The sequence below is a fragment of the Dendrobates tinctorius genome, unplaced genomic scaffold, assembly GCF_039654945.1.
Source record: "Dendrobates tinctorius isolate UK_male_01 unplaced genomic scaffold, ASM3965494v1 ptg000098l, whole genome shotgun sequence".
NCBI lineage: Eukaryota > Metazoa > Chordata > Amphibia > Anura > Dendrobatidae > Dendrobates > Dendrobates tinctorius.
The window spans coordinates 16,184,073-16,256,161 of record NW_027361766.1 but is presented as its reverse complement, the minus strand read 5'-3'; the positions used below and the strand labels follow the sequence as shown (position 1 = coordinate 16,256,161).

The 72,089-nt window shown below is 43.1% G+C and overlaps 2 pseudogenes; one reads left to right on the top strand and one right to left on the bottom strand.

The window, feature by feature from the left end:
- The first annotated feature begins 46,997 nt into the window (after positions 1-46,997).
- LOC141099156 (polymerase delta-interacting protein 3 pseudogene) lies at positions 46,998-48,299 on the top strand (annotated as a pseudogene).
- A 3,997-nt stretch (positions 48,300-52,296) lies between these two features.
- LOC141099155 (piwi-like protein 1) lies at positions 52,297-69,234 on the bottom strand (annotated as a pseudogene).
- Positions 69,235-72,089: the final 2,855 nt, after the last annotated feature.

Genomic DNA, 72,089 nt, shown 5'->3' with positions numbered 1-72,089 from the left:
CTCATCAGTGCATTCACAGAAGATATATAATAGATAGAACATGCCTTGAGACAAGATATTCAGATTAAGTCTGTGTGACACTGGAATGAATGGATGTTATGTGGAAAAAATGCTATTACATCAGACACTGAGCTTAAAGAGAACCTGTCATCAGGATCATGCATGTTAAAATAAAGGTTTGGGCATAATGGCGCTGTTATACTGGTTCAATAGGTACTTTCAGTATAAAAATCCACAGCCTGGTTATTATTTAATTATTATTAGAAATTTAGGTTTCCTAAGTTCTTCGTGCATCGGGTCAGGACTGTAATTAGGCTCTTCGGTTCAGCCTCAGCCCCTCCACAGCCTCTTTGTGTCTATACCTTCTTACTATTTTCAATTTGGCACTGGCGTTGTCCTAAGCATGGGCAGCGCTTGCGCTCATTGATTTTATGGCAGGTTTCAGGAAAATGATGCTGGTGGAGGCAAATTTGCACCTTGATCTCATGCGGTCTTCAGTAAAATGGTGGAGGTGCAGGTGCATGAGCCAAAATCTAAATCTGAGCAATTTTCCTGAAGACTTCTGTAAAATTAATATGCACAAGCACTGACCATGGTTAGGATGGTGCCAGAATGAAATTTAAAACAGTAGAAATAAATGGATAACAAAGGCACCAGAAGAGCCGGAGCAGAGCTGAAGACCTTAACCACAGTTCCACAGTACCCACAGATATATGTAGAACTTAGAAAATCCAAACTTCTAATAATAACACAGGTATGCAAAATTTGAGTTTATGACATTTTTTTAAAATCCAATGACTGATTCTTATGTTTTCTAATACACTTCTATTTTTAATCATCACATATGGATTTTGCACAAAACGCTCATAAAACCATGTACAAGCGAGATGAACAAGAAAAATCTTTATTGTAGCCCAAAATTTGCACAATATTCTATATAAAAATGTATTGAACATTCATTCTGCAACTTTATTGGAAATTAATTCTTGCACCTTTTCCTTTTCTCTTCAAAGCTTCTTATTTATACCTTTTCTATAAGAAAAGGCCTACGGATCTTCTTTGTGAAGCATCCAGCAGTAGTCCCCCATCATATTTAAGTTTCATCTACCTTGCTAACATGTTATGTTTTCTAATACACTTCTATTTTTAATCATCACATATGGATTTTACACACAACGCTCATGAAACCACTTACAAGCGAGATGAACAAGAAAAATCTTTATTGTAGCCCAAAATGTACACAATTTTATATACTGTATAAAAATGTATTGAACATTCTTTCTGCAACTTTATTGGAAATTAATTCTCTTCAAAGCTTTTCTTATACTTTTTTCTCTCAGAAAAGGCCTACGGATCTTCTCTGTGAAGCATGCAGCAGTAGTCCCCCATCATGTTCAAGTTTCATCTACCTTGGTAACATTGTTTCATCGCCTTAATATCCTGGTTAAAACTTTCTCCCTGCTCTTCGGTACCAGCTCCAAGGTTTTCAGGAAAGTAGTCTAAATAGAAACGTAAAAAATGTAAATTCAAATTAATCAGACAACCCAAGGCTTTGAAACGTTTTATCATGTTCTCCACAATGGGCTTACATTTTTTATCTTTGTTGTTACCTAAAATTTCTTCATGGCTTCTTTAAAAGAATCCCAAGCCCTTTTCTTAACAGCTTTCACTTTTGTTTCGAACATGTTGCCCTTCAAGAGTTTCCGAATATCACGACCCACAAAATTACTTCATTCAGCTTTGCTTCTGACATTCCCTGAAACTTAGTACATAGTTACTTTAAAGTCTCTCCTTCTTTTGGAAGAGCTTTCATAAACTCCTTCATCAGTCCAGGCTTAATGTGGAGTGGTGGTCTTAACTAAACTTTCCACAACTATGTTCTTGAATCCAGGTTGCAAAGATGTTCTCATTGGCCAACATTTTTTTGCTCCACTGATCAGTTCTATTCTGACTGTCCCATTCTCACAAAAAGCATTGGTACTTTGTGTATTCTCCTTGCTGACCAAGGACCAATGAGAAAACATTCAGATCATTATACATTGACCATCCTTGATTCTTGTGGTTAAGTTTCTAGAGAATAAAGTCTAAATTCTCATAGTTTTCCTTCAAGTGTACAGAAGCAGACTTGCTGCCATTGTGCAGTAGCATAGATTTCAGACTTTTTTCAGATGAATCAATAAAGAGTTTCAAATCTCTCACATTGTACTCAATGTAAAATTTCTGGAACATCATTGCAATATACCAGAGCAGAGCACCGTCTTGAGGAATTACTTTTCTCTGCTTCTCTACCATGAAAAACCATTCATAACCAATCTAATGACACCAAAATCATCCACCAAAGGTCAAGCAAAATGGTCAAAGTATGGAGCAAGAAAAAACCTATGGAGAAAGTGTTTGCGAAAAATTTGTATGTTATGGAATTTTTTCGATATTTTTACTGAGTTCATGGATTGAAACTACATAATAATCACTTCTAACTTTTCAAACACTTTTACGTTTTCAGACCTTTATTATTAGAGGGAACTTTTCACCTTGGAAAATGGTATATACCTACAGATATAGGGTTAATCTGCACATAATTAGCGCTACGATGCTGCCCAGTGCCCAGCCAACCTTCTGAAGGTACGGCTACCATCAGTAAAATAAACGTATTACCTCCTGCCAGCTTTTAGTCATGGGGGTGCTGCAGGGAACAATACCAGACATTGCTCACAGCACTGCTCACTATACAGTGAGCAACGGCTTAAAGCATGCCCCAACACTTTCATAAACAGATTTTCTGCAGAGCTGGCTGTCAGTCAAAGTGTTGCGGTGTATCAACAGCCACTGCTTACGGTGAGTACTGCTGGAAGCAGTGATTAAACAGCAAAGCAACTAAAAGAGGACTGAAAATCCTCTAAAAATGTGTTTACGGTTTACTGCCCAGGCCTCCAGACAAATGCACTCTCAGGATGCAGTAGACCCATGTAGTTAAGATGACAGTAACACAGGTGCAAGAATACTGATGAAAAAAATCACTTGGGGCCTACCAATCTATGGAGGGGGTGGTTTCCTAGTATGTTATTGCACAACAGAGACTTGGATGTGGCGCTTTTGACACATAGATAATGCACAGCATCCAGGTTAACAATCTAATAGTGATGCCCTTCTATTATATCAGGTGGTCCAGCGCTATCCAAATGTATCCTATGTGAACAGACACCACAGTTTACAAGACAAAATGGGCCCAACTGTACCCTGAATAATAAAGTGCAAAAAACACATATAAAAATATGTGAGGTATTAGTTGATATTTTGAAAAAAATACACAAGCTTGCAACCCGCATCAAGGATCCCCACGCTTGCGAGACCTAACACTAAACAATACTAGTACAAAAAGAGGACTTAGAAATCCTCCAAAAATTAAAAAATAATAATAGTAAGAAGGCAGAGATGCTTACCTGCCCAGGTCTCCAAACGAATGCAGGATGATGGACTCATGTAGTTAAGATGGTGGCAACACAGGTGCAAAAATACCAATGAGACAAGCACTCACAGCCTACCAATCCCATGGAGGGGGTGGTTGCTGGCATGTTATTTCACAATGGAGACTTGTATGCGGCGCTATTCACACAATGGTAATGCACAGCTTCCAGGTTAACAGCCTATTAGTGATGCCCACTCTATTAGATCAGGCGGGCTGCCCAGCGCTATCTAAATGCATCTCATGTGAACAGACACCACAGTTTACAAGACGCAGAAGAAGCAGTGATTGCAGCTGCTCCTCAGATATCATTTTATTCAGCTTCCTATAACCTACATGTCCATATTGATGGCTTAGGAGGGTTGGTCACATATTCCCCTTATGTGTGCTATAAGTTTACAGTATTCCTTAAATTTGTGCAATAATCCAAAAACTTAATGTATCAAATATACAGTAATGTGGAACTAATTTGTAAATAGTATTTATTTTTACAAAACATATACACTGTTTTGTTTTAACATACATGTTGCACAGAAGTATACTGTTTACAAAAAAAAATTTAGCCAGCCTTGGAACATTATGTAATCAACCAGAAATGCTATATAGGCTATATAGGACGGCCAAAAGGCTAACGCAACACATGCCTTCCCATAATATAAGGATGGCATGTCTCAAATTTGACAATTTAGTAATAAGCTGTAATTTCCTGCCCAAAAGGGCAATAAAAGAGCAAATGCGAGGAGGTGAGAACACGGCATAAAAATACTGCGACAAGCTACAGTATAGTTGCGGGATGTAGAGTTACCAATTTGCAATATTAACTCAATGTAGAATACAAAATAATATTGTGGCAACGTGTTAGCCAGATATATTTACATTAATATTAACTCAGTTATGAAAAAAGTAAAATGTGTGTAATAATCTCAAGTTTTGATTCTTTTTTTTCACAACACTATTATAGACTTGGCAAAAAACCTTACCCAAGAATAGGCACATGCATAGAAAGGAACTTATGGCATCAGACAGTAGTATTCTTGTGGCACATATATTTGTTAAATTGGACTATTAGAACAGTTGTGAAAAAAGTTACTTTTTTATATCTTTTTAAATATTTTTTTAGATAGGTAGGTTGGTACATGCATGGAAAAGAAGCTATGGCAACAGACAGCAGTATTGCTATGGTGTGCACGGTTGTTACGGGGGTTGGTCCAGGCTTGCTGTGCATATGTTCATTCTTGTGGGCATTTTTTTTGTTATTATACATTTTTCAGTCGGGTTCCAGGCATGTTCCACTTAAAAAAAGCATCATATGAACATAATCTAACTTGAACACCTCACAAGACCTAATCTTTTATAGACACTCTGACATAGTCTTCTAGACATCACAATCTGTCCCCCTGTCAAAGGCTTTCAGATCCTGTTCTGCCCATTCATGTGCAGCAAGACATTTCCTAGGTGCTGTTCCAGCTATGGCCATTAGATGTCAAAGTTGCCCTTCTCTTTCCTGTTCATGGATTCAGAATCCTCTGTTCTCCTTAATGGTTAATCTGTTCAGAACCGCCTCTTCATCCTTCCCAGATCAACATGTAACCATTTCTGCTGGATCTTTGAGGAGCTCACATGTGCTCAGCCCCCTGCAAAACCACTGCTTATATCAAGCAGATTCTGGTAAGGTTTAATGCAATTATGTGCTATTCTTCTGTGTTAGCTGCCATATTGCATCCCCCATGATATTTGCAATGCATTTTCAGTTCCTGTAATGCTCTTGCTCTGCATCTAGTTATATGCACTTTCTGTTCAGTTAGCACAATGGTAGCCTTAGTCTGTTTCACTGCATTGTATGTTGTATTGCTCTGTATAATGCATGCTACTGATAAAATAGCACTCGTTATCACTGCTTTACTGTGATTATAGCACCTTGTGTATTGCTGTGATATTATCTGCTATCACTGACATACTGTATTGTCTGTTTCTTACCCAAAATCATTCACAACTGTGTACAACAATCTCTGATTCATTCACTATTGTGTTCAACAACCTCTGATATATCATTTACTACTGTGTTCACCAATCTCATCTACTATACCGTCTGTTATCATCTCCCATTGTTGTCCATATCATCCCAATAAACATAGACTTAAGCACCAATACAGTCTTGTTACTGGGAGTGGATGAAGGGTTTAGCCGTATGCTGGAATCCACACAGCGTCATACGTGGAAGAAGGCAGAACAGTAAAAATGGAACCGCTGGTCGCACGCGGTGGTTACCCAGGCTATACAGGACCGCTATCACCCTAACTGCTCCGCATACGGGTATTACAGCAGCCACCGTACAGCCGCAGGGATAAGAGCCCAGAGCTCAGTAATAACAGACCGCTGGTCGCACGCGGCGGTTGCACAGGCTGTACGGAGCCACTATCACCCTAACTGCACCCCATATGCGTATTACAGCAGCCGCCAAACAGCCGCAGGGAATAAGAGCCCAGGGCCGCCGGTCGCACGCGGTGATTGCACAGATTGTATGGGACTGCTAACACCCACACTGCTCCGCATACGGGTACCACAGCCACAGAATGCTACTGCAGCCAGCCAAGAAGTGCTACATCTTTCCCGCCACGCAGAAGCCTGCCATACATAGACTCAGTTTCCTGCCAATATACTCAGCAGTACGCAGCTAAACTCACAATGTCTTGAAACAGCACATCCTCACTCAGAACAAGGTCACGAGCAAGCTCTTGCAGGTCATCAATAGCAGAGCTCACTGCTGTCGCTCGAGCCAAAGCTGCCAAAGCAAGATCCTCCTTCGCCGAACGAGAGATGCATCTAAAGCTGAGACAAGCAGAGCACGAGGCAGAGAGAGAGGCCAAAACCACATGCCTGCAGGCAGAGAGAGAGGCCGAAACCGCACGTTTGCGGGCAGAGAGGCCGAAACTGCATGTTTACAGGCACAGAGAGAAGTGGAAGCTGTACGTTTGCAGGCAGAGCTAGAAAAACTTGCGGCAGACAAAGAGACAGGAGCTGCAATAGCTAAGGCAGAGTATTCGGAAGGTATAAAGAATCCTGATTCTGAGAGACACAGCAGCATTCTTGGACCAGATCTAGAGCAGCAAGATCCAGCGCAGGGCGTCGCAGAATACGTCCGTCAACATTCCGGCATGGATGACAGCCCTGATGCATCATATTGATCAGCCTATGCCGATTACCAGTAACCCAACCCGGAACTTCACTACCATAGATGAGATGTCCAGCACAGAGATGTCGACCACAGCTACTGTTCCACTGAGCATAAGGTACTGCTCCCATCCTGCCTTAAAGAGACACATTCACGGAGAAGGTACGGCACAGACTATCCGAAGTCAGAAGCATCTTACAGGTATGGTGATACACCACACACTAGACATGACTATAACACACCGGCTCGTACCAGCACTGACAGAGTCACCATGGACTTTGCAAAGTTCTTTGCCCACCGAGAACTTGTTACAAAAGGGCTTGTAAAGTTCACTGGCAAACCCGAGAACTATAGGTCATGGCGAGCCTCGTTCTGGAGCGCCATTCATGGCCTGGACCTTTCTTGTAGTGAGGAGTTAGATCTCCTGGTAAAGTGGCTCGGAAGTGAGTCGGTCGAGCAAACCAAAAGACTGAGAGACATTAATATAAAACATCCCCGCACAGGTCTACGTAAAGTGTGGGAAAGACTTGATGAATGCTATGGGACAGTAGAAGTCATAGAGAATGCTTTATATGAAAGAATTCATGATATTCTTAAGATAGGACCTAAAGGTTATGAAAAGCTTAGAGATTTGAGTGATTTATTGATAGAGTTACAGGTTGCCCAGGAGGGAGACTTGCCCGGATTGGCATTCTTAGACACTGCTAAAGGTGTCAATCCGATAGTACAGAAACTTCCTTACAACCTACAAGAAAAGTGGGTTACATGTGGCTCAGGGAATAAACAAAATCATAATGTATCATTCCATCCTTTCATTGCATTTGTTGATTTTGTCACCCAACAATCTGGGATTAGTAATGACCCTAGTTTTGACTTTACTCTGTCGTGTTCCACTGCCCCGGTGTCAAACCCAGTAGGACACCCGTGGCAGTCCACAAAACTAACATTGTTTCCACAGGCCCTCCTCATAATGTGAATAAGCCCCCTCCAGATGAGAGGAAGCCTAAGGATGTCAGTAAACAATGTCCTCTACACAAGAAACAACATCCTCTATTAAAATGCAGGGCCTTCATTGGAGGATCACAAAGGTTTCCTCAAGGAGAACAACATCTGCTTCAAATGTTGTGCCACAACCTTTCACTTTGCCAGGAACTGTAAAGCTAGCATGAAATGTGCAGAATGCAGCAGCACGGATCACAATACAGCCATGCACCCTGGATCACCCCCACAAGTGTTCTCACAAGCAGAGGAGCACGATGTGAGGCAGAAGGACACAGAATAAGATGCCTCTGAGGTCAGCTCTAAATGTACAGAGATCTGAAAGGGACTCACAGGAGGAAGGTCCTGCTCAAAATTCTGCCTTGTCCGAGTCTATCCCCCAGGCCGCAAGGACAAAGCCTTCAAGATATATGCAATCCTGGATGACCAAAGTAACAGGTCTGTAGCCTGGTCCATCTTCTTTGACAACTTCAGCATTGTAGGTCCTGGTTCTCCCTACACCCCAAGGACGTGTTCAGGTACCGTTGAGACAGCGGGGAGAAAAGCAACCGGATACAAGGTGAAGTCCATAGATGGCCTAACCTGCCTATCGTTACCAACCATCCTGGAGTGCAACCAGATTCCTAACAACAGGTCAGAAATCACTTCACAGGAGGTGGTGACACATCACCCCCATCTAAAGCATATACCCCACCTGATACCTGAGATGGATCCAGGAACCCCAATAGCTCTACTTCTAGGAAGAGATATACTACGAGTCCACAAGGCTAGAGAGTGTATAAACAGCTCCAGGAACGCTCAGTACGCACAGAGGAACGACTTTGGATGGGTCATCATTGGGGACGTCTGCCTAGGAGGAGCACACAAGCTGGCCTTAGTCAACAGTATGCTTACCAGCAAACTAGAAAATGGACGTCCGCCTCTCTTCCAGCCATGTTACAATAGTCTATTGGTAAAGGAATTGCCAAACAGCACTCCCCTACCTTGCTCTTTCTCAGTACCTACCAACGAAGACCACGCCTGTGAAGGTGAACAAGACCACATGGGATGTACAGTTTTCCACAAGACAAAGGAAGACAACAAGGTAGCAATGTCCATAGAGGATAGGATGTTCTTGGACACTATGGATAGTCAAATAGTCAAAGATGAATCGAACAGTTGGGTCGCACCTTTACCATTTCGGCCTCAGAGAAGGCGCCTACCCAACAACAGGGAACTGGTCTACAGCTGATTCATCTCCCTTAGGCACAAGCTTCAGAAGTCACCTGAGATGAAGGAACACTTCTTTACCTTTATGGGGAAGATATTCCAGAACAACCACGCAGAGGTTGCACCTGCACTTCGACCCTCAGAGGAGTATTGGTACCTGCCCATTTTCCGAGTATACCATCCTAAGAAGCCAGGTCAAATACGAGTGGTATTCGACTCAAGCGCCAAATGCAAAGATGTTTCGTTGAATGATGTCCTACTGTTGGGTCCAGACGTCAACAACAGACATCTGGAAGTACTACTCTCTTTCTGCAGAGATACGGTGGCATTTATGGCTGACATACAACAGATGTTCCACTGTTTTCTGGTCAAAGAAGAACACAGAAACTACTTGAGGTTCTTCTGGTACCGTGACAACAATCCGGACAAAGACATCACAGAATACCGGATGAGGGTGTACATCTTCGGAAACAGCCCTTCCCCGGCAGTCACTATCTATGGCCTCCAAAATTCCGCCAAAGAAGGTGAAGAAAGGTATAGGTCAGACGTCAGATCCTTCGTAGAAAAGGACTTCTACGTAGACGACTGTTTGAAGTCCACACCGACAAATGAGACTGCAATCAGTCTACAAGAAAGGGCTCAAGAAATGCTCGCTCAGTCTAACCTAAGGTTACACAAGATTTCCTCCAACAGCTGAGAGTTGATGGAAGCCTTTCCCTCCCGAGACTATTCCAGTGATCTAAAGGACCTAGACCTAAGCATCGACTCCCTTCCCATGCAGCGGAGCCTTGGATTGCTTTGGGATCTGAAGACAGGTGCCTTCACCTTCCAGATCAGCAAAGACGAGAAACCCTTCATGCCCAGAGGAGTTCTCTCTTTCATGAATAGTCTATATGACCCCCTGGGATTCATAGCTCCAGTAACCATCCATGGAAAAATGATGCTAAGAGACTTCACCCAAGATACGTCTGATTGGGACGATCCACTTCCAGCAGAAAAAACAGACCTGTGGGAAGAGTGGAGGAGTTCTCTTGAAGCCTTGACCAACCTTCGTGTGAAACGACCGTATGCTCGTGTGCCATCCACAGAAGTCAAGACAAAGACTTTGTATCTTCTGTGATGCATCAGTCAAAGTGATCGCAGCAGTAGCATACCTCAAAACCACAGACATGGACGAACAGAGCCACATCAGGTTTGTGATGAGCTGGACTAAACTTGCACCACTCCGTGAACACACGATACCCAGACTGGAACTCTGTGCAGCTGTCCTCGCAGTCGAGTTGGCCGAGCTTATCTCGGATGCTATGAATCTGGAGATCCAAGATGCAGAGTTCTACACCGATAGCAAAGTGGCACTAGGATACATCTGCAACAAAATGCGACACTTTTATGTCTACATCAGCAACCGGGTACTGAGGATAATAAGATCCACCTGCCCTAATCAGTGGCACTATGTGCTTACTCACCTCAATCCTGTGGACCATGCAACTAGATCCGTTGCTCCAAGTCATCTTAAGGACACTACATGGTTCACAGGCCCTGCTTCCTTGTACAGTTCAATGCCCTACATCGACAGGCTCGATACGTTCGAAATAGTGGATCCAGATGCCGGCGATGAGCTCTGCCCACAAGTGTCTGCTCTGCATACAGGGATTTCAAGTCATCACCTGGAATCTCATCGGTTCAGCAGGTTCTCAACCTGGGAGTCACTTGTTCGAGCCATCGCCTGTCTTCTTCATGTGGCCCAGTCCTACAAATCAGCATCACCTGCAAGCCAGAGACCTTGGAAAGGTTGGCACAACTGCAAGAATGCGTATACCGCCTTCAACCAAAAGAACCAAATAGTGGCATCTGTTGATACCAAGCGGGGAGTGTTCTGCCCATTCATGTGCAGCAAGACATTTCGTAGGTACTGTTCCAACTATGGCCATTAGATGTCATAGTTGCCCTTCTCATGGATTCAGAATCCTCTGTTCTTCTTAATGGTTAATGTGTTCAGGAACTGCCCCTTCTGTTGTGAGTTCATTTTCCCCTTCACCATTGAGGTCTGATGAACTCCCTCTTCTGGTGAAGGAAGGTAGTGAGGCTGATTACCAAGCACCTGGGTATGATGATGATGACTGGGTGACGGGAATTGCTGACTGGATATAAGGCAGCCGACGCCCTTCTGCCTTGCTGGTGATCTCTCTGAGGGATTCTAGGAGACCAGTCTGATTCCTGCTCCTCAAAAGCTAAGTTTTCTGCACTGCTTTTTGCATTTGTGTTTTGTTTTGTTTTGCCTTATTTTTCTGAATTTCTGCCATTCCCTGCTGGGGTGAGTTGAATTCCTTTTTGCTCTGTCTTCAGAAAAATACCCGAGTGCTGATATAGTCTTTTTGAAGCCTAGCGTCTTCAGGGCCTTTTTCCCTATCAGCCTGTTGGCCCTTGTTTTGATAGGGTTTTTGGCAGATTGCAGACAGCAGCTTTCCTATCCTGTCCTATTTAGTTAGCTTGGGCCCCATCATTTGCTCAGCCTATCTTTCTATCTGTGTGAGTGTTTTTTCATCTTGCTTCACCGTCATTATATGTTGGGGGCTGCCTATTGCTTTGGGGTCTGCTCTGGGGCAGATTAGATTTCCCTTTCTGTCTTTAGGCTATGTAGTTCTCCGGCTGTGATCGAGGGGTCTAGGGCACCGTAGGAACCCCCCACGGCTACTGCTAGTTGTTGTTGATAGGTTCAGGGGTCTGCAATCCGATAGCTGCCAACTTCTCTGGTTTTCTGGACTTAGCTAGTATTTCTGTTTTTGCCTCCTACGGTGACTCGTTCATAACACCCTTCTTCCTTCCCGGGTCATCAACATGTAACCATTTCTGCCGGATCTTTGAGGAGCTCACATGTGCTCAGCTCCCTGCAAAACCACTGCTTATATCAAGCGGATTCTGGTAAGGTTTAATACAATTATGTGCTATGCTTCTGTTTTAGCTGCCATAATGCAGCCCCCTATGATATTTGCAATGCATATTTAGTTCCTCTAATGCTCTTGCTCTGCATCTAGTTATATGCATTTTCTGTTCAGTTAGTACAATGGTAGCAGTCTAAGTCTGTTTCACTGCATTGTATGTTGTACTGCTCTGTATAATGCATGCTACTGATAAAATAGCACTCGTTATCACTGCTTTACTGTGATGATAGCACCTTGTGTATTGCTGTGATATTATCTGCTAGCATTGACATACTGTATTATCTATTTCTTATAGTTTTTACCCAAAATAATCCACAACTGTGTGCAACAATGTGACGTTCAGGAGCAGACCACGTCCGAGAGTGGACCCTCTGGATCGCGGACCTGGAGCCCCTGGGCCGAGCGGCCAGGTGATGACCGACCCCTATACAGGGAGTGTTAGGGGCAGGGCCGCAGGGGGCAGAGCCACGACAGCCGGTACCAAGAGGGACGGCTCGAAGGACTAGCAAGGCAAGAGGTAGGACAGGGAAACCGGACAGAGTCTAGGATACCTGAGCGGGGGTATCGAAGGAGGAGGGAACCAGACAGCAATTACCCGTAGGGGTAGCAGGAGAAAGCCACAAGGGGCGAAGGAGTGCAGATGTGGAAGCCCCAGGAGGGGTTATAGCAACGGACAGACTGAGGACAGGCGAACCGGGAAGGAAGGAGATTGACAAGGGGGTACGTATACCAGTCGATAGACAGGGGGAACACGGAGTGGGGTAAATGGACAGGACGAGGTGAAGGCAGACAGGAAGAGCAGTGTCAGGACAGGAACAGAGACGAAGCAAAGAGGAACCGAGAGAAACACTAGATAAGTGAACTATAGTGGAACTATAGCGGCCAGAACAGTGCGGGGATACCACACAATCACCAAGGGTCTTCCCCATAGGGAGGATGCCTGAAATACCTTATTGCCAGGAAGTAGGTCACAAGCCCCACCCTTCAGTGACTCCCACCACCAGATGAAGAGAGCGGTCGGGCGCGTGCCTGCGACCTAAGGACGGCGCGCGGGACCACAGCAGAGCGGGAGACAGGGTGAGAGAGCGCGCTGATGGAGGAGCGCAGGTGAGAAGAGGCAGCGGCGGGTGCCGCCGCTGATGAGGCATCAGTGGGCACGGCCGCCGATGTCACAGTACCCCCCTCCTTATGTCCCCCCTTCTGAGATTGGCCAAAAACTTTTTCAGGATAAGAGGAGCATTAACATTCTCTCGAGGCTCCCAGGACCTCTCTTCGGGACCAAATCCCTTCTAATAGATAAGAAAAAGAGTTTTTCCCCTGACTCTTTTCATGGCCAAAATGTCCTTTATTTCAAAGATGTCATCCAAGCCAATTGGTGAAGGAGGAGCAATGGGAGCAGGTTGGAACCGATTCAGGACCACAGATTTCAGGAGCGAGACATGAAAGGCGTTAGGGACTCGGAGTGAAGCCGACAACCTCAGTTTATAAGCTACCTCATTGATGCGTCCAAGCACTTCGAAAGGCCCGATGTATCAGGGACTTAACTTGTAGGAAGGGACTTTCAGGCGGATATGCTTGGTCGAAAGCCAGACCTTGTCACCAGGATGGTACAGAGGAAGGTCCTTCCGTCTTTTGTCCGCATGTTTCTTAATTTGGGCACTGGCATTCACGAGCGCTTCCCTGGTCTCCTTCCAGACTTGCGAAAATTTCATGGCGAGAGCATCTGCTGCGGGAACTCCTGACGACGTGCAAAAGGGCAGCAGAACACCAGGGTTCAGACCAGAGACCACAAGAAACAGAGACTTGGCGGTTGATTCGCTGGGATGATTATTATGGGCAAATTCTGCCCAAGGTAGGAGTGAGACCCAATTGTCCTGATGGGCGTTGGAAAAATGACGTATGTAGGTTGTCAGAACTTGATTAATTTGTTCCACTTGCCCGTTGGTCTGTGGATGATAAGCGGAGAAGTCGAGAGATGTGCCCATAAGGCGACAGAGAGCCCTCCAGAATTGAGAGGTAATCTGGACCCCACGATCAGACACAATGCGTTGAGGAAGGCCATGTAGCCTGAAGATCTGGTGGATGAAGATCTCGGCTAACCTCGGAGCTGACGGCAGTCCGGGCAAGGGAATGAAATGGGCCATCTTGGAGAAGCGATGTGCTACAACTAAGATAGTAGTGCATCGGCAGGTCTGTTACGAAATCCATTGCAATTTGCTGCCAAGAAGCCTCCGGAACAGGTAACGGGTGAAGAAGACTGGAAGGCAGGGTCCTCGGAAGCTTGTTCTGAGCAGATTGTGCAAGAAGCTACATAGTCCATCACGTCTTGGCAAAGGGAGGGCCACCAGTAGTAACGGGAGAGAAGCAAGAGGGTCTTCTTGGTCCCAACGTGCCCAGCAACCTTGGAGGAATGTCCCCAGCGCAGCACCTCCGAGCGTTTGTTCTGAGGAACGAAGGTTTTGCCTGGCGGAGGAGAAGAGAAATTCACAGGAGCCACGGTGATAACTTTGGCAGGCTCGAGAACATATGATGGACCCTCGTCCCCCTCAGGTGACTGCAAAGACCTGGAGAGTGCATCCGCTTTGATGTTCTTATTGCCGGGTCGGAAGTGAAGCTTGAAATCAAAACGAGAGAAATACAGAGCCCATCTGGCTTGTCTGGAATTGAGTCTTTGAGCGGACTGCAGATAGGCTAAATTCTTGTGGTCCGTGAAGATAGTAAGGGGGTGTACTGCCCCTTCAAGCAGGTACCGCCACATTCTTCCAGAGCCATCTTAATGGCCAGCAACTCCCGGTCTCCAAAGGAGTAATTGCACTCTGCAGGCAAAAAGGATTTAGAAAAAAAACCACAGGGAACCAGCCGTCCTGATGGAGCCTGCTGGGACAGGACCACCCTGGCTCCGGAGGAGGAGGCATCCACCTCTAGGACAAAAGGCCTACTGACCACCGGGCGATGTAAGATCGGTGCTGATGCAAAAGAGCGTTTCAGGGAAAAGAAGGCATCTTCAGCCTCGGGAGACCAGCTGTTTGACTTAGTTCCTTTACAGGTCAGGGCCGTGATGAGCTTGGTCACTGTGGAAAAATGAGGCACAAACTGTCGGTAATAATTAGCGAATCCGAGGAAACGCTGGATGGCTTTTATACCAACGGGACGAGGCCACTTGAGTACCACAGAAAGCTTCTCTGGATCCATCTTGAGACCGGAATCAATGATTATATATCCCAAGAAGGGTAACGAGGTTTGCTCCAAGAGGCACTTTTCAATTTTGGAATAGAGATGATTCGCTCGAAGCCGATGCAGGACCATGCGTACGCTTCTCCGATGAGAGGATAGATCGGGTGAAAAGATGAGAATATCATCCAAGTACACCATGCAAGTGGTTAAAACTAAAAGAGAAAGAGCGCAATAGGGTCTTACCCAGGTAAAAGAGATACAGTTCAAGGTATTATACTCACCAATAGCAGGAGAGTTAGAGGCATAAAGGAATAGAGGTCAAAGCTGCTGCACATCCAAATGGCCCCGCCGTGACCATAGATCATCAGATATCAAAGAAACAATTTTCGGATTTAAACGTGCGCTGCTAGACAAAACGACTCCTTTCCAGATTGTGTACTTGTATACTTTTATTTTCCCAACGCGTTTCGAAGTCTCAAACTTCTTCCTCAGGGGATGACATGTACAAACAGACAGAGTGGCTCCCAGTTTTATACATACAAATTTCAAATATTGGCGCCAAAGGTCACATGTTACAGGGAAAGAATGTCAAAGGTCATCAGTAACAAAAAAAATGTACAAAAAATGTTTAAAACTGTATTGTTTCCACTGTAATAAATTCTCTTAAAATATTTATTTGCAGGTCATAAAAAGAAGAATGAGAAAATTTGAAATGAATATATAAAAGGATAGACCTGTGCTAGAACTATAAAAAAGGGGGGAAGGGAGCAGTAAATCACAGCTCAAACCATCATCCCAAATAGGCAGACGAAAGAGAAAAAGGAAAAGAAGAAAAGAAGAAAATAATGGATAATGAATTTACATATATATATATATTAAAACGATTCTTTTATTCAATATAATAAAAATGTTTTATGTAAAAATGTTGTCATAATAAAAATTATTCGAGATAAAAAAATTTTTTGAATAAAAAAAGTGAAGAATTGATAAAAAACAGTAATATGAGGTGCAAGTAAAAGAAATAGAACATGTTTAAAAGTACTAGATGATAGGGATTTATAAAGAAAGATTTGCCAAGACATCTGTGAAAACTCAATGGCTCACAGAAAAGGAGGACAGTTCACGAGGGAGGGAAGCACCCAGAGAAGACGGATCGCACCCAGGAGGGGGAGAGACCGGAGGAAAACCTGTCCAGACCGCAAGACGGTATAAATTCATCAGAGAAGAAAAGTTTCTTTTAGAACAATAGGGCTGAAAAAAACATTCAAATTATAACCTTCAGCGAAGAAAAGTTTATCTTTTTGTCAGTGTAATCTATCTTTTTGTCAGTGTGATTTCCTGCTGAAGGTTATAATTTGAATGTTTTTTTCAGCCCTATTGTTCTAAAAGAAACTTTTCTTCTCTGATGAATTTATACCGTCTTGCGGTCTGGACAGGTTTTCCTCCGGTCTCTCCCCCTCCTGGGTGCGATCCGTCTTCTCTGGGTGCTTCCCTCCCTCGTGAACTGTCCTCCTTTTCTGTGAGCCATTGAGTTTTCACAGATGTCTTGGCAAATCTTTCTTTATAAATCCCTATCATCTAGTACTTTTAAACATGTTCTATTTCTTTTACTTGCACCTCATATTACTGTTTTTTATCAATTCTTCACTTTTTTTATTCAAAAAATTTTTTTATCTCGAATAATTTTTATTATGACAACATTTTTACATAAAACATTTTTATTATATTGAATAAAAGAATCGTTTTAATATATATATATATGTAAATTCATTATCCATTATTTTCTTCTTTTCTTCTTTTCCTTTTTCTCTTTCGTCTGCCTATTTGGGATGATGGTTTGAGCTGTGATTTACTGCTCCCTTCCCCCCTTTTTTATAGTTCTAGCACAGGTCTATCCTTTTATATATTCATTTCAAATTTTCTCATTCTTCTTTTTATGACCTGCAAATAAATATTTTAAGAGAATTTATTACAGTGGAAACAATACAGTTTTAAACATTTTTTGTACATTTTTTTTGTTACTGATGACCTTTGACATTCTTTCCCTGTAACATGTGACCTTTGGCGCCAATATTTGAAATTTGTATGTATAAAACTGGGAGCCACTCTGTCTGTTTGTACATGTCATCCCCTGAGGAAGAAGTTTGAGACTTCGAAACGCGTTGGGAAAATAAAAGTATACAAGTACACAATCTGGAAAGGAGTCGTTTTGTCTAGCAGCGCACGTTTAAATCCGAAAATTGTTTCTTTGATATCTGAAGTACACCATGCAGGAATACAGTAGATCCCGAAACACCTCGTTAACGAATTCCTGAAACACAGCTGGAGCATTGCAGAGACCAAACGGCATGACTAAATATTCATGATGACCATCACGGGTATTGAAGGCAGTCTTCCACTCGTCCCCTGCGCAGATCCGGATTAAATTATAAGCTCCCCGCAGATCCAACTTTGTGAAGATCCGAGCCCCCCTCAGCTGGTCGAAGTGTTCAGGGATAAGCGGAAGCGGTAACGATTCTTAACGGTGATATTGTTCAGGCCCCGGTAGTCAATACATTGTCGAAGTGATCCGTCTTTCTTCTGAACAAAGAAAAAGCCCGCACCTGCTAGGGACGAGGATTTCCAAATGAAACCCTTGGCCAAGTTTTCCTGTATGTATTCAGTCATAGCCGTGGTCTCTGCTGGGGATAGAGGATACATTCTCCCTCTGGGAGAAGTGGCTCCGAGGATCAAGTCGATAGGGCAATCATAGGCCCGATGCGGAGGCAGAGGCAGAGAATCCGCTTCCTTTTTGCTGAAAACATAGGCGTACGCGCGATACGGTGCGGGAAGGCACGAAAGATTGACTGGCCTAGGCAGAGAACGAGGATGGATGATGGGCCGCAGACAACGTTCAAGGCAGGAGTGACCCCAACGCAGAATCTCCCCTGAGTGCCAGTCGACAACTGGCTCGTGCAGCCTGAGCCAGGGTAATCCAAGAAGAACAGCAGAAACAGCAGAAGAACAGTGAAGTCATTATTTCCCTCTACTCCTCTTTGGTCAGACCTCATCTGGAATATTGTGTCCAGTTTTGGGCACCACATTTTAAAAAAGACATCAACAAACTGGAGCAAGTTCAGAAAAGAGCGACCAGAATGGTGACCGGTCTGCAAACCCTGTCTTATGAGGAAAGGTTGCAGGATTTGGGAATGTTTAGTTTGCAAAAGAGAAGACTGAGAGGAGACTTAATAGCTGTCTACAAATATCTCAAGGGCTGTCACATTGTAGAAGGATCAACTTTATTCGCATTTGCACAAGGAAAGACTAGAAGCAATGGGATGTGTTGTGAGTTCATTTTCCCCTTCACTACTGAGGCCCGAGGAACTCCCTCTTCTGGTGAAGAAAGGTAGTGAGCCTGATTGTCAAACACCTGGGGCTGATGATGATGACTGGCTGAGTGGAGTTAATGACTGGATATAAGGCTGCCGACGCCCTTCTGGCCTGCGGGTGATTTCTCTGTGGACTTCTAGGAAACCAGTCTGATTCCTGCTCATCTAAAGCTAAGATTTCTGCTTTGCCTTTTTGCATTAGTGTTTTGTTTTCCTTGCTTTTCTGGATTCTGCCATTCCCTGTTGGGGTGAGCTGAATCTCCTTTTGCCTGTTGCTCTGTCTTCAGAATATTCCTGAGTACTGACATAGCTTTTTTGAAGCCTAGCGTCTTCAGGGCCTTTTTTACTGTCAGTTTGTTGGCTCTTATTTTCATAGGGTTTTTTACGGATTGCAGACAGCAGCCTTCCTGTCCTTTCCTATCTAAGCTAGCGTGGGCCCCATCTTTGCTCAGTCTATCTTTCTGTCTGTGTTTTGTTCTTTCTTCTTGCTTCACCGTCATTATATGTTGGGGGCTGCCTTTTGCTTTGGGGTCTGCTCTGGGGCAGATTAGATTTCCCTTTCTGTCTTTAGGCTATGTAGTCCTCCGGCTGTGATCGAGGGGCCTAGGGCATCGTAGGAGCCCCCCACGGCTACTGCTAGTTGTGTTGATAGGTTCAGGGGTCTGCAATCCGATAGCTGCCAACTTCTCTGGTTTTCTGGACTTAGCTAGCATTTCTATTTTTGCCTCCTACGGTGACTCATTCATAACAGAATCACCCGCCATACCGCAGATTCTAGGGTACTCAATATCAGGAAAGAATTGTATTAAAAAAAAAAAAAAAAAAAAAAAAAGGTGTGTATATTTTTTCCTCTATATCTCTGAGGCCGTAGGGGGAATTTTTTTTCTCTCAATGGAGATAAAGCAATTGTCTGATCGTGTGGAGCAGCTCGCTGCGGAAGTGTGGGGAATTTCCGCCTACCTTGCTCATTCACATGCTGCTGAACCAAAGATTCCTACACCTGATGTATTTTTTGGGGATCGGTCTAAATTTTTGAATTTCAAAAATAATTGTAAATTATTTTTTGCCTTGAAGCCTAACTCGTCAGGGAGCTCCGCGCAGCAGGTTAAAATTGTCATCTCTTTGCTGCGTGGCGATCCCCAGGATTGGGCGTTTTCTTTGAAACCAGATGATCCTATTCTGACTAATGTGAACGCATTTTTTCAGGCCTTGGGGTTGTTGTATGACGAACCTAATGCCATTGATCAGGCTGAAAAGACCCTGCTGGCATTGAACCAGGGTCGTGATTCTGCAGAATTGTACTGTCAAAAATTCCGAAAGTGGGCAGTACTTACTACCTGGAATGATAATGCCTTGGCTGCTCTCTTTCGGAAGGGGCTGTCAGAAGCCATAAAAGATACTATGGTGGGATTTCCTGTTCCCTCTGGTCTTGACGATTCTATGTCTTTAGCCATTCAGGTTGAGCGGCGTTTACGCGAACGCAGAGCTGCACGAGAGGTGTTGCCACCTGTTGAACAGATGTCTAAACCTATGCAATGTGATAGAGTTTTTTCCAGAGAGCAGCGTCAGGAGTTCAGAAGGCGTAATAAGTTGTGTTTTTTCTGTGGAGATGCCTCGCATATTATTTCTGTCTGTCCTAAAAGCGAGAAACGCTTTGCACACACGTTTTCTGTTGGTGGTGTTCAACCTAAGTTTCTTCTGGCTATTACTCTGATCTGCTCCCTGTCCACATTTTCCACCAAGGCTTTTGTGGATTCGGGAGCAGCTCTAAACCTAATGGACTTGGATTTTGCTAAACGTTGTGGATTTCCGATGACACCTCTGCAGATGCCTATCCCTTTGAGGGGGATTGATGCTACTCCTTTGGCTAAAAATAAACCTCAGTTTTGGACCCAGGTAGTAATGCGGGTCGCCCCAGACCATCAAGAAAATTGCAGGTTTTTGGTGTTACATAATCTGCATGATACTATTGTTCTGGGGTTTCCCTGGTTACAAATTCATAATCCAGTTTTGGATTGGAAATCTGTGTCTGTGGTGAGTTGGGGTTGTCGGTGTGCCTTTAGTGAGGCTCCGGTGTTTTCCACCTCTCCTCAGTCGCATGATGTTCCTGATTATTTGGCGGACTTTTATGATGTATTTAGTGAGAATGAGTCTGTGTCTTTGCCTCCTCATAGGAGTTATGACTGTGCTATTGAACTGAGCCCGGGGTGTAAATTTCCCAAGGGTCGGCTCTTCAATTTATCTGTACCCGAGCACGAGGCTATGCGATCCTATATTAAGGAGGCGTTGGAGAAGGGTCATATTAGACCATCCTCGTCACCCTTAGGTGCCGGTTTTTTTTTTGTAGCCAAAAAGGATGGATCATTAAGACCTTGTATTGATTATCGTGCTCTCAACAAAATTACTGTTAAATATCAGTATCCGTTACCCCTGATTTCTGATCTATTCTCCAGAGTTAAAGGTGCTTGCTGGTTTACCAAGCTTGACATTAGGGGGCGTATAATCTTATTCGCATTAAGCATGGGGATGAATGGAAGACGGCGTCTAATACTCCGGAGGGACATTTTGAGTACCTGGTGATGCCTTTTGGGCTCACTAATGCCCCTTCTGTCTTCCAGTGCTTCATGAACGATATTTTCCGAGATTTTGTCGATAAATTTTTGATTATCTATCTGGATGATATTTTGATCCTCTCCAAGGATTGGAATTCTCATGTGGAACATATTCGGACTGTGTTCCGGATCTTGAGGGAGAATTCCCTGTATGTCAAAGGATCTAAATGCCTTTTTGGAGTACAGAGGATTTCTTTTTTGGGATTTATTTTGTCCCCGTCAACTATTGAAATGGACCAGGCCAAGGTACAGGCCATTTACGATTGGGTTCAGCCCACTTCTTTGAAGGCCCTCCAGAAGTTTTTGGGTTTTGCTAATTTTTATCGGAAATTTATAGCAAAATTTTCTAGTATTGCCAAGCCATTGACTGATTTGACTAAGAAGGGTGCTGATGTGTTAAATTGGTCTCCGGAGGCTGTTTCTTCCTTTCAGGAGCTGAAGCGAAGATTCACCTCCGCCCCGGCTTTGCGGCAACCTGATGTCTCACTTCTGTTCCAGGTAGAGGTGGATGCTTCTGAGATTGGTGCAGGAGCTGTTTTGTCCGAAAAGGATCCTGTAACATCTAAAATGAATCCCTGTGCTTTCTTTTCCCGAAAGTTCTCTCCATCTGAACGTAACTATGATGTGGGGAATCGGGAACTGTTAGCCATGAAATGGGCATTTGAGGAGTGGAGACATTGGTTGGAGGGAGCTAAGCATCAAGTCGTGGTCCTCACTGACCACAAGAATTTGATTTACCTAGAGTCGGCTAAGCGCTTGAACCCTAGACAGGCTAGGTGGTCCTTGTTTTTTACACGTTTTGATTTTGTGGTTTCTTTTCTTCCTGGAACTAAGAATGTCAAGGCTGACGCCCTCTCCAGGAGCTTCTTTGCTGATTCTCCTGTGGTGAAGAAGCCTGCTACCATCTTAGGCGAAGGGGTAGTTCTTTCTGCCATCTCGCCCGATTTGAGACGTGCTCTGGAAGAGTTCCAGGAGGACAAACCTGAGCGTTGTCGCAGTGGAAAGTTGTATGTTCCTGACCAGTGGAAGAAGAGAGTGATGTCTGAAGTTCATTGCTCTGCTTTGGCTGGTCATCCAGGTATTTTTGGTACTAGAGATCTGGTGAGTCGGTCTTTTTGGTGGCCCTCCTTGTCTCGTGATGTCAGGAATTTTGTGCAGTCCTGTGGGACGTGCTCCCGGTCTAAATCGTGTTCTCGCTCTAGTGGGTTGTTGATGCCTTTGCCTGTCCCCAAGAGGCCATGGACCCATATTTCAATGGATTTCATCTCTGATATGCCTGTCTCTCAAAGGATGACTGTTTGGGTGATTTGTGATAGGTTCTCTAAGATGGTTCATCTTGTACCACTCCCTAAGTTGCCGTCTTCCTCTGAATTGGTGCCCCTGTTTTTACAACAGGTGGTTCGCTTGCACGGGATTCCTGAGAACATTGTATCTGACAGAGGAGTCCAGTTTGTGTCTAGATTTTGGAGAACTTTCTGTTCCAAGCTGGGAATTCAGTTGTCCTTCTCCTCTGCTTTTCACCCTCAGACCAATGGGCAGACAGAGAGAACAAACCAGACCTTGGAGTCGTATTTGAGATGTTTTATTTCTGCTGATCAGGATGATTGGGTTTCATTTTTGCCCTTGGCCGAATTTGCTTTAAATAATAGAGCTAGTTCTGCCACTTTGATGTCTCCTTTTTTCTGTAACTTTGGGTTTCATCCTCGATTTTCTTCAGGGCAGGTGGAGCCCTCTGCCTGCCCAGGGGTTGACACTGTGGTGGAGAGAATGCACCAGATCTGGGACCAAGTGGTGGATAAGTTATCTCTCTCCCAGGAAAAGGCCCAGCGGTTTTCCAACCGACATAGGACCATTGGTCCCCAATTTAAGGTTGGCGATATGGTGTGGTTATCATCAAAAAATATTGCTATGAAGGTGGCTTCTCCTAAGTTTAAGCCTAGATTTATTGGACCTTACAAGATTTTGGAGATTATTAATCCGGTCTCTTTTCGTTTGGCTCTTCCTGTCACATTTAAAATCCATAATGTGTTCCATAAATCTTTGATGAAGAGGTTTGTTGAACCTGTTGTTCCGGGGTTTGCACCTCCAGACCCTGTATTGGTTGAAGGTAACATGGAATATGAGGTAGAGAAAGTACTGGATTCCCGTCTGGCTAGACGGAGACTCCAGTATTTGGTTAAGTGGAAGGGTTATGGTCAGGAGGATAATTCCTGGGTCTCTGCCTCTGATATTCATGCCAAAAGATTGGTGCGTGCCTTTCATCGGGCTCACCCTGATCGCCCTGGTGGCGTGGTTGAGGGTTCGGTGACCCCTCCTCAAGGGGGAGGTACTGTTGTGAGTTCATTTTCCCCTTCACTACTGAGGCCCGAGGAACTCCCTCTTCTGGTGAAGAAAGGTAGTGAGCCTGATTGTCAAACACCTGGGGCTGATGATGATGACTGGCTGAGTGGAGTTAATGACTGGATATAAGGCTGCCGACGCCCTTCTGGCCTGCGGGTGATTTCTCTGTGGACTTCTAGGAAACCAGTCTGATTCCTGCTCATCTAAAGCTAAGATTTCTGCTTTGCCTTTTTGCATTAGTGTTTTGTTTTCCTTGCTTTTCTGGATTCTGCCATTCCCTGCTGGGGTGAGCTGAATCTCCTTTTGCCTGTTGCTCTGTCTTCAGAATATTCCTGAGTACTGACATAGCTTTTTTGAAGCCTAGCGTCTTCAGGGCCTTTTTTACTGTCAGTTTGTTGGCTCTTATTTTCATAGGGTTTTTTACGGATTGCAGACAGCAGCCTTCCTGTCCTTTCCTATCTAAGCTAGCATGGGCCCCATCTTTGCTCAGTCTATCTTTCTGTCTGTGTTTTGTTCTTTCTTCTTGCTTCACCGTCATTATATGGTGGGGGCTGCCTTTTGCTTTGGGGTCTGCTCTGGGGCAGTTTAGATTTCCCTTTCTGTCTTTAGGCTATGTAGTCCTCCGGCTGTGATCGAGGGGCCTAGGGCATTGTAGGAGCCCCCCACGGCTACTGCTAGTTGTGTTGATAGGTTCAGGGGTCTGCAATCCGATAGCTGCCAACTTCTCTGGTTTTCTGGACTTAGCTAGCATTTCTATTTTTGCCTCCTACGGTGACTCATTCATAACAGGGATGAAACTGAATGGGAGGAGACACAGATTAGATATTAGAAAAAACTTTTTGACAGTTAGAGTGATCAATGAGTGGAACAGGCTGCCACGAGAAGTGGTGAGTTCTCCTTCAAAGGAAGTCTTCAAACAGAGGCTGGACAGACATCTGACTGGGATGATTTAGCGAATCCTGCTTTGAGCAGCGGGTTGGACCAGATGGCCCAGGAGGTCCCTTGCAACTCTATGATTCTATGAGCATGGAACAATTGAAGCAGGACGTAAAAGGCTATTTCTTGAGATGAAGCGCTCCAATTTGTAGGTCTACTTCGGCAGTAACCATGGTGATGAGCTCAGGGAGAGGTTTGCCATTGACGGAGGTGATTGCACACCGGTCTTTTAGTATAACCACCGGGATCTGGAGTTTATCAACCTCTTCTTGCCGAAGGAAATTACCAGCCGCACCCGAGTCCACATACGCCTCCACAGATCTACGCTCCGGACCTGCAATAATTAAAGCTGAAAGGGTAAGGGGGAGAGAGTAATTATGATCACCTAGGGAGACCTCTCTTACCTGACCTAGGTGGAGGCGTTTCCCGGTTTCTCAGGACAGATGTGCACAAAGTGGTTGCCTCCACCGCAGTACAGACAGAGACCATTCGTCATCCTCTCCCTGCGCCGCTGCTCGGACAGCCTGATACGATCTATCTGCATGGGCTCAGAAGCGACGCTAGTAGAGGGTACAGAGGAGCATGGAATGGGAGCTTGATACAGCCTAAAGGGCTTTTTCTCCCTAGCCGACTCTCTAGCGCGTTCCAAAAACCGCAGATTGATACGAGTAGCCAGGGATATGAGATCCTCCAGGGTGGTAGGGGTATCTCGCCCGGCAAGCTCGTCCTTGATTTTACCTGAGAGACCTCTCCAAAAGGCACCCACAAGTGCCTCATTATTCCATCCCAGCTCCAAAGACAATGTCCAAAAGCGGATGGCGTACTGACCTACAGTAAGGGAACCCTGGCAGAGGTTAAAAAGGGCCACCATGGTAGACGCTAAGCGTCCGGGTTTGTCAAATACTTTGCGGACCATCTCCAGAAAAATTCTGGATACTAGAAACTACGGGATCATCCCTCTCCCACAAAGGATTCACCCAGGCCTGAGCCTCTCCCTCGAGATGGGACACTATGAACGCCACCTTGGCGCGATCTGTGGGGTATTGCTGGGGCAAAAGCTCAAAGTGCAATATGCACTGGTTTAAAAAACCCCGACATAACTTAGGATCCCCGCTATACCTGGGAGGCTTTCCCAGATGAGGAGGCAGAGACGAAACAGCGTCCCGGGGTAAGGTTGAGGCGGTCGCAGAGGACTGCAAAGTAAGCAGTCGATGGTCAACAGACGCCATGTAACCCAGGATGTGAGACTGAGCATCGCGCTGCTGCGCGAGCTCCTGCTGGAGACTGGCTAAAAGGGGAGCATGCCCTGGGTCAGAGGTTTGCAGGGCAGACAACCGGGAGTCCATGGATTTCATGAAGGGCATGATCCGGGGCAGTTTCTTCTGTGTAGCGGCCGCGGCACTGGCGGGATCCATGGCCTGGTGATACTGTGACGTTCAGGAGCAGACCACGTCCGAGAGTGGACCCTCTGGATCGCGGATCTGGAGCCCCTGGGCCGAGCGCGCCAGGTGATGACCGACCGCTATACAGGGATCGTTAGGGGCAGGGCCGCAGGGGGCAGAACCGCAACAGCCGGTACCAAGTGGGACGGCTCGAAGGACTAGCAAGGCAAGAGGTAGGACAGGGAAACCGGACAGAGTCTAGGATACCTGAGCGGGGATATCGGAGGAGGAGGGAACCAGATAGCAATTACTCGTAGGGGTAGCAGGAGAAAGCCACAGGGGGCGAAGGAGTGCAGACATGGAAGCCCCAGGAGGGGATATAGCAACGGACAGACTGAGGACAGGAGATCCGGAAAGGAAGGAGACGGACCAGGGGGTACGTATACCAGACGATAGGCTGGGAACACGGAGTAGGGTAAATGGACAGGACGAGGTTAAGACAGACAGGAAGAGCAGCGTCAGGACAGGAACAGAGGCGAAGCAAAGAGGAACCGAGAGAAGCACTAGATAAGTGAACTATAGTGGAACTATAGTGGCCAGAACAGTGCGGGGATACCACACAATCACCAGGCGTCTTCCCCATAGGGAATACGCCTGAAATACCTTATTGCCAGGAAGTAGGTCGCAAGCCCTGCCCCTCAGCGGCGCCCACTGCCAGATGAAGAGAGCGGTCGGGTGGACGGCACGCGGGACCGCAGCAGAGCGGGAGACAGGGTGAGAGAGCGCGCTGATGGAGGAGTGCTGATGAGAAGAGGCAGCGGTGGGTGCCGCCGCTGATGAGCATCGGTGGGCACGGCCGCCGATGTCACAAACAATCTCTGATTCATCCACTATTGTGTTCAACAACCTCTGATATCATCTACTACTGTGTTCACCAATCTCATTTACTATACCGTCTATTATCATCTCCCATTGCTGTCCATATTATCCCAATAAATATGGACTTAAGCACCCATACAGTCTTGTTACTGGGAGTGGATGAACGGTTTAGCCGTATGCTGGAATCCTCACAGCGTCATACGTGGAAGAAGGCAGAACACTTACGTTTGCCATTATTTCCTTATTTCAACACATCAACTTCAAGAACTGACTGGTCACTTGAAGTCTTATATATTTAATGCCTTGACTGTTGCCATTGTTAAGAAATAATTAATTGTATCCACTTATGTCTGATCAGTGAAGCTTTTATGTCATTCATGATATTACTGGACATGAGAAATCTGGTAATCATGCGACTTATGCAATACAGTACACTGATAACAAAGCTTTTTCCTAAACTCATTTTCATAACAGTAAGAATAGAACTAGTCTAAATGAAAGACAGGAAAATGTTCAGGTAAGTGTCTTCAAATACAAATAAGTCTCTGAAGTGCCAGATCCTGGACATCCACAATATACCATCATGAATGTCTTTTGTGTTTGCATGTAATGGTGTTCCCTGTCCCAATGCTAATGTGAATCAGCTTTAGCATTGGTTCAGAAGAACAAGTTCACTCATGTACTTCTTTGTACAGTTTCTCTGGTGTCAGCTGCTCTTACCAATAAAAAAAATAACAAACTGATCATGGTAAATACTGGGGACAAAAATACAAGTGAAAATGAATATACTTTTAAAGGATTTTGGTTTCCAAAGGAAAAAAAAAGTAACTGTGAATTCTAAAAGTCTTAGACTTAATCTATCCAGGATTACTCTATTAGACTTTTATTTAGTTATCTTACAACAAAATCATGATTATAAAAACACATGCCTAGTCAAGTCCATTACTCACCTCCAATGATATCATTTTTCCATTTCTGTTTCAACATGGAAGAACACCCAATCTATCATTGTTGTGAGACCTAGATACTGTATGTAATGATGGCCATACACGTGTTTGCCTTTTAGACGAATACAAGTTTATTTTACAACTATTTCTTCTGACTGCTCTTGTACCACTAGACCCATAAACACTTTCGGCTTGCCCGAGTGTTCGTGAGCTTATCTTTTTGGAATAATGCTTATTATATCTATTGCAGCAACTACTATTTACCACTGATAAATAGTGCATAGGTTTCTCTCTCCGACAATGGTGCTGAATTGACAATAATGCATTGTCAATTCAACAATGTGTGTACCTGGAGCACATTTCACTTTCATTTTGCAAGCTGACAGACAAGATGCTAGCATCGTAAGCTATAAGAAATACCATGTGTAAGCTGTGCTATCTTTGTTCCTGAATAAATATATATTCACTTTTGAAAGGCTGGACAGTACAAAGGTTAATCCACTGCCAATAAGGAGGCACTTGAAGAAAAATGGGCTGCATGGTCGAGGCGCTAGAAGAAAGCCTTTACTGCGCAAATGCCACAAAGTATCTCGCCTCTGATTGCAGAGCAGAAGACAGTGTTCTCTTACCTGTCCAGACTCCAAGCAGGGAGAGCAAGGACTCTTCTGCAGCCATATAGAGATCACTGTGCTGGAGCTTCTGTTGCATAGAGTAGAGCAGTGAGTGTTGTATAATATAGTATTGCGACCTAATCAGTAAGCCTGGTGCTAACTGTCATCTGCCAGCCAATGTTACTATTATTAAAATAAGGAGCTTTACAAAAACGTAATTCTTTGCACCCCTGTACTTCTTGATTTGCCTCAGAATTTATTTAACGCAGTTGTCACAGTGCTGCATATTATCTACATAGTGCAACACAGCGCTGTTAAAGACTAGGGAAAGTAATCACTCACAGACAGCAGTTGTGGCGCCCCTGAGGGTTCAGTCGCCACAGAGGTACTGCACCTCCTCCTGAGGTGTGGTACCCCACCATCCAGGTAAGGTGGAGACACCTGACCACGCTCCAACACTTGCACTCCCACGCCACAAAGTAGTTTAGCAAAGTACCTTTGGCGGCTCCCTGCTTGGAGTATAGCATAAGCACCCCTTGGTGGCTCCCTGCTTGGAACACGAAACGTTAATTCAACGCTAATTCAATTGCCGGCTTTTGTGAAATCATTCCCCAAGCCGACATGAAATGACACATGGTTTACATACAGTAAACCATTTCATTTCATGTTTTGTATGTCTTTCATTAGTAATTAGATGAGGGTTGATGTGTGAAATTTGGGAGGCGTAGGTGTTAATTTAAGGGGTTAATTCGTTGTTAAAAAATGTGTGGGCTCCCGCATTGACAAATTACCGCGGGAGCCCACACATTTTTTTACAACGAATTAACTCATCAAATTAACACCTACACCTTCAGGTACTTCACAAGAATTTAAGCAACGTGGAAGGAAAAAATGAACATTTTACTTTTTTCCCAAAAAATTTTTCTTAAGACACAATTTTTTTTAATTTATCAAGGGTATCAGGAGAAAATAAACCACAATATTTGTTGTGCAAGTTCTCCTGAGTACACTGATACCCCATGTGTGGAGGAAGACCAATCTTTAGGCACACGGCAGTGCTCAGAAGGGAAGGAGCATCATTTGAGATTTTGAATGTCAAATTGGCTGGAAACGAGATTGGACGCCATGTTGCATTTGCAGAGCCCCTGATGTACCTAAACAATGAAAACCCCCCATAATTGACCCCATTTTGGAAACTAGACCCCCCAAGGAACTTATCTAGATTTGTGGCGAGCACTTTGAACCCCCCAGTGCTTCACAGAAGTTTATAACGTAGAGCCGTGAAAATAAAAAAATCATTTTTTTTTTCAACAAAAATGATTTTTAATGAGCTATAATTTTTCCATATTCTGGCCGACAGAGTCATGTGCAGGCTTGTTTTTTGCGGGACGAGATGACGTTTTTATTGGTACCATTTTCGGGTACATAACATGTTTTGATCGCTTTCTATTCCGATTTTTGTGGAGGCACAATGAACAAAAACCAGCAATTCAGGAATTTTTTTTTTCTCCATTCCGCGTGTGGTAAAATTAGTATGGCAGCTTTATTCTTCAGGTCACTACGATTACAGCGATACCTCATTTATATCTTTTTTTTATGTTTTGGCGTTTATTGCACAATATAAACTTTTATAGAAAAAAATAATTATTTTTGCATCGCTTTATTCTTATGGTGGCTTGTTTTTTTGCGGGACAAGATGACGTTTTTAGCGGTACCATGTTTATTTATATCCATCTTTTGATTGCATGTTACTGCACTTTTTCCAAGTGGTATGATGATACAGCTTGGAAAAAGTATAATTTGCAACTTTTTTGTGGGTTTTTTTATGGCGTTCACTGAAGGGGTTAACTAGGGTGACATTTTTATAGATTGGATTTTTTTGGACATGGCGATACCAAACATGTGTATTTTTTTGTTTATTTTATTACATAAAAATGTGTATTTTTAGGGGAATTTTTAGGGAATTTTTTAAATTATTTTTATTATTTTTTAATATTTTTTTTTTTTACATATATTTTTAAAAAATGTTTTTTTTTTTTACTTTGCCACATCATGGGACTTCCACTTTCGGTATATTACATTGCAATGCTCCAGCATTGTAATGTAATATGCCTATGCTGAGAGCTGCAGAGATGGTCTCACCAGCTCTCCGTAGCTGTATGACCCGGAGGTGTCATGACCACCTCCGGGTCATCATAGCACAGGTTGGGCCCCGCGATTACATTGCAGGGATGCCGACCTGAGGCAGAGGGAGCCCCCTACCTTCTGCATCCCCCTGAACAGGGGTTAACAGCAGGGGCGCCATTCCCAGCTGTCAGTGCAGGACGCTCAGCCACTGCAGCGCTGAGCTCCTGGCACTGATCATCGGGCAGGAGATGCTGACATTTTAGCCTCTGCTGACCAATCGCTGCTGTGTTTGGTCAGTCAGATTGACTGACCAATCACAGCGCTTGGGGTGCAGGGACCGACTGCAAGTGTCCCTGCACCCCTTGCCGTGCCTGTCAGCTGTCATAGACAGCTGTCAGAACTGAACTGTCACTGCGTGTTTACATGCAGTGGCAGTTCAAAGCAGTGATGTGCAGAGTCTGTCATGTTGCTGGAAGTTACCTCCTGTCATGACGGACTCTGCACGTCAGTGGACATTAAGGGGTTAAAAGAAGAATGTGTAAAGAATAGAGTTGAGCGATACCGTCCGATACTTCAAAGTATCGTATCGGATGGTATCGGCCGATCTTTAAAAAAAGTATCGGTATCGCCGATTCCGATACCGGAAGTCCCATTCAAGTCTATGGGACTTCCGGTATCGGAATAAGAAAAACCCTTTCCTGCCCTTGTACAGCCTCTCTGGGGTCTGTACGGGCCTTTCGGGGGGCTGTGCCGGCCTGCCAGGGGGTCTGTGCAGGCTCCGGTGGTCTGTGCCGGCCTGCCGGTGGTCTGTGCAGGCTCCGGGGGGCTGTGCCGGCCTGCCGGGGGGCTGTGCCGGCCTGCCGGGGGGCTGTGCAGGCTCCGGGGGTCTGTGCAGGCATCATCCGATGGGACTACAAGTCCCATCGGGCGATGCCTGCTACCATGACAGTGATTGACACATTAGCCAATGATGGGACAGTAGTAGTCCCATCATCCGGCTAATGTGTTAAATGTAAAGAAAAAAAAAAAAAATTACATGCTACATACATACAACATGCATACTACATACATGCTACATTCATACTACATACTACATACATGCTACATTCATACTACATAAATACTACATGCAACATACATACTACATATATACTACATGCATGCTACATACATACTACATGCTACATACATACTACATATATACTACATACATACTACATGCATGCTACATGCATGCTACATGCTACATACATAACACATATATACTACATGCATGCTACATACATACTACATGCTACATACTACATATATACTACATGCATGCTACATACATACATGCTACATACTACATATATACTACATGCATGCTACATACATACTACATGCTACATACATACTACATATATACTACATGCATGCTACATACATACTACATGCTACATACATACTACATATATACTACATACATACTACATACATACTACATGCATGCTACATGCATGCTACATACATACCACATACATACTACATACATACTACATGCATGCTACATGCATGCTACATACATACCACATACATAACACATATATACTACATGCATGCTACATACATACTACATGCTACATACATACCATATACATACTACATGCATGCTACATACATACTACATGCATGCTACATACATACTACATGCTACATACATACTACATATATACTACATGCATGCTACATGCTACATACATACTACATATATACTACATGCATGCTACATACTACATGCTACATACATACTACATATATACTACATGCATGCTACATACATACTACATGCATGCTACATACATACTACATGCTACATACATACCACATACATACTACATGCATGCTACATACATACTGCATGCTACATACATACTACATATATACTACATGCATGCTACATACATGCTACATACATACTACATATATACTACATGCATGCTACATACATACTACATGCTACATACATACTACATATATACTACATGCATGCTACATACTACATGCTACATACATACTACATATATACTACATGCATGCTACATACATACTGCATGCTACATGCATGCTACATACATACTGCATGCATACTACATGCTACATACATACCACATATATACTACATACATACAATACATTCATACAATACATACATAGACATACAGTACATATAACATAGAGTAACATACTTACCAATACTTGTCACATTGTTCCCCGAAGCCATTGTCTTTTCCGGAATAAATATTAACATAACAAACCACAAAAATACTCACCCACGATCCGAAGCAGTCCACGAGTGTGTCCCACGACGATCTTGGGTAGAGAACTGCAGCATCAGCTGTTGCTGCCGTTCTCTACGGGCTGCAGGAATCCAATGACGGAAGGTAGGTATCCTTCCGCACTGTATTCCTCCGCCACTTAAAAAAAAAAAAAGTCCCTAGTCTCACTTTATGCCATTGCTGTGTGGGAATTTCCCACGCAGCAATGGCATAAAGTGAGACTAGGGACTTTTTTTTTTTAAGTGGCGGAGGAATACAGTGCGGAAGGATACCTACCTTCCGTCATTGGATTCCTGCAGCCCGTAGAGAACGGCAGCATCATCTGATGCTGCAGTTCTCTACCCAAGATCGTCGTGGGACACACTCGTGGACTGCTTCGGATCGTGGGTGAGTATTTTTGTGGTTTGTTATGTTAATATTTATTCCGGAAAAGACAATGGCTTCGGGGAACAATGTGACAAGTATTGGTAAGTATGTTACTCTATGTTATATGTACTGTATGTCTATGTATGTATTGTATGAATGTATTGTATGTATGTAGTATATATGTGGTATGTATGTAGCATGTAGTATGTATGTAGTATGTATGTAGCATGCATGTAGCATGTAGTATGTATGTAGCATGCATGTAGTATATATGTAGTATGTATGTAGCATGCATGTAGTATATATGTAGTATGTATGTAGCATGTATGTAGTATGTATGTGGTATGTATGTAGCATGTAGTATGTATGTAGCATGCATGTAGTATATATGTAGTATGTATGTAGTATGTAGTATGTATGTAGTATGTATGTGGTATGTATGTGGCATGTAGTATGTATGTAGCATGCATGTAGTATGTATGTAGCATGCATGTAGTATGTATGTAGTATGTATGTAGTATGTAGTATGTATGTGGTATGTATGTAGCATGTAGTATGTATGTAGCATGCATGTAGTATATATGTAGTATGTAGTATGTATGTGGTATGTATGTAGCATGTAGTATGTATGTAGCATGCATGTAGCATGCATGTAGTATGTATGTAGCATGCATGTAGTATGTATGTAGCATGCATGTAGTATGTATGTAGCATGCAGTATGTATGTAGCATGTATGTAGTATGTATGTAGTATATATGTAGTATGTATGTAGTATATATGTAGTATGTATGTAGCATGTAGTATGTATGTAGCATGCATGTAGTATGTATGTAGCATGTAGTATGTATGTAGCATGCATGTAGTATGTATGTAGCATGTATGTAGTATGTATGTAGTATATATGTAGTATGTATGTAGCATGTAGTATGTATGTAGCATGCATGTAGTATGTATGTAGTATTTTTTTTTTTTTTTTAACATTTAACACATTAGCCGGATGATGGGACTACTACTGTCCCATCATTGGCTAATGTGTCAATCACTGTCATGGTAGCAGGCATCGCCCGATGGGACTTGTAGTCCCATCGGACGATGCTTGCACAGACCCCCGGACATCAGCACAGCCCCCCGGCAGGCCGGCACAGCCCCCCGGCAGGCCGGTACAGACCCCCACAGGGTGCACAGACCACTGGCAGGCCGGCACAGCCCCCCGGCAGGCCGGTACAGACCCCCACAGGGTGCACAGACCACCGGCAGGCCGGCACAGCCCCCCGGCAGGCCGGTACAGACCCCCAGAGGGTGCACAGACCACTGGCAGGCCGGCACAGCCCCCCGGCAGGCCGGTACAGACCCCGGGCAGTCCACACAGCCCCCCGGCAGGCCGGCACAGCCCCCCGGCAGGCCGGCAGAGACCCCCGGAAGGCCCGAAATGACGGCGCATCATGATGCGCACACACCGCGCATCATGATGACGTCAGTCTGTCAATCAACTTTGAACTTCCGATTCCGATGCCGAATTCCGATATTGAAAAAATATCGGAAGTCGGTATCGGAATTCCGATACAGCAAGTATCGGCCGATACCCGATACTTGCGGTATCGGAATGCTCAACACTAGTAAAGAAACTTAACAATCCATTTTCTGAAGATGAAGTCAAATCAGCTATATTAAAATTAAAAAAAGGAAAAGTGCCAGGTCCAGATGGATTTCATAATGAATATTATAGAGCTTTTGGAAATCTTCTTTCATCTTGTTTCACATATGTAATTATTAATAATAATAATAATAATAATAATTCTTATTTATATAGCGCCAACATATTCCACAGCGCTTTACAGTTTAACAGTTTGAAAACACAACAGTCATAGGTAACAATATTAACAATACAATCATTAAAGCAAAATAAGACGGCCCTGTTCGTGTGAGCTTACAATCTACAATGAGGTGGGGGAGATACAAAGTGCAGGTGTGTATTTACAATGATGTATATACAATGATGGTCCAGCCATCTTGAGGGATAGATGGAGATAGTGAATGGGCTACACACGCTCACGTACACATAAAATGACTTAGACTAGTGAACGTGTAAGGCCGCTATGAACAAATGCATTTTGAAGGAGTGACTAAATCTATGCAAATTGTGGATAGTCCTAATTTCTTGGGGTAGAGCATTCCAGAGGATTGGCGCAGCACGGGAGAAGTCTTGGAGTCCGGAGTGGGAGGTACGGATTAGTGCCAAGGTTAGTCAAAAGTCATTAATCACATAGCATGTGTAGGGACATTCCCCAAAGAAATGCTCAAAGCCATAATCAATGTATTCCCAAAAAAAGGGAGTAGACCATTCTTCTATTAATAGTTATAGACCCATTTCGCTATTAAATTGTGATATTAAAATTTACTCTAAAATACTGGATGAAAGAATAATGAAAATTTTACCGGCGATTGTACACTCTGACCAAGTAGGTTTTGTAGTTGGCAGAAACAGCTGATAGCACCAGACGAATGATTAATCTTATATTGGCTGTAGAAATAAATAAAACTCCTGCTGTATTTGTGTCTCTAGATGCCGAAAAGGCATTTGATCAAATAAACTGGGACTATACATTCAAAACCTTAAATAAATTTGGTTTTCAGGGACCAATATGCAAATCAATTAGTGCATTATATTCTTGCCCTTCTGCTTCTATTTTAACTAACAATCACTTTTCAAAATATTTTAAAATAACAAACGCTACAAGGCAGAGCTGCCCCTTTTCCCCTTTATTGTTTACTATCATTATAGAACCTCTGGTGGAAACTATAAGAGCTAATAGTTCTAATAAAGGCATTTCTGCAAGTAACAGACAGCATAAGATTGGCCTTTATGTAGATGACACCATAGTCACATTATCAGATCCAACTGGCTCCCTGCATGAACACAAAAAAAATTAGAACTTTTCTCTCATATATCATACTACAAGATAAATACAAATAAGTCAAAGATACTATTTCTTTCTAGATGCAGAATTATAGAACCAAATTAAAAAAGAATTTTATTTTCAGTTGGCAGAGGATAATAAGATTAGGTATCTGGGAATTCTTTTAACAAATCCAAGTGGTCTAATTCTAGAAAAGAATCTTCTTGTCTTAGTTAAAGACATAGAAGATCAAATTAAAGAAATAGGAAAAACCAATAACACATGGCTAGGGAAAATTATATTATATAAAATGATTATTCTTCCCAAATATCAATATACTTTTAACACAATTCCCTTAATAATTCCCAAAAATTGGATGCTAAAGCTACAAAAACAATTAGCCAGTTTTATATGGGATACAAAATCCCTCTAGGATTGCAAAGCAAATATTACACAAGCATAAGTGGAAAGGGGGAATAGGTTTGCCAAACCTTGAATCCTACCAACTAGCTAGCATTCTCAAGCAAAGTAGGAAATGGCTAGAACAAGATAGAAACAGCTGGAAAGAATTAGAAATTTCTCTTAACCCCTTAACGACCAAGCCATTTTGTAGGTTAAAGACCAGGCCTTAATTTTGAAATCGGACCACTGTCACTTTACTTGGTTATAACTCTGGAACGCTTCAACGTATCCTGCTGATTCTGAGATTGTTTTTTCGTGACATATTGTACTTCATGTTAGTGGTAAAATTTCTTCGATATGACTTGTGTTTATTTATGAAAAAAATGGAAATATGGCGAAAATTTTTAAAATTTTGCAATTTTCAAACTTTTAATTTTTATGCCCTTAAATCAGAGAGATATATCACAAAAAATAGTTAATAAGTAACATTTCCCACATGTCTACTTTACATCAGCACAAATTTGGAACCAAAATTTTTTTTTCTTAGGAAGTTATAAGGGTTAGAAGTTGACCAGCGATTTCTCATTTTTCCAACAAAATTTACAAAACCATTTTTTTAGGGACCACCTCACATTTGAAGTGAGTTTGGGGGGTCAATATAACAGAAAATACCCAAAAGTGACACCATTCTAAAAACTGCACCCCTCAAGGTGTTCAAAACCACATTCAAGATGTTTATTAACCATTTAGGTACTTCAAAAGAATTGAAGCAATGTGGATGGAAAAAATGACCATTTAACTTTTTTTCCCAAAATTTTTTATTTGGACACAATTTTTTTTATTTTGTCAAGGGTATCAGGAGAAAATGAACCACAATATTTGTTGTGCAATTTCTCCTGAGAACACCGATACCCCATGTGTGGAGGAAGAGCACTCTTTAGGTGCACGGCAGTGCTCAGAAGGGAAGGAGCATCATTTGAGATTTTGAATGTCAAATTGGCTGGAATCGAGAGCGGATGCCATGTCGCGTTTGGAGAGCCCCTGATGTACCTAAACAGTGGAAACCCCCCCATAAGTGACCCCATTTTGGAAACTAGACCCCCCCAAGGAACTTATCTAAATGTGTGTTGAGCACTTTGAACCCCCAAGGGCTACACAGAACACAGAAGGTTATAACGTAGAGCCGTAAAATTAAAAAATCATATTTTTTCCACAAAAATGATCTTCAATGAGCTATAATTTTTCCATATTTCGGCTGACAGAGTCACATGCGGGCTTGATTTTTGCGGGAAGAGCTGACGTTTTTATTGGTACCATTTTTGGGCACATGACTTTTTTGATCGCTTTCTATTCTGATTTTCATTTCATGTTCATTTTTTGAACAAAACCCAGCAATTTAGAAATGCTCCCCCCCCCTCCGTTCCGCATGTGGTAAAATTAGTATGGCAGCTTTATTCTTCGGGTCACTACGATTACAGCGATGTCACATTTATATCGTTTTTTTATGTTTTGGTGTTTTTTACACAATAAAAATACTTATTCTGTGAGCTTTAACTTTTTTATTTTTTTGCTGATGATGCTGTATGGCGGCTCGTTTTTTGCGGGACAAGATGACGTTTTCAGCGGTACCATGTTTATTTATATTCGTCTTTTTGATCGCGTGTTATTGCACTTTTCCAAGCGGTATGATGATACTGCTTGGAAAAAGTATAATTTGCTACTTTTTTGTGCTTTTTTTACGGCGTTCACTGAACGGGTTAACTAGGGTGATATTTTTATAGATGGGATTTTTACAGATATGGTGATACCAAACATGTTTTTTTTTTGTTTGTTTTTTTTTTTTACATAAAAATGTGTAATTTTTAGGGGATTTTTTAGGGAATTTTTTATATTATTTTTTAATAATTTTTTTACATTTTTTTTAAATGTTTTTTTTTTTTTTTACCTTGTCCCTTTATGGGACTTTCACTTTTGCTTTCACTTTAGGTATAATACATTACAATGCTCCAGCATTGTAATGCATTATACCAATGCTGAGAGCTGCTGACACCATGCTGTGAGCATGATCTCACCAGCTCTCTGTAGGTAAATGACCCGGAGGTTGTCATGACACCTCCGGGTCATCATGGCACAGGTTGGGCCCCGCGATTACATCGCAGGGACGCCGACCTGAGGCAGAGGGAGCCCCCTACCCTCTGCCACCCCCTCTGAACGCTGCGATCATGCTCGATCGCAGCAGTGAGGGGGTTAACAGCCAGGGGAGGTGGGGGCTCCACTCCTAGCTGTCAGTGTAGGAGGCTCAGCCACTGCAGCGCTGGGCTCCTACACTGATCAGGCAAGGAGAAGCTCAAATTTCAGCTTCTCTTGCTGATCACTGCTGTGTTTGGTCTGTCAGATTGACCAACCAATCACAGTGCTGTGGGTGCAGGGACAGAGTGAAAGGATCCCTGCCCCCCTTCCTGTGCCTCTCAGCTGTCATAGACAGCTGTCGGCACTGAACTGAAACTGCGTGTTTACACGCAGTAACAGTTCAAAGGCAGGACGTGCAGAGTCCGTCATGGTGCTGAAAGTTACCTCCTGCCATGATGGACTGTGCACGTCCACAGACATTAAGGGGTTAATAATGGCAAATCATTACCCTCTTTAATTCTATTACATCTTTTAATTCCAAGCCTAAGTCCTCCTCAAACACCTATATTAAGGCTGGTTTCGCATTTGCATAGGGTAGAGCTGCGGAGGGCTGCGTAGTTCCTCTGTTAAGCCCCGCCCACTGCCGCACCTCTTCCTTCAGCTCTGCCTACGTCTGCATGTGTCCTGCGTATCCTATCTTTAACATTGGGTATGCAGGCCATGTGGATGTATGCTGATGCATCTGCATGCGTCATTTTGACACTGCGCCGAACGCAACATATTGCATTTTGTTGCGGTCGGCAGTGCATCAAAACGATGCATGCTGATACATCAGCATACATCCGCATGGCCTGCATACCCAATGTTAAAGATAGGGTACATAGGACGCATGCAGATGTAGGCGGAGCTGAAGAAAGAGGTGCGGCAGTGGGCAGAGCTTAACGGAGGAAGAAAGAAGGAAGTAGGCTGCCATTCGCAGCCCTGCCAAACGCTAGTGTGAAACTAGCCTAAAAGACACTATTTGTACCAGGAAAAAACTAGCCAATACTTTTAAGCATAACATCCAAAATATACCTTTGGAGACTATCCCTACACTGCATGCAGAATTATTAGGCAAGTTGTATTTGAGAGGATTCTTTTTATTATTGAACATCAACTATGTTCTCAATCAACCCAAAAGACTCATAAATATCAAAGCTTAATATTTTTGGAAGCTGGAGTGGGTTTTTTTAGATTTGGCTATCTTAGGAGGATATCTGTTTTTTCAGGTAAGTGACTGTGCAGAATTATTAGGCAACTTAATAAAAACCAAATATATACCCATCTCACTTGTTTATTTTCACCAGGTAAATCAATATAACACAAAATTTAGAAATAAACATTTCTGACATTCAAAAAGAAAAAAAAAAACAGTGACCAATGTAGCCAGCTTTCTTTACGATGACACTCAAAAGCCTTCCATCCATAGATTCTGTCAGTTGCTTGATCTGTTTACGATCAACATTGCGTGCAACAGCCACCACAGCCTCCCAGACAATGTTCCGAGAGGTCTACTGTTTTCCCTCCTTGTAGATCTCACATTTTATGAGGGACCACAGGTTCTCCATGGGGTTCAGATCAGGTGAACAAGGGGGCCATGTCATTATTTTTTCTTCTTTTAGACCTTTACTGGGCAACCACACTGTGGAGTATTTGGATGCATGTGATAGAGCGTTGTCCTGCATTAAAATCATGTTTTTCTTGAACGATACTGACTTCTTCCTGTTCCACTGCTTGAAGAAGGTGTCTTTCAGAAACTGGCAGTAGGTCTGGGAGTGGCAGTAGGTCTGGGAGTTGAGCTTCACTCCATCCTCAACCCGAAAAGGTCCCATAAGTTCATCTTTGATGATACCAGCCCATACCAGTACCCCACCTCCACCTTGCTGGCATTTGAGTCGGAGTGGAGCTCTCTGCCCTTTACTGATCCAGCCTAGGGCCCATCCATCTGGCCTATCAAGAGTCACTCTCATTTCATCAGTCCATAAAACCTTAGAAAAATCAGTCTTAATATATCTCTTGGCCCAGTCTTGACGTTTTATCTTATGTTTCTTGTTCAAAGGTAGTCATTCTTCAGCCTTCCTTACCTTGGCCATGTCCCTGAGTATGGCACACCTTGTGCTTTTTGATACTCCAGTAACGTTGCAGCTCTGAAATATGTCAAATGGCATCTTGGCAGCTTGACGCTTGATTTTCCTCAATTCATGGGCTATTATTTTGCACCTTTTTTTATCAACACGCTTCTGTTGGCTATTTGCCATGAAACACTTGATTGTTCGGTGATCACGCTTCAAAAGTTTGGCAATTCCAAGACTGCTGCATCCCTCTGCAAGACATCTCACAATTTTTGACTTTTCAGAGTCCGTCAAATCATTTTTCTGACCCATTTTGCGAAAGGAATGGAAGTTGCCTAATAATTAAGCACACCTTATATAGGGTGTTGATGTCATTAGACCACACCCCTCCTCATCACAGAGATGCAAATCATCTGATTTACATAATTGGCAGTTGGCTTTCAAGCCTATACAGCTTCCAGAAGGACAACATGTATAAAAAGGATGATGTGATCAAAATACTCATTTGCCGAATAATTCAACACACAGTGTATATCCATATTTGAAAACGCAATTCAAAGGATATCATTAAAGAATTGGCGAAAACAAGGTATATTATATGTATGTAATCTGATTTTGGACTATACCAAAAATTCTTTTATCACTTTTCAGGACCTCATACAAAAATTTAATATACAAGACTCTGAATTTTTCAACTTTTTGGAAATCCGGAAATATTACTGTAAAAATTTTAGGTTTCCTTTCACACTTCCTAAGATAGTGTTGGACCTCTTAAACAACCCTTCTAACAATAATAAATGGAAGACTAGAGAGCTTTATGCATCCTTTACTGAAGATATTGAATTCTTAAGGAAAGAACATATCTTGAATTGGGAGAAAGATCTTAATCATTTTGAGACAGATAGTTGGGTCAAAGCATTTAAGATCACTTATTCCTTTACTTCTTGTGCTCTTCTACTTGAAGTGTATTTTAAATTATTATCTAGGTGGTGCTTCACACCAGTAAAACTGCACAAAGTCTTTCCAACACAATCAAAGTTTGCCTGAGGGAATATGGCCACCATGGCCATTTATATCACATTTTTTGTGAGTGTCCTGTAATAAGATCTCTATGGATTGAAATATGTGAGCTGATTTCAAGAATCACCAAACTTAATGTTAATCTTACACCGCACCTTGCATTGTTATCTCTTGGTATTCAAGATATTCCTTTCCAGTTTAGACATATAATTATTGATATTTTATTCATCACTAAATTACCGATTGCTTGAAAGTGCAAACAGAAGGATATTCCCAAAATTTCAGATGTTATAGAGAGAATTTCTACTCAGAGTTTTTGAATTTTCACTTGCTTTAAGAGAGAACAAATTTATAACGTATTCCAAGAGATGACACCTCTGGAATAACGTTTTCCCTACCTTCCCTTGATGTACAGTATATATATACATGTATGTATGTGTATATATATGTATGTGTATTGGTTAACCTAGAACAGGACAAGACCAGCCAAGTTTCATCATCCTCGACAAACTCAACTATTAAAGGACTTCTTCGGAATCTAACTTCAATATACCGGTGTCACGACTGCGACCGCGGCCCAGCCGACGCCTCCAAGTCGCCCAACCACGGCGACGTGGGGCGAGCATCCCAGGTGGGGATGGAATGTGGACTCACTAGACCACATAGAGTAACCTGGACCTACCCAGACTAGGAAAGGGCAGTGAGCAGGGTCTGTGGCAGCTGAGCATGTGGATGAGGTGGCAGAACTACATGACACCGCACAACTTCAGGTCTAAAAAACAAAGTTTACTTAAACAGAAACACAGTACATGAACGAAACATAATTATGCCAGGCTCCCGATTCTGCACATCAGGGAAAGGTACACGTCTCAGGACATTGGCTGGTTAGATCCAGGCAGAGCCGTCACGGAGAAGCAAGGTTGGAGACTCCCCAGGGACACAGGCAGACCTACCCTGGAACACAGGCTGGACTACCAGGACCACGGACCAGGCATCTGGACATGGGCTGGACAACCAGGACCACGGACCGGACACCGAGACACATCAGGACACAGGCAGGACACGGACTGGACATCGGAACACAGACTGGACATGGGAACACGGACTGGACATCAGGACATCAGGTCTCTGATAGAATATCAGAACACTGGCATTGGACTCCGGACATCTGGCAGCGATCGACAGGCTCCGGAAATCATGCTGCAGACATCAGGCTCCGGACATGAGGCCGCAGTGTCAGGCTCAGGACATCTGGCAACGATCGTCAGGCTCCGAGCATCGGGCAGGGAAGGATAGGATCCGGACATCTGACGGAGGACATCAGGCACAGCACATCCGGAAGTGGTCATCAGACACCGGACATCTGACCATGGTCATCAGGCTCCAGACGAGAGGCCACGATCATTGGGCTCTGGGCATCTGGCAGCGACCTAAAAAGGAACCCAAGCTAGCCCCGCCGGGTTGGACTGGAACCGGCTGGGGATTGCAGCGAATAACCAGCTGAGCACAGAGTAGCAGAAACTCAGCGGACACACCGGACTTCTACTTCCAAGATGAACCCAGGTTAGATCACGGAAAGTCAGTTAGCAAAGAGTCACAATCACTGGGCACAGGGTTCAAGACACAGAAGGACCTCAGGAACATAACACAGAGGACACAGTTCTGACAGCGTCAGATACAGGAACAGATCCAGGATCAAGGATTCAGGAAAGAAAACACAACATGAACAGGCCTGGATATGCAGCCTCCAGGAAAGGCGATCTGGGTATTCTGCCCCCAGAGCAGGTGGAAAAACAAGACAGGACAAAGGGCATCGGCTCTCCCAGAACTGATAGCAATCAGAGCAGGAGCTGAACACAAAAACACACATGGCTAGGTTCAGGAACTCAATGCGAATCTCTGGCAACGCCCCACAGGGCAAGGAAACTTTATATAGGAGCTGCCTCACAGCGATAGGCTGGAGAAGCAAGTCTAGCACACACCCATTCCTCATAAAAGCAAGGGAGGTGTGGCTGCGGGCACCCTAAGCACAGCCAGACACAAATCATCATTGCAAAGGACACCTGGCAAGAGCTGCAAGCCTGAACACAGGAAGGCAAGTCATGCACAGTGCAGAGGACCTTGCAACCCACAGATAGGTTTCCACAGCAGCAGCCAGGGACTGCACAAGCGGGTGGTCATGCAGCGCAGCGGAACCACACACGCATGTACGGCTACGCAGCAAAGCCATTAACTGAGCAGCATCCATATAGGTAACAGACCACAGTAACTCAGGTAATTAGGGGAAAAGGAGCAAAGGGTTAATGCAGAGACATGCAGAGTAACACCGGGGAAACAAGGTACAAACACACCAGCATTACAACCAGTTAGACATATGACCCCTAATGATACATGCAATACTTCATTTTCTGTTTGAAATTAAATTAGTTATAGAGTGCAAGTTTACCAGTAGAACCTTAGTAGTTAGTTTCCACATTTCCCTTGTAGTTCCCAGTTCCTCCTCTTCCTAATCCTCTCCTCCTTCCTTACCCCGCCTTCTTCCCTACCTTCTATTAGCATTAATTATATTGTTTTGTATTGTATTATAAAAATTGAAATAAAAAGTCAGTTGAGAACATTTAATTCACTACATCATTAGTAAAGTGTTTTCTTTTTAAGTTCCTGTTACTAATTAGAAAATCTACTTATCTGTTGTAATCAAAGTTATGTGAAGCGGTCAGTATAAATAATTATACGTGATTGTAGCAGAATATCTAAAGTTAAAATAAAAGCCACGATAGGCTATGGTAAATTAGATGTGTTTTTTTGCAACCATTTTCTTAATTCACTGCATCTAAAACCCATTGCTGTACTCTTTTGGCTACGGATGAAATGGGACCAATGGATAAATTTAAGGCTAGGGCTACATGGTGACATTGAAATCGCACATTGTGATTACATTGTGACATCGCATTTAATGATTAATGTTTTTGTTGCATTTAACTTAAGCAAACCTTGGATAAAACAGCTATAAAACACCTATTGGTTGGCTTACTTTGTGCCAAAAATGTGCACCGCATATTTGGCCTAATTTTTGGCACATGGTATCGTCCGCTAGGCCAAGTCCTCTCATAAGTCAAGGTGTAGAAAGTGTCTAAAATACATAATAAATTTGGTGCAAGTTATGAAAAACAGTTCTTTTAGTGCAAATAGTGCCAGAATTCTGGTGCACTTAGCTTTATAATTCTCCGCCTGTCTCTTTTCTGGCCTTAGTTTACTCACTATTTCACCTTCATATTGGTAGTGGTTTTTTGGCAGAGCAATACAGAATCATCTCTGACTTGCTCAATTAGCACAATATTAACAGCAAAGAACTGCAAAATTCTGTTAATGGAGAGGGGCAATTTCAGCTTCATAGGTCAAAGGCCATGTCATTTCCCATAAGAAGCTGTGATGTTGATTTGGTTTTCTAATGAATGACAAAAATTACCTATAAAGTAGATGATAATTGTCTGATCGATGGACATCCCACTATTGGAATTCCCACTGACCACTAGACATGGGTTTTTTAAAGACCCTTCTGACTGCAATCATAATGAAAAAGAGGGGGAAAAAGATTGCATCCACCCATGGATAGTACATCAAAATCGGGCACAACCCCGACCCATACACACTGCAGCACATATTAACATTATAAGGCCCATATTGGAGTATCCGTTTATGGCTATAACTATCACCAAGTAGCAGAGCAAGTTACCTAATGGCTGCAGAGGCAGAGGGGGCCGACCTCACTCTGCCTCTGCAGCCATTAGGTAACTATTATTGCTATAACCTGTCCTTTGCTTTTGGCACCTATGATGGATATGTCAGTTATGTGAGCACTTGCTCTGCTACTTGGTGATAGTTATAGCCATATACGGATATTCCAATATGGGCCTTTTAATGTTAATATGTGCTGCAGTGTGTATGGGTGGGGGTTGTGCCCGATTTTGATGTACTATCCATGGGAGGTTGCAATCTTTTTCCCCCCTCTTTTTCAATGTACCTGGTTGTTCATATTTTATATTTGATAATTAATAAAGGTAATTTTTTATGGAATTTTTTTACTGCGTTTTTTGTGGTGCTTTCCTGTTTACTTGCAGTTTGTCCATGTTAGTCCTAAACTAGATACATATACATGTAAAGAGCAATTATCCATTGTCCATTTAGATCCATATGGGCTCTCTTTTACATGTATAATGCGTGCTACAATTGTGTTATGCAATCATAATGGTTGGAGGATTTTTAATAGAGTGGTAGTTAAGTCACTCCTTTTAAGCATTACAAGATTGATGGAGAAACTACAGCACTCATGCCTGACCGTCACTCCAGTTACAGTCCTATTCACTGTGGTGGCACAGTAAGGAAAACCTGGTTGCTTGAAACTCTAATTCATGTGTTAAGACTGGGTCCCATGTTAACACGTAGATGATCCATATCATTTCCGAAAAAAAACCTTGCATTGTATTTTTCTTAAGTATATTAAAGTGGAGAACTTCTTTAAATTACAAGTACTTACTTCCCTGTATCCATTTACTGTAATGTCTTGAATGCATTGGATACAAATAAAAACATAAGTACTTGCAGTCTTCATACCCACGATCTACTGTCTAGGACTAAATTTATATGCATGATGTGATATAAAAATCCAAATTTATTAACCCTTAGGTCCTCAAGAACACCTTAAAAGTATGTTAACTAGTAATGGGCGAGCACTAAAATGCTCGGGTGCTTGTTGCTCAGGTTGAGCAAATTGGAATGCTCGGATGCTCGACTCGAGCAATGAGCCCAATGTAAGTCTGGGATAACAGAGCATCTTTGCTGCACCCCCTGGGGTCCTTTTAGGGTCTAAAAACATCTGAAATTGATGAGAACAGTGCTCAAATGACATGGGAACATGATGGGGAATACCCCTGGAAGCATTTCTGACTCCCAGGTCACAGCTGTGAACAATGTTGTCAGAATCTTATGCCACTTTTACAGGCACACAATAAAACATACAAAAACGAAACCAAAATTTTCCTGGGAACTATGTTAAGGAACATCCTTTCAAGGGTAATGATTTCTATATAAGGCAAAATAAATAACCCAAAACAAAAATGTTCCCCACCACTTGGGCTATGTTCACACATAGCATTTTTGATGCGTTTTCAACTTTAGCACTGCTTTTAATCAAGACAAATGCATTCACTGGGAAATGTCATTTTAACATTTTACAACCTAATTTGTCCATGTGGTGTGTGACACATCATCAGACACATCCTGTTTCATTTATTAAGGAAGGACTCTGAAAGTAACAAAGTCTATTTTTATAGGGCCAGCAGTCGGCCCTCACTATTCTTAGAGAGCCATCAGCCAGCTATGCTTTGTTGTTCCCATTATTAAACAGTGGGTCCCTTATACTGTTATTGCGTATGCAGTGAGTGTCAGGGCTGCCCAAAATTTGGACGCACCCAAACAACCCATTGAACAAACGTCATGGATAACCACATGCAAACAAAGTTCCCAGTATTCATTTGGTACTCCCATACAATACAGTTGCTGCTGGGTAGGTGCAGGTTTGTAGCAGAAATATGGTGTATGTGTCATTGGATGAAGTGATCAGGAAAAGGGGCATGGTGACGGTGAGAAAGGGAACGTACAGGATTATTAATAGGGGGGCTATGGGAGTTATTAGGTCCAGGATCCAGCCTACAATGATTAGTTGTTTACCCACCACTAATTAACGGAATGCCTTTGATGCCCGTCAGAAGATAGCTGTAACAGATGCACATCTCAAGCTAGGCATAAAAGATGCCCGTGAAAAATTGGTTGTCAAAGACACACGTTTCTGTATAAAGGGTAAAGTGCAAGATGCTTGTGATATGCTGAATTCTAGAAAGCAGCAGATCAATGCTGGAGGACTACCAACCAAACTGATGGATGCTTGTGAAACACTAAGTTTAAAGAGGAGTGCACCTGCTGTAAGTATAAACTCACCGGTGCCACAAGATTCTTCATCTTCACCCATAAATATTACCAAGACCATCCAAATTTCACAGCCGAAGACAATTTCTTCAGGTGAAATTAACAATATTAAAGGAATGCGAATAAACGTTGTTAACCACGAACCAGGGAAACCACAGATTTCCTCTTTAAAAGATATGGACGATGATGGTATTGATGACAACTTGGAACTTTCCCACATCCCCACCAAGAAGATGAAAATCACAGCTGCCAACACTGTGCAAAAAAGACCAGGAATGTCTGGAAATTCATTTTCTCTTCGGCAAACTTTACCTCTTACTAAAGTGATACAGAATGATGCATACACAGCTCCCATGTCTACTCAGCACGAGACTTCGCCACCTTTATTGCACATAAAGCCTGTAACTAACGTTTCCCGGACACTTGTCACAAAGGAGGCCAGTTCGTCAGTAGGGCCATCTCCAAAAGAGTCTGTCTTTAGCCCTTTACAAGGTAAAAAAATGATCGTTAATAATTTGCATCCAAGAGTCACAGAGGAAGATATTGTGTAGCTTTTATGTGTATATGGTGCCTTGAAGCTCGCCCGCTTGTTGAGTTACGGAGTTGCAGAGGTTGTGTTTATAAGAAAGGAAGATGCAGTTGGTGCCTACAAAAAATACAACAGATACCTAGATGGACAACCAATGAAATGCAATCTTCATTTGAATGGTAGAGTGATAACATCAGACCAGCCCATCTTTCAAAGATTAAGTGACACCCCATTAAATAAGGAAGGTGAATCTAGAATAAACACAACCTCCTCCTCCTCCAGTGTTGATTCAAATCCTCCAGCTGAAGTGTATTCTGATACCATCTTAAAAGCTTTAAGAATAAACTCTGATGAGACCAACACAAATTGGAGACTGTAATATGAGAGATTCCCAAGTCATATATGGGCCCAAGAGACTACTTAAAAAAACCCTTCATTTTGCTTCTTGTGTTTTGTTTAGCGCTGATCACCAGCAGGTAGTTGATGTTTGTAGGAGTCTGGCATTAGACAATCAATCCTGTTCCCAACAGTTCACCTTCGCTGTGGGGCAGTTGTTATTGCATCAAGAATTTCCGTTTTTCCCTTGCTCTAGTATGCTGATCCAGTATGATTATGGTTCTACTGCTATGTCAAGGGAGGCTAAATATTGAATAACTTGTTTACATTTCTTCAATAATCTGTTTCTGCTTAAAAGATAATCTTTGTTGTTTTGTAGTTTTAATATCTGGATTCCTCCAAATGGATATCCAGAACTCTACAATCGTAGGCAATGCTTATTGCCCTACGGCTGAAGCATGTTGTGATATCTGTGATCTGAATAAAGAGAAATGCTGAAGGGAAATAGATTATGCTAATAGTGATCTAAATACTGAGGAATGCTGGGAGGACACAGATTGTGGTTTTCTATCAACGTCATCTGCAGTTACAAATTTGTATTTAATGCTGGTAATAAAAAAAAATCTCTAGTGTAGGCAAAGTGCATACCACAACTATCTATTTGCTCTTCCTGTACAACCCTGATTTTTTTTTTTTAAATCGATATTTATTTGGACTCCTCATTGGGGGGGCACAAGAAACTCTGATGACACTAAAATCACCCCTTTGAAAACAAAAACGTGGCTGTTGCATCACGGAACACGTTCACCTTGGTGATCTACTGGTGGTGTCTGAAGAGATGTGGAGGATGGCCACCTATAAATTCCTTTCCCAATTTAAAGGGTCGGGTCTCCGTTACTTGTAATGCCCATACACTAAGTGTATGGGCTGACAAATATTTCACCCTGGGGGTACGCATCAACCTACTGTGTCAACATTTTGTTTACGGGCATCATAAACACACTTGAAAATAAAGGGCATGGTTGTTGCATCACAGAACACCAACGCCCTGGTGATCGAGAGGTAGTGTCGGAACAAACATGGAGGATGGCCTCCGAAAAATGTTTTCCCTGTTTAAAAGAGTGGGTCTCCTATACTTGTAATACCCATACACTAAAGGGCATGTCACACTAAGCGATATCGCTAGCAATATCGCTATAACTTGTGACGTTATAGTGATATTGCTAGCGATATCGCTGTGTCTGATACTTACCTACGACCGGCTCCCCCGCTGGTTATCGTTGATCGCGCGAGAACGTCCTGGACTGTTTCTCGTCGTCAGCTTCCTGCGGCGCTTCCTGCTGTGACGACGAGCGACGCGTGGAGCCGGGCGGGAGGACGCAGGATCGCCTCGTCTGACAGGTAAGTAGCGATCCCCGTCCCCAGCGATGTCGCTAGTGAGATCTGCCTGTGTGGCAGCTCACTAGCGACCACTTAGCGATGTACCAGCGATCCTGACCGCGTCATATCGCTGGTCGGGATCGCTGGTACATCGCTAAGTGTGACAGCACCTTAAGTGTAAGGGCTAAGAAACATTTCACCCTGGGGGGTACACATCAACCTACTGTGTCAACATTTTTTTACTGGCATCATAAACACCCTTGAAAAGGATAGGTGTGGCTGTTGCATCACAGAACACATTCGTTATGGTGATCTAGTGGTGGTGGATGAGGAGGATAACAGCAAATAGCCAAAATCAGGAAGCATATACCCATGTGAGGGTGTGAAGAGGTGCATGGGAATATACCTCCCAAAAACACCCACTAGATTTGAGGTTATGTTCCACTGTTATTATGCGGTGGTGTGGAGAAGTCCGGCCCAATCCAGCCCTTGTTCATTTTTATAAGAGTCAGCCTATCAGCATTTTCAGTTGACAGGCGGATATGCTTATCAGTTATAATTCCACCAGCGGCACTAAAAACGCGCTATAACAAAACGCTAGCACAGGACAAGCCAGGACCTCCAAGGCATAGAGAGCCAGTTCATGCCACGTATCCAGCTTTGAGGCTCAATAATTATAAGGCACAGAGGAATCACGGAGGACATTGGTACGGTCAGCAAGGCACTCCCTCAGCATGCTTGAAAACTTTGCACTCCTTGTGAGAGTACCCCGCGCCTCAGGGCCACTGCGATTGGAGGGTCTGAGAAAACTCTCCCGGAACTTTGCCAGTGTTCCCCTGCCTATGCTGGATTGGAGTTGTTTCTCTCTAGCCTGTACTCCTAGGTTGTCCAACGAACTGACCTCTGCCGCCAGTGTTTTCAGATGGGAATTTTTTTAATAATTCCGCAACAAGGGCTTTCTGGTACTTGAAAGTTCTCCTCGTAGCGGGGGTCTAGAAGTGTCACCAGTAATGATTGTCACCCAAAATTTTGAGAATATGAGGTTCATGGGAAAGGCAGCGTAACCTAAACTCAGCCATGTGTGCCAGACTGATAACAGGCAAGACTTCTGTGCCCTCAGCAAGAAGACAACTGACCAACTCTCCTCCTTCCTGTCCTTGGGCCATCCACGCTAAACAAGTGGTATGGCAGTTGTGCTTGTAGTACAGTCTAGAGTGCATGAAAGTAGCTCCTCTTCCTCATTGTCACCCAATCCCTGTATGGTTCCTTGCTCCGTCTCATCAATCTCCGCCTTCAATGCATCCTCTTTGATTGTGAGCAGAAAGTGTTTCAGAACACAGAAAAGTGGGCTGGTGATGCTAATTATGCCATCATTGCCGCTCATCATCTTGGTGGAGCCCTCAAATGACACAATTTTTAGCCCACAGATAGGTGAGGTGTGTGATAGAGATACCACACTGTAAAATATGTGGTCTGTATTTTTATTTTTTACAGCAAAAAAGTGTCACTAACTAGGGGTAGTGTGGCATTCTCATCTGGTGTATGGCTGAGGGTTGTACTCCTGAAAGGGTATGATGTATCTTACGGTGACCAAGCTTTCTGTCAGGAGAAGAGTTGTTCCTTCTCAAATTACACACACAGGAAACACCACTGTTATGAGCTCATTTTCTGTTCCACCAGTTGAGGTTCTCCTTCCGTTCTCCCTCTGGTGGTGACAGGAGGTAGTGAGGTTGGTTTAAGTGGTAGTGATCTGCCACCTGATGAGAAGGATAATGATTGGATCTCTGGAGTATCAGACTGGATATAAGACAGCCGACGCCCTATCCTAGTGCTGCTGATTCAGTCTGCTTCTCAGATCTTGGACTTCAGCTCTCTTCCAGTCTTCTTAAGTTAAGTTTGTTTTTTGCTAATGTTCACACTTGCGCTTGTTGGTCAATTCAGTTTCTTGTTTGGTCAGCTTGCCCCTGCTGGGGCTATGCTGAAATTCCACTCCTATTTATCTGTATTTGCCAATTTGCCTTTTTGTCCCTTATTAGATTGACCTCTTTTTGCTCTGTTTCAGAATATTTCAGAGTGCTGATATAGTGGGAGAAGTCTAGTGACTTCAGGGTTAATTTTGCTATCAGACGTGTTGGACATTATTTTTGGTAGGGTTTTTTGGCAGATTGCAGACAGTGGCTTTCCTTTCCTGTCCTTTCTAGTTAGTTGGGCCCCATCATTTGCTCAGCCTACTTTCCTGCCTGTGTTTGTGTTTCATCTTGCTTCACCATCAATACATGTGTGGGGGCTGTCTTTTCCTTTGGGGTCTGCTCTGGGGCAGTTAGTTTTCCCTTTTCTTGCTTTAGGTTTATGTAGTCCTCCGGCGGTGACAAGGCATCTAGGAACAACGTAGGAACGCTCCATTGCTACTGTTAGTTGTGTGGTTAAGATCAGGGATCTACAATCTGCATAGTGACCAACCTCTCTGGTTTTCTGGGACTTAGCTATTTGTTGTTCCTCCTCGGTTACCCATTCATAACACCACAATACAATGTTTGCACAGTAACTGCCTCTAGGCAGAAGATGATGATGGTGGTAGTAGTTGGTGCATTTGGGCCCCAGTCATGAAGCCATAAGAATTTGAAACAGAAGTCTTTTACTGAAGGTAATGTGGCAAATTATTATTTACAACCATTAGTAACTCCAGTGAAGGACAGAAGTTTACTGTCCAAACTTAGTCCCCAATCACGAAATCCTTTCTGTACACTGTCATCTCTCTGCATATCGTCCAAAAATGTTCCCACTTGCATTTCTCTCTGTTCTGCTACTAGTTGAGTGTGATTTGCTAGCTCTATCATTACAGAATAATCAGCTCTCATTCTATCAGTTAAACCTGTTAAATTGCAGAATTCTGGAATCAGAATAATAGGCACTGTTGGCATTTTTCCTGGACCTCTTGCTTTTTTGGGATTGTGCATGAGAGCAGGCTGTTTCAGGTCTGTGATCTGCTTGTTATATTGATTTTTATAATAATCGATAACATAGTAGCATAGTAACAAAGCTATTAAAGTTCAAGGAAGACTTTTTAAGTCCATCTAGTTCACCCCATATCCTAACCTACATGCCCTAACATATTGATCCAGAGGAAGGCAAAATAACCCATGTGGCAAACAGTAAGCTCCACATTATGGAAAAAAATTCCCTCCCATCTTCACATGCGGCAGTCAGACTAGTTCCCTGAATCAACACAATATCAAGGAAACTAGTGTAAATAACCTGTATCATTACATTTTTCAAGAAAGGCATCCAGTCTCCTCTTAAATTTTTGTAGGGAATCACCCATTACAACATCATACGGCAGAGAGTTCCACAGTCTCACTGCTCTTACAGTAAAGAATCCGCATCTGTGATTATGCTTAAACCTTCTTTCCTCCAGACATAGAGGATGCCCCTTGTCCCTGTCTTTAGTCTATGAGTAAAAAGGTCATTAGAAAGGTCTTTGTACTGTCCCCTCACTTATTTATACATTAAAATAAGATCACCCCTTAGCCTTCGTTTTTCCAAACTAAATAACCCCAAGTGTAATAACCTATCTTGGTATTGCAGACCCCCCAGTTCCCTAATACCCTTGATCGCTCTTCTCTGCACCCGCTCTAGTTCAGCTATGTCTTTCTTATACACCGGAGACTAGGACTGTGCACAGTATTCTAAGTGTGGTCACACTAGTGACTTGTATAGAGGTAAAATTATGTTCTCCTCGTGAGCATCTAATAATTTTTTAATGCATTCCATTATTTAATTTGCCTTTGTAGCAGCTGCCTGACACTGGCCACTAAATGTGAGCTTGTCATCCACCCATACACCCGGGTCTTTTTCATTGACGGTTTTGCCCAGTGTTTTACAATGAAGCACATAATTATACATTTTGTTTGTTCTACCAAAGTGCATGACCTTACATTTATCCCTATTAAAGCTCATTTGCCATTTATCAGTCCAAGCTTCTAGTTTACATAAATCCCCCTGTAATATAAAATTGTCCTCCTCTGTATTGATTACCCTGCAGAATTTAGTGTCATCTCATCTGCAAATATTGAAATTCTACTCTGTATACCCCCTACAAAGTCATTAATAAAACTGATAAAACTGATTTCACAGCCATCTGACCGCTTGAAAGTAGACTCCGGAGTTAAATCCCAGTTGATATCATCAATACGATATGTACGATTGTTGTATTTGGTAAGAACTATCTGTCCAATCAGTTCTTTACTGCAAGCATCATAGAAAGCATGTGATCCAATTTTCGAGTGCAAATTGTACAGACTGTGGGGACCCGTGTGTCGCAAACAGTGCCTTCCCCCTCCCACCAGTCCCGTAATGAAAACACAGACAGACCTAGATGGACTGAAACAGGTCAGTCACAGTTTATTAGTTAAATAAGCAAAGAAAGGCACTTACATTTCGCAGTGGGCTCATTGCCGAGGGCCCTGTCTGCGACCGACAGGCATGCAGGCTTATGAGCGGTTACGAACCCCTGCTCTTCTCCACATCTTCTGCTGTGACTTAGTATCGTTAACAAGGTTTTTTTTCCTTTAATAAGTGTACAAATCGTATGGCAATTTAAGCACCGTTAAATATATAAGGGAGGGACGGTGGGACAAAAGCTTCCAGAGGTCAGACGGAAAGAAAGAGAAAGTCTCTGACCCCGGCACCTGAATTTAACCCCGGTAGGTGTGGCTGGAGGCCCCTTCCCCTTTAATCCCTTTGGACAGCTGGGCATACCAATTAGTGTATCACCTGGGGAGTAGTGGGAGGGGGAATTTGGGCACTGAACTGAATTTTTTCTAGTTTTAGCCATATGGGCCCCCCAGTCAGAGGCACGCGCCTTATGCAGTAACGTACCTGCCATTAAATCCAGAACAGTTTCACTTTGGAGGACTTTGTGGCTCACATCAATGCACAACATGATACTTGTATCATACTGCAAAATTGAGGTGGTAAATCCTTGCCACACAGATCGATTGTGTGTTCTGACTTCTTTAACATCATTTGGGTGATAATAATTCAGACCTATTTGCTTCATATTCATCATCTTCAGAAGCCTTCAGAATATAATGTTGTAAAAGTGAAAGCAGGTTGGTGAAGTTGGAGGTAACTCATTTGTCAAAGTAAATGTAATATTTACTATTTCTCTCCATTGATCTTATTTAGTTTCTTTGGCAAGAAAAGAACAGTTCCATCAATACCACATGCTTCCTATTAATTCATCATGCTGGTAAAGTAGAGCTGACCTCAGGGATCTAGATTCCATCTGTGGACAGTAGTCAATATGGTAATGGTACAAGACCAACTGGGGTCTAGCAATCAATTTGACATAGTTTGTGCACAGATGAATTGAGTTATTATTATTACTCATTTTTATAGCGCCATTTATTCCATGGTGCTTTACATGTGAAAAAGGGGCATATATATACACAAGTACAATAAACATCAGAAATCCATGGCACACACAAGTACAGAGGGAGAGAGGACCCTGCCCACGAGGGCTCACAGTCTACAGGGGAAGGGTGAGGATACACTAGGAGAGGGTAGAGCTAGTTGTGCAGCGGTTCATTAGACTGGCGATCACTGCAGGTTGTATGTGTGATGCTAGTCACTTCTCACGGACAAACTGTGAGTCGGAGTGGTCAAGGAGTCCAAGGTCAGAAGCCAGGTGGGTACGTCATTAAACAGAAGGAAGAGACAAAAGTGTAGTCAGGTAACGTTCCTAGGTCAGAGTACCGGGAGGTTAACGAATGAGAACTGAAAGGACACACGTGGCTCTACATTCTCTGCAGCGATCCCTCTCTCCGGATTGTTGCTGGGCACATTGCTCCCCTCAGCATGATGGCCCTCTTCAGACAGTGGGGCCCTGCTGCTGCTCTGGTACTCTGTGGTGAGGGGGGAAGTGGAGCACACCGCTCGCCTGTCTGTGTGCTACCCTCCGTTCGCACCAAACTCCTCTGCTTCGTGCACTTTTTTCTTTTATTCCCCCACTGCTGCGCGTGCCTTTCCTCCATTTCTCCCCGCCCCCTCCATCAGCAGGAAGGTCTGCCTTGCTAGAGCTTCCCCCAAGCAACAGGGGAAGGTCCAGCACATTCAGGCTTCCTCCCAGGAACAGGGAATGCAGCCTCAACAGTTCCGGTTCCGACATGCAGGTACCCGGATTCCGGTCGTCCCCCTTACACATGTTCACTTTTAGAAAGCGAGCAGAAAAGAAAGATGAAATAGCAGACAGACACTGTGGGATTTTGTTCAGCAAGGAGGTGATGTCAGGTCCAGATAGGTAGATCTGCATGTCATCGGAGTAGAGATTATACTGCAAACCGTGGGATTCTATGAGCTGTCCCAGGCCGAAGGTGTAGATGGAGATTAGGATTCATAGAACGGAGCCTTGGGTAACACCGACAGACATGGGGTGAGGTGAGGAGGTGGTGTGGGAGAGGGAGACACTGAATGTTCGGTCTGTTAGATACGAAGAGATAAAGGCTAGGTCCAAATCTGTGATGCCAAGAGATGAGAAAATCTGTAACAAGAGGGAATGGTCCACAGTGTCAAAGGCAGAAGACAGGTCCAGGAGAAGGGCAGAATAGTGTCACTTGCTCTTGACATTGGTGACTTTAGTTAGGACACTTTCAGTTGAGTGATGCTGTTGGAAGCCAGATTGTAACAGGTCAAAGAGGGAGCAGGAGTAGAGATGTGGAGGACAGTTTAAGATGGACATGCTGTTCCAGTAGTTTTGAGGCATAGGGGATAAGTGATATCGGACAATAGCAAGACACAGAGGATGGGTTAAGGGAGGGCTTTATGAGGATGGATGTGATCGAGGCATATTTAAAGGATGAGGGGAAGACGTCATTTGCAAGTGAAAGGTTAAAGAGATGTGTTAGGGTTGGGATGAAGATTGTGGCGAGGTTAGGGATGAGGTTGCCAGAAAAATGAGATTCTGATTCTATGATATATTAGATGGATTGTCTAGTGGAAACACCCATATCATGGAAGTCATGTCTATGACCACCATGCTCTCCAACTGACACATCTTGAAATCCAGCCGCAATATCAAAATCTCTAGCTTCTGGTCCAGCAACTGCAGGGGCTCCTTTTTGACGTCCTCATCCAACAAGTTCAGTATTAGTAGGTGATGGTTTGTCAGAATCCAGGCCAGAAACACCAGGCTTAGGTGGTTGCGATTCATGGCCCCATGCTCTTCCACTTGCTCTTGCTCTTCCAGTCATGATTTAATCTAGAAGCTTTCGCCTTTGTAATCCGCTGACAGACTACAACACGGCCCAAGCGTTCACCCTCCGCTCCTCAGACTTTCTATCTGTGCAGTAACTGTTTCTAGGCAGAAAAAGATAATGGTGGTAGTATTTGGTGCATTTGAGCCCCAGTCATGAAGCAGCCGTAAGAATTTGAAACAGAAGTCTTTTTACTGAAAGTAATGGGGCAAATTATTATTTACAAACAGCAGTAAACTGAGGTACAGAATTACACTCACGGTTGATTATTGCTCTCACTGTGTACCTTCAGACAGGCAGATCTTAGTAACCTCTGGTTTTATGAAGTCTGAATATCTCTTCTTCAGCACTGTGCTCTGTTTCTGCCCTGAGGTAATTCTTCCTCCTAGAGATGCAATGATAGTCTTCCTCATATGAAGACTATTAACTCCCCTTTTTGTGCTGCCTGTCAGCAGGTCTCACAATGTATTTAAAATGCACAGTCCACATAAAACTTCACTGAATTTATATGAAAACACACTATATATACGGTATCCCATAGAAATGGCCAATTTTGTGAGATACCACATTAGCACAAAATCAGTTCAATGTAGACCTGGAATGCCACAATTTTTAGCCCACAGACAGCTGAGCCGTGTGACGGAGATACCACACTTTAGAATATGTGGACTGTATTTTTATTTTTTTACAGCAAAATAGTGTTAATAATTGGAGTAACACACAGCAAAAACAGTTGAATGGAGGCCTCAAATGCCACAATTTGTAGCCCACAGATAGAAGAGGCATGTGACGGAGATACTACACTGTAAAATATGTGGCCTGTATTTTTATTTTTTTTTACAGGAAAATAGTGTCAAGAACTAGTGTAACACACAGCAAAAACAGTTGAATGGAGGCCTCAAATGCCATAATTTGGAGCCCACAGATAGATAAGGTGTGTGATGGAGATACTACTGTAAAATGATGGAGATACTACTGTAAAATATGTGGCCTGTATTTTTTTTTTGCAGCAAAATAGTGTTAATTGGAGTAACACACGGCAAAAACAGTTGAATGGAGGCCTCAAATGCCACAATTTGCATTCTGCAGAAAGATGAGGCGTCTGACTGAGATAGCCCTCTTTCAAATATCTTGCCTGTATTTTTAATTACTTTTTGGTCAGCAAAATTGTGTCAATAAGTAGGCTAAGACATAACAAAAACAAAACAATTCTATGGAGGCCTGAAATGGCACAATTTTGAACGCAATGATATGCGATCCGTGTGGCGGACAAAACCCATTGTAAAATATCTGCCCTGTAGCTAAATATTTTTTTTGGCAGCAAAATGGTGTCAAGAAATTGTATAAGACAATCGCAAAAAATTTTACAGTACCGTAAAAATGGCCGAATTTTATGCGCACTCAGATGTGACCGCTGGGACGGGCAAACCCGTTTAAAATAGCTGGATTTTTACACTACACTATGAAAAGGATCTGGCTGTATTCCGCAGTCCCAACAAGCAAATGGAGAAAAAAACGTGGTCTCTGGATTGCTTTGGAATTATATAAACAGCATTAAGATGCAAAAAAAATTAATCCTGGCCAATAATACTTGGGGCTATGTACCGTATATACTCGAGTATAAGCCGACCCGAGTATAAGCCGACCCCCCTAATTTTGCCACAAAAAACTGGGAAAACTTATTGACTCATGTATAAGCCGAGGGTGCACAGTGAGTGGCCTCAGTTATCTACACAGTGAGTGGCCCCTGTTATGCTGCACAGTGAGTGGCCCCTGTTATGCTGCACAGTGAGTGGCCCCTGTTATGCTGCACAGTGAGTGGCCCCTGTTATGCTGCACAGTGAGTGGCCCCTGTTATGCTGCTGCTGCCCCTGACTCCCTTGCAAAAAAAAACAAAAAAAACTGTATACTCACCTCCGTCGCTGCCCCCTGCTCATCAGCGTTGCGCTCTGCAGTGACTGTGCAGGCAGAGAGCGCGATAGCGCTCTCTGACCTGAATGTCACTGCAGAGGACGCAAGACAGAAGAGTGCAGGGACAGGTGAATATGCCTCCAAACCCCCCGTTCATACTCACCGGGTCCTGGCGCTTGTCTCTGCAGCTCCTCTGCTTGTTCCATGTATGTCGGCGCTGCTCTCTTCCTGGTTCAGCGGTCACGTGGTACCCGCTCATTAAATATGCGCATATTTAATGAGCGGGTGCCATTTGACAGCTGAAGCAGGAAGAGAGCAGCGCCGACAAACATGGAACAAGCAGGGGAGCTGCAGAGAAGGGTGAGTATGATCTGACACCCCCACTCCCCCTTCCCCGGCCGACCCCCGGTATATGACTCGTGTATAAGCCAAGAGGGGGACTTTCAGCCCCAAAAAATGGGCTGAAAATCTCGGCTTATACACGAGTATATACGGTCAATATACACTCACTGGCCACTTTATTAGGTACACCTGTCCAACTGTGTGTTAAGACTTAATTTCTAATCAGCCAATCACATGGCGGCAACTCAGTGCATTTAGGCATGTAGACATGGTCAAGACAATCTCCTGCAGTTCAAACCGAGCATCAGTATGGGGAAGAAAGGTGATTTGAGTGCCTTTGAACGTGGCATGATTGTTGGTGCCAGAAGGGCTGGTCTGAGTATTTCAGAAACTGCTGATCTACTGGGATTTTCACGCACAACCATCTCTAGGGTTTACAGAGAATGGTCCGAAAAAGAAAAAAAAACCAGTGAGCGGCAGTTCTGTGGCCGGAAATGCCTTGTTGATGCCAGAGGTCAGAGGAGAATGGGCAGACTGGTTCGAGCTGATAGAAAGGCAACAGTGACTCAAATTGCCACCCGTTACAACCAAGGTAGGCAGAAGAGCATCTCTGAACGCACAGTGCGTCGAACTTTGAGGCAGATGGGCTACAGCAGCAGAAGACCACACTGGGTACCACTCCTCTCAGCTAAGAACAGGAAACTGAGGCTACAATTTGCACAAGCTCATCGAAATTGGACAGTAGAAGATTGGAAAAACGTTGCCTGGTCTGATGAGTCTCGATTTCTGCTGCGACATTCGGATGGTAGGGTCAGAATTGGCGTAAACAACATGAAAGCATGGATCCATCCTGCCTTGTATCAACGGTTCAGGCTGGTGGTGGTGGTGTCATGGTGTGGGGAATTTTTTCTTGGCACTCTTTGGGCCCCTTGGTACCAATTGAGCATCGTTGCAACGCCACAGCCTACCTGAGTATTGTTGCTGACCATGTCCATCCCTTTATGACCACAATGTACCCAACATCTGATGGCTACTTTCAGCAGGATATATGCGCCATGTCATAAAGCTCGAATCATCTCAGATTGGTTTCTTGAACATGACAATGAGTTCACTGTACTCAAATGGCCTCCTCAGTCACCAGATCTCAATCCAATAGAGCATCTTTGGGATGAGGTGGAACGGGAGATTCGCATCAGGGATGTGCAGCCGACAAATCTGCGCCAACTGTGTGATGCCATCATGTCAATATGGTCCAAAATCTCTGAGGAATGCTTCCAGCACCTTGTTGAATCTCTGCCACGAAGAATTGAGGCAGTTCTGAAGGCAAAAGGGGGTCCAACCCCTTACTAGCATGGTGTACCTAATAAAGTGGCCAGTGAGTGTATGTAATAGGCAGCAGCAGACAGTAATTGAATGGATCCTCTTGATGTATGCAATGAAGTATGCCACATACAATGCCTGCCTGCTACTGATATCTATATACCCACATACACTCCCTGCCTACCTAGCACTGCAATCTATATACCCCGTAATTAGTCCTTAGAAGGACTGCTGGTTTAGCTGGATTTGTGTATTCAATTCCGGTATACCCACAGTAACTGTTTACCTCACCTATTCTGTCCCTATCGCTGCAGCAACTTTCCCTACACTGGTGATTCTGGAGCTGACTGTGCCGAGCAGGACGGCGCCATGTCTGATATAGACCTGATGACGCTATGTGGCCAGCCAATCACTGTAATGCCACAACCAACATGGCTTCGGCATAACAGTGCTTTGAAACAATCCCTGCATGTTGATTGGTGCTCCAAAGAGCACCAAACGTGCATGGTGGGGATCCAAGCACTTGCCGAATAATCCCGAAAATGCTCGGCGTTCGACAGCAATACTCGGGCGAGTACCGAGAATTACCGAGTATGCTTGCTCATCACTAATATTCACATGAGTTGGACACACAGCATTTTTTTAGTCTGCTGTGTATTACAGTAGCAGGATTGTGGAATTGATTTTACAAGATCTCATCATTGCTGTAGAATCTACAGTGAAATCTTTACTATTTGCTGTTGCAGATGTCTTATATGACTTACCATTGTTTTGGACTATAAACACCAGGCAAACAATATTTCCTTTGTTTACTGCAACTTTCTAATGTACAGTACTTTCCCCAACTCCATCGTCTATAACTTATGATCCTAAATCATTCAAAACCAAGATCGGGTAAGCCACAATGTTTTCTTGTGGTTTCCTTGGAGCATAAAAATGTTGCCATACTCATAGGAAAACCACAGGAATTTTATCTCATTACTCCAGAATGCAGTAGAAGCAGTTTGGCTACTGTAAATACTTTTGGGAAATTAAACAGTGTAGTACTGCTAAAAACTGCAGACCAGCAGAGAAGACGGTACCAAAACCACTCCCTGCTCCATCATTCAGCCTGTGTGTCTCGGCACATAATAAATGACATCACTTGATCATGCGTGTTATGCCGAGCCTCAGTCCACACAATACAGAGAAAAGCAAAACCTATACAAATTTGGTATCTACAAATTCATAATAATCTGGAGAATCATAATGGCTGGTCAGTTTTAGTATTTAGTGAACATGGTAAAAAAAGCAAAACAAAAACAATTGTGGAATTGCACTTTTTTTTGCAGCTTCACCAACTTGGATTTTTTTCCCATTTTTTGTAGTACACTATATAGAAAAATCAATGGTGTCATTCAAAAGTACAACTTGTCCCATAAAAAACAAGCCCTCACATGGCCATATTGACAGAAAAATAAAAAAGTTATGACTCTGGGAAAAAGAGGAGCAGAAAATGAAAGTGCAAAAACCCAAGGTGGCAAAGGGGTTAAACAAGCACATGGCTCAGGTAAGTTAGAGCTTTAATTAGGAGAAGTGCTCTGGAAGTAGCCTATGCTGTAGGCTGGAAATTATGATTATGTGGTACTGATGACATCAACTTAGTCAGGAGCGGACAAGGATGGGGAGGGCACTGCTGTATAGAAATCACCTGGCTGGAAAGAGGTGGCTGGAATGTCATGAATAGAGATGGGCAACCCTCAACAGTAAAGTTTGTCATCCGTACTGAACACCTATTACACAGACTTCACCAAGAAGTCTGTTACTGTTTGTGTTCTGCCCCCCAAACATCATGTGTTTGTTGTGCTGTCATGTGCATGACAGCAGGTTTAACATCTGTGAATGGAGGTATAAAGTTTTCCTCCGGTCACTGGCTTCGGGCTGACGGGATTACTGCTCCCACCAGCCAATGCCTGCTTTCACTAATAACAGCGAGAGCAAGAGCGGCAGATGGGATTATTCATCAGCCGGCGCCTGCCATATACGTAAATAATTACCAAAAAGAAAAGCATGGATTCCCCTGTATTTTTGACAACCAGCCAGTCAAAACTGACAGCTGCGAGATGCAACCCTCAGCTGTCAGCGTCACCAATAGATGGGTCCCCACACTGTTTTTTAATTATTAAAATATTTAAAAACGGCGTGGGGTACCCCTCATTTTTGACAACCAGCCTTGCTAAAGCAGACAGTTGAGGGGCTGATATTCTTAGGCTGATTTGTATATGAACTGTTGAATTGTAAAGCTCTGAAGAATATGTTGGTGTTATATAAATAAAGATTATTATTATTATGTTAATACTCTTATTAAGTGTGCATTTGTTTTAAATAAAGCTCATTCGACTATTTATAAAGGTACTAATTTTTATACATTTAGAGACTGAATGCAAATGATGAATTTTTCTGTTGCAAATATCTCAATTATTTTGTAAAAATAGTTCAAATAAGTGTAGGATATTCTAATTTCTAAGTGTTTTCTTACCTACAATTTCAATAAAAATGCAAGTTCACCTTTTGCTATACATTTAGTTTATAATCCACTTAAAAGTATCCTGACACAATGCTCTTAGAATACATAAAAAGCCACAGTTTTATTGGGACATGGTCCAGGGCTGGCTCCAGGTTTTTGTGGGCCCCGGGCGAAAGTGTCTCAGTGTGCCCCTTTATCATGTACCACAATTCATGATGCACAGATACGGCAAAGAAATATAGGTATAGTACAATGCCAAAGATATCACTTACTTCTTACATTACATGAGTGACCTCTATTGTAAATTCTACAATAGCTCACAAACCAGCAAATCCTCGCAGAGCACAGTGCGTGCCCATGTGGGGATTCAAAAGTTTTCATTTAAGATCGGACAGTATAGAACTCCATACAGTATTGTGGGCATCACATAGTCTTCCATACAGTTTATTGGGCCCCATATATTGCTTCATACAGAATAATGAGCCTCATATAATGCTCCATACAGAATGAGCCCCAAATATTGCTTCATACAGAATAATGAGCCCCATATATTGCTTCATACAGTTTAATGAGCCCCATATATTGCTTCATACAGAAAAAGGGTCCTCATATAATGCTCCTTACATAATAATAGGCATCATATAATGCTCTATACAGAATATTGGGCCCCATACAATGCTCCCTACAGAAAATGGGCCTCATATAATGCTCCATACAGAATAACGGGCCCAATATAATGCTCCATACAGAATAACGGGCCCAATATAATGCTCCATACAGAATAACGGGCCCACTATAATGCTCCATACAGAAAAGCAGGCCCAATATAATGATCCATACAGAAGAACGGTCCCAAAATAATGATCCATACAGAATAATGAGCCCCCATATGATGATCCATACAGAATAATGGGCCCCATATAATGCTCCATACAGAAAAATGGACAACATATAATACTTCATACAGAATGGGCCTCATACATTGCTCCATACAGAATAGGCCCCATATAATACTCAATACAGAATAATGGACATCATATAATGCATCATACAGAATAATGGGCCCCATATAATGCTCCATACAGAATAATGGACACCATGTAATGCTCCAAACAGGATAATGGGCCCCATATAATGCTCCAAACAGGATAATGGGCCCCATATAATGCTCCAAACAGGATAATGGGCCCCATATAATGCTCCAAACAGGATAATGCTCCAAACATATAGAATGGGTCCCAAATAATGCCCCATAGAGAATAATAGGCTTATCTCCCCCGTTGGGCTCATTCTCATCTCCGCTGGGCTCATCACTAGTGGCTTCCATAAGTTACATACCATACCCTCCTCTGAGCCCCCTGGAGGTTTGTCATTATCAGCGTGCTCCTCCTGATGAATTGTAATGATTATGAAGCAATGAGACCCCGGCCCGGTCCCCCTAATAATTTTTTCATAGTTACAACAATCACCCCTCCCCAGGTATCACCCCCTCCCCCTCCCTAAAGCCAGAAATCACCTTTTTTGGGGGTTGAGAAGTGTTACTATAGTCTACTGAGTACCTGCAGTGCCAACTGCAGCACCAGCCAGCAGGAGCCGCCACTTGGAGCGAGGAGCCTCAGCAAGCGCTGGGATCATGTGTCGCCATCGGTGTCCGGTGCCAGCTGCAGCAGGAACCGCCACTTGGGGAGCGAGGAGCCTCAGCCCTCAACGATCGCTGCCACCGCCGCCCGCCGGTGCCAGCTGCTGCAGCAGGAGGAGCCGCCACTTGGAGCGAGGACTGGTGCCTCAGCGAGCGCCTGCATGTGTCGTGTCTCTAGACGGTCCCTCCATTCCGTTTCCATGCACACAAACTAAGCTTCTGTCCTCCGCCCACCTCCTCCTGTCTCCGCCTCGTCACTTCCTCCCTACGTGGCACATGTGCGCAGAGACGGGGAGGGGGGACAGGGGAGCTCTCCACCAATCACAGGAAGACACTCCTGACTGCCTGGACTCTGATTAGCTGACGGCGCGCTATCGTTGGCCTGAATGAGAATGTATGCATCAAATGGAAGCGCGTCTGCTGCCGGCGCCACTGATTCAAGCCAAGGTCGCATTCCCAGACAGTGTGAGTGAGTGGGCCCCCCGTCTCGACAGGGCCCCGGCACTTGCCCGGGTACGCTGGGTGCTGACGCCGGGCCTGACATGGTCTACTCTATATATTTATGTGAGCAATGCTACACTTACCAAATTTGTTACCTCGCTTGTGCCTTTTTTGGTAAATACTTACGGTATATTTTTCGTAAACAAATCTAGAGCATATTTTCTAATAACTGTACACTATTGCTCCTGGAAATATATGAATTAATTGACAATTGGGTGTTACTATTCTCCTTGCCAAAGGGATGTGCACTTTTACAGTGTCTAATCAGTGCTGACATTTTAAGGATTTGTATCAACAAGCCCAAAATCTACGCCCAGCTGTCACTTCATCTTCATAAATTCACAGTAGATCTGAAAGAAGAAGAACAACACAATACAGCATTGTTATTTCCCTAGGAATGCAAGCATTTTACTAAACCTGAAATGTCAGGCCAGCTGATAGCTTACCTTGAGGTCGCACCACAAAGCCGTTGCCCTGTTTATATATCTCATGTTTTTCACATATTTAGCAAATACAGAGTGCTACATTTATATAACTGCATTACAAAATATGTACAGACAGAGTCAGTGTAAACTTCATCTGTGAATGTTTACAATGCAGGTTTAACTCCTTAGGGACAAAGCCACTTTGTAGCTTAATGACCAGGCCTTAATTTTGAAATCGGACCACTGTCACTTTATGTGGTTATAACTCTGGAACGCTTCAGCGGATCCTGCTGATTCTGAGATTGCTTTTTGTGACATATTGTACTTCATGTTAGTGGTAACATTTATTCGATATGACTTGCGTTTATTTATGAAAAAACGGAAATATGGAGAAAATTTTTAAAATTTGGCAATTTTTCAAACTTTTATTTTTTATGCCCTTAAATCAGAGAGATATGTCACAAAAAATAGTTAAAAAATAACATTTCTCACATGTCTACTTTACATCAGCACAATCTTGGAACCAAAATTTTTTTTTGTTAGGAAGTTATAAGGGTTAAAAGTTGACCAGCGATTTCTCATTTTTCCAACAAGATTTACAAAACCATTTTTTTAGGGTCCACCTCACATTTGAACTCACTTTGAGGGGTCAATATGACTGAAAATACCCAAAAGTGACACCATTCTAAAAACTGCACCCCTCAAGGTGTTCAAAACCACATTCAAGAAGTTTATTAACCCTTTAGGAACGTCACAAGAGTTGAAGCAATGTGGAAGGAAAAAATGAACATTTAACTTTTTTCCCCAAAATTTTTCTTTGGACAAATTTTTTTTTGTCTAGGGTATCAGGAGAAAATGAACTACAATATTTGTTGTGCAATTTCTCCTGAGTATACCGATACCCCATGTGTGGAGGAAGACCAATCTTTAGGCGCACGGCAGTGTTCAGAAGGGAAGGAGCATCATTTGAGATTTTGAATGTCAAAATGGCTGGAATCGAGAGCGGACACCATGTCGCGTTTGGAGAGCCCCTGATGTACCTAAACAGTGGAAAAACACCATAAGTAACCACATTTTGGAAACTAGACCCATCAAGGAACTTATCTAGATGTAAGGTGAGCACTTTGAACCCCCAAGGGCTTCACAGAATGTTATAACGTAGAGCCGTAAAATTAAAAAATCATATTTTTTCACCCCCAATTTTTATTTTCCCAAAGGTAACAGGACCCCAAAAGTTATTGTGCAATTTGTTCTGAGTACGCCGATACCCCATATGTGGGGGTAAGCCACTATTTGGGCGCATGGCAGAGCTCGGAAGGGAACGTGTGCCATTTGACTTTTTGGGCTGGAATTGAGATCGGACGCCATGTCGCATTTGGAGAGCCCCTGATGTGCCTAAACAGTGGAAACTAGATGTGTGGTGAGAGCTTTGAGCCCCCAAGTGCTTCACAGAAGTTTATAATGTAGAGCCGCGAAAATAAGAAAAATCATATTTTTTCCTCAAAAATGATTTTTTTTTGCCTCCAAATTTTTATTTCACAAGGGTAACAGGAAAAATAGGACCCCAACAGTTGTTATGCAATTTGTCCTGAATACGATGATATCCCATATGTGGGGTGGATCCACTGTTTGGGCGCATGGCAGAGCTCGGAAGGGAAGGAGCGTCGTTTTAGAATGCAGACTTTGATGGAATGGTCTGCGGGAGTCATGTTGCCTTTGGAGAACCCCTGATGTGCCTAAACAGTAGAAACCCCCCACAAGTGACCCCATTTTGGAAACTAGACCCCACAAGGAGCTTATCTAGATGTGTGGTGAGCACTTTGAACCCTCAAGCGCTTCACAGAAGTTTATAATGTAGAGCCGTGAAAATAAAAAAATCATTTTTTTCCACAAAAATGATCTTTAATGAGCTATAATTTTTCCATATTTCGGCCTACAGAGTCATATGAGGTCTTGATTTTTGTGGGACGAGCTGACGTTTTTATTGGTACCATTTTCGGGCACATAACTTTTTTGATTGCTTTCTATTTCAATTTTTGTGGAGGCAGGTTGAACAAAAAAACAGCGATTCAGGAATTTTTTTTCTCCGTTCCGCGTGTGGTAAAATTGGTAAGGAAGCCTTATTCTTCGGGTCACTATGATTACAACTATACCTCATGTATATCTTTTTTTTATGTTTTGGCATTTTTTTTTTACACAAAAACTATTCTAGAAAAAATAATTATTTTTGCATCACTTTATTCTGAGAGCTATAACTTTTTTATTTTTCCGCTGATGGAGCTGTATGGTGGCTTGTTTTTTGCGGGACAAGATGGTGCTTTCAGTGATACTATATTTACCACAATTCGTTTTTTTATCGCATTGTATTTTTCTACGGAGTTCACTGAAGGGGTTAACTATGGTGACACTTTTCTAGATGGGACTTTTATGGACGTTGCGATACCAAACGTGTATTTTTTGGGTTTATTTTTTTACATAAAAATGTGTATTTTTTAGGGGAATTTTTTAAAATTATTTTTTAATTTTTTTTTTAAAAAAAAAGTCTTTTGTTACCTTGTCCCTTTATGGGACTTTCATTTTGAGGCTATGTGCACACGTACAAGAAAATTTCTGCTTAAAAACCGGACTCCCTTCCCAGAAACAGCACTTTTTTTCTGCGTGTTTTTTGAAGCAAAAAACGCACGGTTTTTATGCGTTTTTTTTCTGTGCGGTTCCTGACCCATAGAAATAGCCAGAAATGTGGAAAAATCCGCAAAATTAATGAGCATGCTGCGTTTTTTACCGCAAAGCGTTTTTTTCGCGGTAAAAAACGCATCCATATGCACAAAAAGTGCAAAATGTATAGAAATGAATGGGAAGCTCATTTTAAGTGGCTTTATAGCGGATTTATTGGCAAATCCGCGAAAAAAACGCTACATGTGAACACAGCCTCACATTTGTTGCAGGTATAATATATTGCAATGCTAAAGCATTGCAATGTATTATACCCTATGGAGAAAGCTTCTGAGACCATGCAGTGAGCATCGTCTCAAAGGCTTTCCGCAGCTGGATGACCCAGTGGTTGTCATGACAACCCCGGGTCATCATGGCACAGGTCGGGCCCCGCTATTACATCGCGGGGACGCTGATCAGAGGCAGAGGGAGCCCCTGAACCTCTGCCTCCCCCCTGAACACTGCAATCACTATCGATCGCAGCACTCAGGGGGTTAACAGCCAGAGGCGGCGCAGACAACGCTCCTGGCTAAGTGCAGGAAGCTCAGCCACTGGCAGTGCTGAGCTTCTGTATTTACAGGGCAGGAGATGCTGAAATTTCAGCATCTCCTGCCCGATCACGCTGTGATCGGTCAGTCAGATTGACTGATCGATCGCAGCGTTCTGGGTGCAGGGACTGAATGCAAGGGTCCCTATACCCCTTGCCATGGCTCTCAGCTGTCGGCACTGAACTACCACTGCAGTTCAAAGGCATGACGGGCATAGCCCGTCATGGTGCGGGAAGTTACATCCTGCAATGACGGACTATCCCCGTCAATGGACGTTAAGAGGTTAAAAGGGTTTTTTACACTTGCAAAAAAAACTTGTGCCTAAACTATTGCATACTTGAAAAACAACAAACTCAAGATAGTACTCACCTTCCCTGTGTCCAGCGTCAACTCTCCATTGCTGCTCTGGTCCCTGTGTTGTGACTGCAGCAGAGATGCCATGACTGCGGCACACATTACCGCTGCAGCCAATCCTTGAGCTTGTCTCAGTGTAGATGACACAAGCTCAGTAATTGACTGCAGCAGAGATGTGCGCTGAAGTCATGCTGTCACCGCTGCAGAAAAAAAGCACAGAGAACACAGCAGTGGCAGAGAGCCGCTGATGGATATGGGGAGAACACCTCCTTTTTTGCCATTCTAACATAAATGGTGCTCAGTGACAGGCACTGCCAGTGGCCATGACACTGATCACCTGGTTGACTAGATAATATTAGAGGGTGGGAAATTGATTGCTACTGGATATAAGGTCGTTTTCTTCAGTATTTTGCATTATTATTTGTAAGCCAAAATCAGGAGAGGAACATAAACAGATAAAAACTAGGAATGGAAACACTTGTACTTCTGTATTTTAGACTCACTTCTAGTTTTGGCTTGCAAATACTGATGCAAAATATTGACCAAAATACTGCTATGTTAAAAATAAAAAAAAAATAGTATGTAAAAACCAAGAATAATGATAATGTCTGCCCAATGGCCTTTTTTCCCATACCCTTGGGGGTATGGTCTATAAAAAATATAAAGTACACTACAATGCAAACAATTGCTACCAGCCACCTGGCCCAGTTACCCTAAATTACACATACAGTATATCAAAATTAACAGTTGACAAAGATGAATAAAAATAGAAAAGATGTATTTTAGCACGTCTCACATGCATGACCTATACAATTCGAAAAAAACAGAATTTTAAGTATTTCTCATAGCCTGCTTTTAAGAACTTTTTATTACATTTTTTTTTACGTAGTATCATTTCACATATGCATTTCTTTATGGTGTTTTTCACATCCTGTACAGCATGTAAGGTCAATTTCCGTTGCATATTTTTTTGTAGCACATCGATGGCGTTGTAAAATTTAATACAGCTCTAATACATTATGGATTTTTTACATGCAAATCTGTACAGAAAATCCACAGCACATCCGCCACATGTCAACATTGGGTAAAACCCACAGAACAACATTTACACGTTTGCGTTTATGAATGAACCCTAGGGGTATGTGCACACAAGTTTTTCAAGAGGAAAACATTTCAGGAAATGCCAGGAATTTTTTTTTTTCTATGTGAATCTTTTTTAGTTTTTTTTTTGGTAATTTCCCGAGCACTTTTTCCATGTTATTTGACTGCCAGGAATTATTTTTAGGGTTATTCCATCATTTTTGTGACACATTTTTTACTTTTTTTCCAGTAGTTTTTTTTAAACTTCATTTAATAATGAAAAAACGGCTAGCAGTACAACAATGGCACAACACTTGAATAGACACTTTGGTGTCTTTTGGGCGTCATTTTAGCCTTTACATTGACTTGTATTGCAAAGTATATAGCACCTTCGGAGCGGAAAACCCCTTAAAAATGGTCCACTCACTTCTTTAACTGTTTGGAATTTTAGAAGGAAAAAGGGGTTAAAAGCCAAAAAAACACCAGGAACTGACAACAATGCTCATCAGAGCTGCCGGGTCTCGCTGAACGCAGCATGAGTTGTAACTTAAGGCCGGGGTCACACTAGAGAGAAATACAGGCGAGTGAGGGGTGTAAAAACCTCGCACAAAACACGGACCAATGATTCTCTATGGGGCAGCTCTCAACAGCCGTATATTTCTCGGACGTATTTTACGGGCTGAGACCATTGCAGCATGCTGCGATTGTCAGCGTACTACGGCCGAAATACGCCAATGCAAGTCTATGGGTGCACAAAAAAATACGCATTACACACGGACCAGACGTATGACTTGCGAGAAATACGCCCCCGGTGTCCTTTATCAAAACGAAAGTATAGCTATATACACATAGAATGCATACATATATATATTTCATAGAGTTCTACATAGCATAATAGCCACTAATTCAATTGCCAGCTGCTGTAAAATCAATCTCGAACCCGACATGAAATGACACATGGTTTACATACAGTAAATAATTTCATTTCATGTATTTTTTATATGTCCCTGACTAATAATTAAATTAGGGTTTGTGTGTAAAATTTAGGACGTTTAGGTGTTAAATTAAGGGGTTAATTCATTGTAAAAAAATGCGTGGGCTCCTGCGGTAAAATCGCAACCAGAGAGGTAAAGCAGGTGAGTGAGGGCAGATTTTAATAGCCTTGAGAGGAACCATTGTTTTTGGCCCCGACTGGCTAAAAAATCTGCCCCCAAACACCCCAGAAAAGGCACATCGATAAGATGCGTCTTTTCTGGCACTTATCCTCTCTATTCCCATTGCCCTGTAGTGGTGGCTAATGGGTTAATGTTAATGGGTTAATGTCACCTTGCAATTGGAAGGTGACATTAAGCCGATTAATAATGGAGAAGTGTCAATAAGACACCGATCCATTATTAACCCTAGACTATTAAATGGTTAAAAAACACATACAGACAGTAATGAAAAATTATTTGAATGAAATAGACACCTAGTTTTTGACCATATTTATTCCTCTGCTAATCCAAATAAAAGGCATCGACCTGTAACAAAAATAAAACAAAAAAGCAACCATATCCTTACCTCTCCGCTGCTCAGTCACGTCCCCCGCTGCAATCCATCAGAAAGGGTTAAGTGGTTTACACAGGGACCGATGCTAATGCGACCAGCCCCATGTAAACCACTGCCAGAATGAATTACCATATATAATCGTGTATAAGCCCAGATTTTCAGCCCATTTTTTGGGCTGAAAGTACCCCTCTCGCCTTATACGCGAGTCATATGCCGGGGGGAATAGGCAGTGGAGGGGGAGCGGGGGTGTCAGAGATCATACTCACCCCCTCCTGGCTCGTATCTGCAGTCCCCCTGCTTGTTCCATGTTCTCA